This window comes from Benincasa hispida, chromosome 2 (genome assembly GCF_027475165.1).
Source record: "Benincasa hispida cultivar pf3 chromosome 2, pf3_genome.v1.1, whole genome shotgun sequence".
Lineage (NCBI taxonomy): Eukaryota > Viridiplantae > Streptophyta > Magnoliopsida > Cucurbitales > Cucurbitaceae > Benincasa > Benincasa hispida.
Genome location: NC_143479.1, coordinates 28,096,114 through 28,168,202, shown reverse-complemented (window position 1 = coordinate 28,168,202; position 72,089 = coordinate 28,096,114). Strand labels below are relative to the sequence as shown.

Genomic DNA, 72,089 nt, shown 5'->3' with positions numbered 1-72,089 from the left:
ATTCTCACTCTCTCCCCCTTTCTCGCTCAAAATCTCTCTCTCTTCACTCTCGCTTTCTCCAACTTTCTAGCTCAAAATCTCGCTCTCTCTGCTCTCGCTCTCTCCAACTTTCTAGCTCAAAATCTCGCTCTCTCCAACTTTCTTGCTGGTCTCGATCTCAATGATCTCGCTCTCAACGATCTCGCTGATCTCACTCTCAACGATCTCGTTCTTAGCTACTGCGAATTGTTTGTCTCCGTGCAACTTCTACACGATTGTGCCACTAGTCACTTGCCTTCCAGTGCTTCTTGCACAACACGCATTTCACATAAATTTTCCATACTTAAGCCAATTTTTCCCAAATTTTCCAAACTCAATGTCCATATTTTTCTTTTCAAATCCCTATTCCTTCTTCACCATTTCACACTAACTTTCTCATTAACCTACTCAACTTATTTATACAAATTTAAATAGGGACACATAATTAAGTGAAAAATTAAGATAGTTTAAATAAGAAAACACACTTAAGTGTAAAATTGGGATTCAGGGTTCACAGATATAACTTTGAGCTTGTTTAGGAAATGATTGAAGTAGGTTGATATAACATTAGGATTTTTGTCATCCAAACTTGTGATCAAGTTGGTATTATTTCATTCTCTTTCAATGATAGTGTTTTGATATGATGTTTGGGAATGCGTGTATCTTCATTTATAATTTTTTGTTTGAATGTAAAATGACTACTCATATCTTAAAATGCTTAAAAGATTATTACATTTTAGATTTTATAACAGGTTCACATATTAAATTGAGCATTATTTTTTATTCAATAAAATACTTTTAACAATGTTTTATATAATGTTAGTAAATCGTTATTTTTTATTAAAAAAATATAATTTATAATGACATAAAATATAATTTTTACTGACACTTGTCAATTTCGCAAAAGATACTTGTAATTAGATGACCAAAAATTCACATTTAGCAACAGTTTTATACGTTAAAATGCATCACTAAAACTTTTAACTATACAGCTACTGCGACATTCACAGCGACGTGCCTCTACGCATTACTAATACTTTTAGTGATGTTTTTTTTTTTTTTTTTGCTTTTAACAATGCGTTTTACTCATCACTAAAATCTATTTTTCTTGTAGTGAGGTTTTGGGTGTAGTTTCTATTTGGTCACTAGATTTTCAATTGTTATACATTTGGTCCTTAAGTTTTGAGTTTTGTTCTAATTTAGCCCTTAAGTTTCAAACTGTTATAATTTTATCCTTGAGATTTGAGTTTTGTTTCAATTTGGTCCTTAGATTTCAAGATTTTACATTTTTTACCTCAATTTTCATTAAATACTCACTTTCAATCATTGATGTCAATTTATATTAATAATTAAAAATAATTATGAAGTAAAATTTTAAAAGTGATAAAAATAGTGAAACTTAATTAATTATAATTCTTTTAATGATTTTTAATTTATTAACATAAATTAATATTAAAGACGGAAAATGAGTATTTAGTGAATAATTGAGGTTAAAAGTGTAAATATTGAAATATAGAGAGCAAATTGAAGCAAAACTCAAATGTCAAGGGTAAAATTGTAACATTTTGAAATTTCGGAAGTAAATTAAGACCAAATTCAAAACTTAAGGACTAAATGTATAGCATTTTGAAACCTAGGGATTAAATAAAAACTAGACCTAAAACCTAGGGACCAAAAATATATTTTTTCCAAAATTATTTTAGTCCAATTATTTTAGTCCGTATACTTTGAACTTTGTTCAATCTTAATCCCTCTATTTGATTCATTTTTTAGTTATTATACTTTGAAGAAATTTTAAATTTAGTTTCCAATTGCTTGTCTATTGTTAGTTTTTTTTTTAAAAAAAATTATATAGTTTATCAGAATTTTTACTCTAAATTTTGAAAACATATTCACATATTAACTTTCTTGCATGAAATTTGTTATTTAGCCAATTTTGATAAAAATTAACTTTTACGAATTAAATTTAATATTTATTAAAAACATAACAGTGATATGAGAAGTACATGAACAAAAATGATATTTTAACCTTATCTTTACTATATTGGAAAAAAAGATAGTTGACATTTTTTTTTTAGACTTATTTATCTTTTATACATTTTAAAATGCCAAAATTACACTTGATAATGATAATATATTGGGGCAATTGCAACTTTAATAAAAAATAAATTGAAAATTGGATGTGTGTCCCTAGGTTTAGCTTTTTTTTGCAAATATGACAAAAAAATTTTACCTGAAAATTTGATTGTTATATGATTGTGACGCCTACAATTTCAAAAAAGTTGAAATCATGACTTTGATTTCTTAAAATGTATTTATGATACAATGCAATTTTCTAATATATTTGTGTACAAAAGACGGTAATTGATTTATTCTATTAGCTTTATTAAAATTAAAATGATGCATATGTATTAAAATTAAAGTGAATCACATCAATTAAGAATTTCTTATTGAGCTCTTAATCAAATGTATAAAATGGAAAAAAAAGTTAAATTGTAGGTATTATTATAAATAGTTTAACTATTTTCTCTATTTTCTTCTCTTTATTTTGCTCTCTAATTTGCCTCTTTAATTTTGTTCTTGTACTATTTTAATTTTATAATACATTATCAGCACGAGTCTTAGAGATTTTGTAGAGATTGAGTCAATTGGTTGGAATACCAAGACGTTAACAACCCACCACAATAATGTACTTTTATGAGTTTTTGAATGAGGTTTGAATTTATAAGAATCGGACTAAACACTCATGATGGAGATTATGATTATATTATAATCCAAATTAAAATATCTACCCATAAACACAAATTATTATAACCCAACTATAATAATCTAGGACTATTGTCTCAAATACATTCGTAGTGTTTATTTTTCATTTGGTGTTTAATGTGCAAGAAGAAACTTTTGGTAAAGGAAAATTGATATGGTCAATCAAGATACATCTCGAGTCTAAATTCTGGTCATTTAAATTGTTTTCAATTTCTCAAGACTACCAAATGTATCAGTCAATTTTGCTATGCATATCAAATTTGCATAATATATGTCGTTTAGACTAAAGTTATAAATCTATGATCTTATTTTAGATTTAATTGGGATGTTTCCTATTTGTTTATATTTTCATATCTTTAAATGGGAAAAATTAAATTAGGATGTTTATCTTTCATATTTCTAATAGTTGGAGATTTTTTTAATAGGGATTAAAAATCTTTCCTACTTATTTTTTCTTTTATCTAGTAGAATTATCTTCCAATAATATTATTTTTATCTTTCAAATATAATTAGAATTTATATACAAGATTATCTTTACTTTTTATATTGAAAGATTTAAGATTTAAAAATATTAAAGATGATTTCTTAAGTGAAATAGTTTTTGATAAGATTAAAAACAAAACTTAATAATTCACTTCAGTCATTAATCTATTGATTAGCTATTAATTAAAAGATTAATGAATTAGAAATAAAAAAATGGATTAAAAAGAAACACTATCTAAGGATTATTTTGACTAGAGTGAAGTATTTAAGCTGACGTAAGGGAAACATTTGAATTAGTCAAATTTTTGTTTACCATGCTAATATTGAAATTTATTTGATTGTTGAATATTTAAATTATTCTCAGGATAAATTTGTAAACTTTTGGAATTTAATGGTTATATGTATTTGATTAAATTTTCTCATGACAAAGTTTATGAAAGCTATGTATAATAATTAATTACTATTTCTAAAGCTAGTTTTGAATTAATGCACATTTGAAGTTGCATAAATCAATTAGTTCTCATTGTTTTTGTCTTGCAATTGTAGTTGCACATATTTTAAATTAATAAATGCTTATAAACTGATAAGCATATATAATTTCATATATCAAACATGTTTTGCTCTTACATTAGCAATTTTTTAAAAAAAAGTTTGAAACATTGTGACGAACATTTATCTAATATTTGTTGAGGTTGAAGAAAACAAACGAGCACATGTTTCTAAAAAAATAATTAATTTGGTCAAATAATTTAATATCATTATTTGAAATGAATGTTTCAATATTTAATAATTGTGATAGGAGTTATGTTAATAAAGGAATATATAATTATTATGTTAAAACCACACACATATAATGTTTTGAAGAAGAATTTTTTATTTTTCAAATGTGATGCAAAATAGAAAATAATCTGGTGCGTGTCGTATATTAAAAACCTTTTTGAAAATTAAAATTCTCAGTAATGAAAAGGAAAACGATGAATGGAAGTAAACTTTGAGAATTTATTTGAATAGCTTGAAGAGATAATTTATCTTTTTGACCCCTAAATATGGTAGAATTTGGATGTTACAAATTTTCTAGAATCTCCTGAATAGATAATTATTCTTTTTGACCTATTTGTATATGAGATATTTAGATTTTTTTTAATCTTATGAAGAAAATAGGAATAATTAATATTTATGTTTTGCATATAGTGCATTTAGGTATATTATACTTACAAGTAGACGATACGTTTCCTTGTAAATCAAAGAGAAGTTTAGTAAATTTGGAAGGTATATGTTATAATAGATATCATCTAGAGGGTTTGATAATAAGAATAATATATGATATTTATATACTATATCTATTATCTACTACGCGAAATGCATATAAGAAATTGTTTACTTTTCCTTTATTTGTGTAATTGAAGTATATGCAACAATGAACCTGAAGTTCGTTGATCTAAATATATTTTTATTTGACATGATGAGTCATTTTGGATCAATAGTGAAAATAATTATTGGAAGTATACATTGACATCCATTGAAGATCTAGAAGATTCTTCCATATAATAAATTGTCATGTGTAGCTTATTCTCAAGAGATTAATTATCAAGCTCTCACTAACTAAAACTGAGTTTAACCTCTTTTGTTTTGGAACAGGTTTATGGTTGTATATTTGAATATATTAATCCACCAAGTGAATCATTTAAATATTTTATGATTTTTATTGATGCATCTAGTTGATGGTCACATATGCTTATTACCATTTCAAAACCTCATATCTGCAAGGTAAGTTGCTCAAATAGTTAAAATAAAAGTACAATTTCATGATTTTGAAATTTTAAAAAATGTTTTGATAATGTTAATGAGTTTGCATCTCAAACATTTGATAATTAATACTTTATATTGATTAGAATAAGTGTTGAACATCTTATAACTTATGTTCAAATAGCAAAGATTCTAAATCTGTATGAGATCATGCTACTTTGTATGCTCTAGGACAATGACTTATGAGCTTATGTCCAGAAGGAAAATATGTTTCATATGCAAGATGTAAATATTTAAATTGTTCCACAACAACAATTAAGATGGTGGAACAATTATAATGAGTGCTCAAAAGAGGTTATAAATCTACACTTTGAAACCGATTTCACATTAATTATTAAACTTTTTTGAATCCCTGATGGGTGATGTATTTACCATACAATTTGTTAATTGAATGAAATATGCAAGTAGTATCTCTTTTTTACCACCATATAGAGCACTTTGAACTAGTAGTTCAAAAGATGATTCATTTGTAAAATATTACAACTCAAGTGCTAGATGTATTTACAGTTGCAAGAAAGTGGCTAAGTTATATATACTGCAAAAACACTATATAAAATTGATATCCTTATGCAACAAGTTGTCACTACTAATGAGTTTGCACCACGGTTGGAGCGTGGTAGGCAAATCAGTGTCAAAATAAAGATGCCCGAAAAAATAGTAGTCAATAATCAAAATGACTTAGTTTAGAATATGGATATTTCAGAAAAAAATCCTAAATATGAGTACTCATAAGAATATCATAGAAAATGAGGATAATAATGAGATATTGATAAATTATATATCATGACAGGAAAATATAGAATTATAAAAGTTGACAACATTTTTACATACAATGTTGCTCACTATATATTCACTACTACAAAATTTGATATAGATTACGGTCATATAATCATGGTTTCTTGGATTAGACTACGGGTTTGCGACCATGGTGTATTTCAATATAGTCTATAGTATATACCATGGTTAACATTAGCCATGACATATTACACACCATGTCTAACGTCAACCATCACTAGAAGAATTTCGGGAACCAACATTAAAGGGTAATCGACATTAAAGATAGTGTTATTAAAGCCCTTTAATGTCGGTTTTAAACCGACATTAAAGGGTTTTAATAACACTGTCTTTAATGTCGGTTGCAATTGAAGCCCAAGAATCAAATGAAGCCCTTTAAACCGAATTAAAGCCCAGAATCTATCCGTTTTATCAATTATTGTCCGTTTTTTTTAAAATTTCGTTGCCGAATCCATTTTTCGATAAAAAAATATAACATGACACATCATCATCGAACACTATGGCTATGACATATTATTTATGTATGGATTGTAAATCTATTACATTTAATCCACAAATTCTGCTATAAAATTATAATATAAAAGGCCGTACAATAATTCAACCCTTGAAAACACAAATTACAAGTAATACAAACTAATTATCCTTTTACAAACATTATGAGTTTACTGTCCCTCTCCACTTGGTAAGTATGGATCCCTTCATAATTCTTCTTGAACAGACTCCCCTAGCTTCAGCAGTGTCTGGTTATAGGCATCTTTGTCTGACCACTGTTGTTCAAAGCATCACAAACAAAAAAGGTTTAAGACAAATGATTGAAAGTGAAAATGTGATCAGAATTCATATTCAACTAATCGTGTTTATTAGTTGAATATGAATTCTAGTAAATATTCATATGTAGAGTACAACTTCCAAAATAACTCAGGCCTCAACATCGATCCATTGTTTAGTTCTTGCATCTATCGCTTAACTCCAGCAGCCCATCGTGTAGCTCAATACGATCTCGAGCATAGCCTATCGTTTAGCTACCGCACCCATCGTTTACCTCCATCGTTTAGCGCTGACGCCTCATCGTCTAACACATCCGCCTATCGCTTAACGTCATCGCCTATCGCTTAGCATTCCGCCTATCGTGTAGCGCATCTACTCATCGTCTAGCACAGCACGACTATTGTCTAGCACTCACGCCCATCGCGTAGCGCCATCGTGTAGTCTATCGTTTAATGCCTGCGCATCGCTTTAACGCTCAACACTATCATCTAGTGCTATCGTCTAGTGCTATCGTCCAGCTTCTACGCTTATCGTCTAGCGCTTACACTGATCGTGTAGTACTTTGCCTATCGTATAAACCGATCGTCTAGCGCGTCACTCCTCATCGTTTAACGCCACGTGCATATCTACATAATCGTCTAACGCATCGCTTAGCTCCGCGCATCTGCTATACGATCGTCCACCTCATCATTTAGCTCCTTGCATTGCTACATGATCGTCCAATGTCCGCCTACCTCATCGTGTAGCACTGCTCACTTATTAGACGATTGTCTACCTCATCGTGTAGCGTTGCTCATTTGCTACACGATCGTCTACCCAGCACATTGTGCTCAACATTTCGCTTTCACTACTCTTACTCACGCATACCCAACACATGGGCAACTTTTGGCAATGCCTCTTGCCTTCTTCGGCCAATCATGCATTCAACCTTACAAGTGTATGGTTGCTTTTCTACTCATCTTATGGGTTAATGTCTCTAAACACTCAACGCATGGGTTCTTTTTGACTTTACACTTAGCCAAATTTTACCAATTAAGGCTTAACTCAAAACTACTCAAGGAAAATCTATTCAACACTTAGAAATTTCCTTATCTTCAACATAGGATTTAACTTTCACTTAGTTATTCCTTTTATCACCTGCTTAAGTAGGAAAAATGAAAATCCGGGTTTTACATTCTGCACTAAAACTTCAAGTAATTCGACAAAAGTATCATATACAACAAAACCGTTAATCAAATCGAATTTCAAAGGCCATAGACACATAAAAAGGCCCAAAACTAGGAGCAGAGAGACATATTGGAGTGAAACCGCAACTGGCTTTCATTGAGACATTTACACAAATAGTTGAGAGGCGTAAACATAAGAACAAAAATTGCTGTGAGTTTAAGAAAGAAAAGAGAAGAAGAGCATACTGATCTGAATGGTAGCGTGATGGACAAAGACGAATGGCGGCAAATCTGGAGACGTAGCGAGGAAAAATCGAATGAGGAACGACGGCGAGGGAAAATCGAACGACGAACGGCAGCACACACCACGTGGGAATATGAACTTCAGATCTGAAGACACATGATTAGCGTATCAAGTTTGGGTACTTATTTATCAAACCGAGAGTATAAGACACAGAAAAATAACTGAAGAGGAAGCAACAGATTCGGGTTGTGGCGCTTTGATAGAACGAGCTTCACCCAAGATCAGATCCGGGTTGGCTATGGCACTTCGACAGAACGAGTAGCAGATCCGGGCGACTAGGTGCGGTGGTGCGGGTTGCATGACGAACAGACCTGCACGGAAGCCAGATCTACATCACGACAGACTCTTCACCCACGATCGACGGACGAATGACAAGGGTTTGGAAGAGAGAAGTGAGAAAGAAGAGGGTCTGAAAAGGGAAGTGTGAGAATGAGAGGAAAAAGAAAATAGGGGGGGAGAGTGAAGAGGAAAAAAAGAAAAAAATGGGGGGAAAATAGAAAGTGAGAGGATAAATTAAGTGGGTCTTTAATGTCGGTTTTAAACCGACATTAAAGGTACCCCTACAATGTCGGTTTAAAATCGACATTAAAGATCTGCTTTAAAAAAAAAAAAAAAAACCGATATTATATTCCCGATTTCACTTTTTTCAACCGACATTAAAGCCCAAAATTTTTGTAGTGCATAGTCTATATGGTCATAGACCATGGTTGACGTTAATTGTTGTCTATAGTATAGACAACGGCTTACATTAACCGTGGTCATTATTGATAAAACTAACTAATAAACCACCCCAAAAAAATAGTATTGGTCTATTACTACAAACTATAGTTGACATCAGTTGTGTTATAAACCAATAGTTCATCCAAATTATATCAATTAAATAAAATCTTCAATTCAAACGAATAAGTTCAACTTTAATCAACTAAAGTCCAATCAAATTGTATACATAAATGAAAGATAAGAATATATTAATTTAAAAAAGCATTAAACCTATTGAGCAGGTTAAAATAATTATAGATCATTTTCTACATAAAAGTATTTTAATTTTGAAGAAATTGTTCCCACTCATTGTGTACTTCAACAATCTCAACTTGAGCACATGTCTTTCTTTTTTAGCCCGATAAATTGAAAAAAAAAAGAATAAAAGATAAATGTTAGAATATAGAACTTTAAATTAAGAGAAGAATGTTCACATTAAAGTTTAATTTCACTTTTTGAAGTGTCTTCCAGTTATCATTTCTAAATAAACTTTCAATTTAAAGTAAAAACCTATATGAACTATCAACATACACCATGCCATTAGAGATTTTAAGATTAAAAATTGAAGCCTTAAACCTGATACAATGAATTATTACTGTATATTGCAAATGTGATAATTAACTCTTTTAATCCTTAAAAGAACTAAAAGCTACAATATTCTAACCCTAACTAGAAGACAAATAAGCATCATAACAAGTTATTATATTATGATAATGAATTGAAAAAAATCATTGAAATAAAAAAAGTTATAATATTATAATTCTAACTAAAAGAAAAAGTAACATCATAACAAGTTATTGTATTAGGATAAAAAATAAATTTTACTGTCTTTAGAGACAAAAATGAGGTTCTCCTGTAATGAGACAGCAAAACAATCAAATTTAGAAACATAGTTAGGATATTTAATTTTTTTTCTATTTGTGCCTATTAAAAAAGACACTTAAAAAAAGAACTAAGAATGTATACAAAATATCATTGACATATTTCAACAACAACAAAAAATGTTGAACAATGAGACCCAACAACTAAAAATTAAAAATCAATTTAAACAATTATGAGAGGAAGCACAAATCTAAAGGAAGAAATAGTGAGACAAACCTGAGCAAAGTGGATTGATGTTGAATAACTTTATTATATTACTTGATAGAGAAATTGGAGAATTAAGAGATTGCTAATCCAGCTATCACAAACAATATTGCTTGTAGTGTATAGTTAGTTTTTATACCATGGTTTCTATTGATCGTAGTGTAAAATTAATTTTTACAACACGATTTTAATGTTTGTAGTATATAATAAGTTTTTACACCATGATTTTTATTAACTATAGTGTATTGTTATTTTCACACTGCTTTTATTGACCTTGGTGCAAAGTTAATTATTACACCGTAGTTTTAATTAGTCGTGGTATAAAGTTAATTTTTACACTATAGTTTTTTTACCGTAGTTCAAAGGTAATTTTTACACAATGATTTTTCTTGACTATGGTGCAAATTTAATCATTACACCATAGTTCTATTGATCGTGGTACTAAGTTAATTTTTACACCATGGTTTTTCCTTGACCATAGTGCAAAGTTACATTTTACACTATAATTTTTTTTCATGGTGTAAATTTAATATTATTTACACCATGGCTTTTACTGATCGTGGTGCAAAGTTAACTTTTACACCATGGTTTTTATTGACCATGGTGCAAAGTAAATTTTTATACCATGGTTTTTATTGACCGTGGTGCAAAGTTAATTTTTATATCATGATTTTATGATCGTGGTGCAAAGTTAATTTTTACACCATGATTTTTACTGACTGCGGTGCAAAGTTAACTTTTACACCATGGGTTTTGTTGACCATGGTGCAAAGTTAATTTTTTACACCACTATTTTCAAAACCCCTTAGTCTATAACATATCTTTAAACCATAGTTTTTAATTTGTGTGATCTCTAAATAGGTGTATTCATTTTAGATCATGGTTGGTTCAATCTCTATAACATTAGACCATTGTTTTTTTTTTTTTTTTAAACCATCGTCTTATGTCTAAATAAAAGTGTAGTGTATATTGAATTTTGTAGTAGTGATTATTTATGAAAATGAGAATTATGTACTTAAATCTACTGAAAATGTCGATATAAAAAGGATTGATTTATGTGGAAAGAAACAATCCAATATATAGAAATATACTCATTTTCAAATTGTGATAAATTAGTAGTCTAGACATCAGGGAATGTCAAACATCTGATGTACAAATAAGTATTGGTAAGAAAACAAATAGAATGAGGTCACAAAATATAAAACGATACATGTTCAGCAATAATTCTCGCATGCGAAAAATTGGTATTGGTTATGAGAAGACATATTCTTTAGTTGTATACAATACAACGAGATATCTAATTTATCTAAATGTGTATGAATGGCTCAACATATATCTTAAGGATCTAATAATCATACCACATTTATCTGAATCTCTTAATAATGATATTTATTTATGAAAATCCTTGAAGGATTAAATTTGCTAGAATCATATAATTCAAATATTAAAGAATATATATATATAGTGAGAGGGATTCTTATAAAACATTCTTGATGATGTGATATAATCATCTTAGTAAATATTTGTTGCAATGATAAAATACCACTATTTATCCATATGTTCTAATAAAGAAATCATAGATAATATTTGCTACATATTATTTATGTATATATTGATTACATGAATGTGTAATGGAAACTCTTGAATAGTTTTCAAAGGGGATATAGTTTTTTAAGAAAGAAATTAAGATAAAAGGTTCAAAAAAATAAAACTTTGTTTTAGTTTACAAATAAAACATAAAGCATATGGAATTACATCAATTTATACAAAAAGGATCTTATATGAATGAGGTGCATCATTAAACATTCATATGGTGGTTCATTCATTCAATGTAGAAAATATATATCATCCAATTTAAGGATATGATACTGAAGGACTTTAGGTCCTGAAGAACCAATGTTTTGGGAAATAAGTGCATTCATATATCTTTACTAGTTTACACTACTTGTTGTAGTATTTTTTAGTAATTTTGTTACATAGATATAATATTCCTCAAAAAGAAAGATATTGGAGTAGAGTTGAACATATATTATGTTTTATTTGAGAATTAGTTTACATTGATTTATTTATTTATTTTTTATAATAAATCTAGTTATGATCTAGTTGGTTGTAAATATGCAAGTTATTTATGTAACCCATAAGAGCTAAATATTAAACATTTTAATTAGTACATGGAGAAGAATTTTATATTATGGCAGTTTATGAAGCAAAATATAATAATTACTAAAATCTTGACGATTCATGTGGCTAGTCAAGAATGTTATTATATGAAGATAACAAAACATATGAACTTCTACATTCATGACCTTGAAGAAAGTGGTGACATCATTATCTAACAAATTTGTTTAAAAAATGACTTGATAGACTTATTATGAAGATGTTATCCACAACAACATTTGAGAAATTAGTACACAACATTGGAATGCAATGACTCAGAGAACTCAAATGATGTATTCATGAGGACGGGGTAAAAATGCTGTACTCTTTTTCTCTTGACTATTGTTTTTCCATTGGGTTTGAGAGAATCGTTAAAATATATAAAATAATATTTTTTTTCTTCATTAGGATTTTTCTTCTCATGGGTTTTTTTTAGTAAGATTTAACGCGACATTTATTTTATGTAATATAGATATCTAAAGGGAAGTATTATAAATGTAATATTTAATCGATATCCATAATGTACCTGGGTTAAAAAATTCCATAATCTAAATCTTTATGATTTTGTTAAGCAATAACAATATGTTAAATTTGAATGTTTTCTTTTTTTGTGAGACGAGTTAAATTTGAATGTTTGGTTTGAAAGTAAGTATATATATATATAGTCAAAATAGGGAGTGTGGAATGTTCAATTCAACCATGCAATTTTATTGCGCGATTAACGGGAATGTTTTGTTTTTGTCCCAAATCCCAAAGCATTTCAAACAAACCCATTGGAAAATATCAACTTGCTTTCATACTTTTATTAGGAATCTTATGATTCAACTTATAAATTTCAACTCCTAAACTAACCTTTAGGTTTGGCTTTGGCATCACATCCACTCACTCACACATGTATAACATTTCGTAATTTTTTTGTAACCTGTTTTAAAGAATATTAATGTCGATAAAAATGTCGTGATCTCAATTTTATAAAAATATTTTATGAAATATCTATAAAATTTTGATATTTTTAGAAAATTAAAAGAAATTAAATTAATAAATAAATAGTCTACATTTCTTTTAAACAACTTTAAAAATTTATTATTTATATTATATTCGCATTCGTAATATTTTACTTCTTTAATTATCATATTTTATGAATATTTTTAACAATTGTAAATATTGTTTTACCATCTATGCCAATGTTATTTTCAAACTGAAAATTTAATACCATCCATGTTAGAAGTTATTGTTATTATTTTTTTGTTGGATGTACTAATTGTGCACCACATATTTTCTTCTTGTTTTCATTTTTCTTTGGTTTGGTTTGGTTTGGTTTGACATTTCATTTGTGCTCAGAAGAAAAAACACTCATAATTATTAAAGTCTAGTTTGATAATTGTTCGTGCATATCTAGTCTAGGCCAACCATCTCCAAGTAAACCTCTTTTGGCTTAAAGAATTCATCTGAGATGACTTATAAGAGAATTCACACTAATGTATTAGTGAGCCAGACACATTGATCTGATGTTTAAGTGAGTACATGAAATATTTAGTTCGACTAAGCACAATCCATCGTTTGAAATTCGCTTGGGACGACATGTGCAATATTGGAGGTGTTAGCATAAGTGTGTGTAGCACCTGAGATTGTAGGGTTATGGGATGTGAGCTTAGCTCGATTATTACCCTTTTGGTGAAACGGAGTGAACTCGACTAGGTCGACATAAGACTTAAGTCCATGACTTCCTCTTTCGGGATGCGTGGACTCCCAAGCTATCATTTAGCTTGAGCCCGATCGTGGGCTTGGTCCTTACCTTGGACTATTTTTAATTACAATAATCATTTAGTTTTTGAAAATTAAGCTTTTAAATTGTACTTTCACTTAAAAATTTCTTTGTTATTTTGTTCACCTTTTACCAATATTTAATTTTAAAAGCCAAGTAAAATTTTGAAAACTAGAAATGAAGATGTTATCAAACAAAGCCTAAATAATTTCAAATATTATTCTTAAAAAAAAAAAACTATGAACAAAATAAGGTATAAAATATTGACCCATATTGACATGCATGTAGTGTATAAATAATCTGTTTCCATTTTTTTTGCACAAGCAAAGATATTAAATTGCCATAAAGAAAGAGAGACCTAATAGTCTGAGGTCAAGTCACAATCAAAACACAATCATAAGTGATGAAAAAACAAAAACACAGGAAACAACAAAAAAACTCACATAACTCACAAAATAATCTAACGGGGAAGGGCTATCAAGCATTTAACCCCCAAACTAGTTAGAACAACAGAGAAAAACATTAGACCGCACAATTATATTAACCTCCAGGTAAGACTGTAAGGTAGTCTGATGAATATTACGAACATCTTACTAATTGAAAAACATATATGTTGAGGGTTGCCCCAAGCTAGGCCCAAGTCCATGGGCAGGCCAAGCTAAGGCACCACTAGAGTATGCATAGGAGTCTTCATGTCCTTAAATTGGAAAGTCAAAGTCTTGAAGGTTAGGTCAGTCGGACCGAGCTTGATCCTTATCACCAAAGAAAAAATATGCGAGTCGAGCTCAATGACTGAAAACCCAAAACCTCAAGGACTACACCAATGTCAGTGTTTCCAGTATGGCACATATTCTAAAAGGCAAGCAACACTTTGAGTGCTTATCCGAACTACACACTTATTATACTAAGGTATCAATGTGTTTTAGGTTGGTACCACATCAGTATAAATTCTCTTGCAAGTCGACCTCAACATACTCGCAAACATAAGAGAAGTTCTGTTTACGAGCCAAAGATTACGACAAGAGATCTATGCATTAACTTAATCTAATAATTTCTCAACACATTTCACAATTATTTTATATAGAACCATAATTTGTAACAATACATAAAAAAAAAAAAAGAAAACAAAATGACTCCTTGAAAGTTAGGATTTGTAAGAGAGAAATTAAAAGAAAAAGAAAAACTAACTTTGAAGGAACAAGTATCCGCTCCTTTGCTCCTAAAAAGGCTAAATACACCAACCAGGGCCATAGGCAGCTTTAGAGAGACAAAAACAAACCTTTTAGATTATATATTCCCTTTATGGATTTCTTGAAATTAGGGAACCAAAAAAACCAATGAAAACACATCAGAATTCAAATGGAGCGTGCCATCCATCCATTATCAAAATACTGGAAAAAGAAAAATTCAAATTGATATGATATCCCAAATATTTTTTCACATTTAAATTAAAAAAATTCGCACTAAATTATGGAATTGTATGTACTGAATTATTTATTATATTATTTTTTTATTACATTTTCATAAATATATAAATTTATAACTTTTCGTATTAAGCACCAAAATATTCATACAGTTTAGACTATTAATTATTATTACATTTGAAAATCGTTCATGTTTCAATTCTTACACGTGTGCAGATTTTTTCAAATTTCGTTTAACAAAATATTCGATTAAAATTGTTGCATAGAAATTCAGAATTTAAGTTGAAATAATTATTAATTCAAATTTTAATTAATACCCTCCCAAATTTAAAATAGAAATTTATCTTTTTTTTTTGAATTTTATTTAGTTTGCCTCTCTAAATTTTGGGGTTGTATTAATTTAAACCATGAATTAATAATTATATGAATTTAAACCCTGACTTTTGTATAAGTGTACCAATTCATACTCTCTTTCAAACTTACTTCAAAAAAATTCTACGGAACATATTATTGTTTCAATTAGACTTCCAAATTATTATAAAAGAATCAATTTAGACAATTTATTAAAATTACATTTGAAAATCGTCAATGCATTCAATTATTACACATGTATAGACTTCTTCAAATATCAGATTAAAGAAAATGGACGGTTTTAGAATTGATGCATGAACAATTTTCAAAGAAAAATTTGAATTGATAGTCTAAATTGATTTGCTTTTGAAAGTTGAGAGGTTTAATTGATGAAATTATAAGTCTCACTCAATATTTATCTAAACAAAACGTAATGAAATGTGTAAATTGATATACTTATAAAAATGAAGGTTTAAATTGATACAACTCCTACGAGTGTAAATGGATATTTTTCCTGTTATTTTAAGAACAATGATTAGGTACAACTTCTAGGTCTTGTGCTTCCCAAATCTCCACCACACACACAAAAAAAAGAAAAAAATTATTTTTTTAATAAATAAAAATACCACGTGGCAATATTTTATTGAATTATATTTGAGATGCACCATGAAAGATAGATGCATCCAAGACGGCATCCAACTTTTGGTCTATTTTGTAATCACTCAAAAGTTGAAAAAACAGTAATCCATCGCCGTCGGGTCATCCGACTTTGTTTCTGTCTATAAAGAAATCTGGAAGGAGAGATGATTATTACCAACTCCAAACCAAAACCAAACCCCTTCATATTTATTAAAAACATATAGTCTTCTTCTCCTTCTTTCTTCTCTATCTCTCCCCAAATAAAACAAAATTCACTACTCAAATGTTTCTAAGAGCCTCCATTTCCAACACCAAAAAATTCTTCAAGAAAACCTTATGCAACTTCAAATCCTTCTTTTCCAATAGCTACCATAGGCTCCCCGAGGCGGCGCCGCCCTTCCTCGCCGTCTCGGAAATGGACAAAGATTCAACCTTTCATTTCATTCCATCCCAACAAGAGGTGCAAAATGGAAGCTTTATGAAGAATAACAATCCCAATGCTGCACTTCATTTTTCGAAGAACACGATGGACCAAACCCGGAAGGAAAGAGTTGAGAAAAATGAAGATGGCATCAAAATTGAAGCTACCCATCAAAGGAAAACGCAAGAAAATTTGGAATGTTGTAGTTGGAAGAGAAGAATGTGTTTGGTTGCCAAGAAACTGAAAGAGTTGGAAAAGGTAGATGCTAGAAATGTGGATCATGCTATGGATATTCAAGAAGTTCTTCATTACTATTCTCGTCTCACTTCTCCAACATTTCTTGAGATTGTGGATAAATTCTTCGTGGACATTTTTGCTGAATTTAATTCTGCCCATTCCTCTTCCAAACCATCTCACTTCACTCGGATTCACGAGAATTGAATTAAATCTTTGATTCCGAAGTCGATAAAAACTTGCTTGATCCTTTTTTCCAGGATTGTAATCCAAATTTGATTGCGTGTGTATTTATGTTATTATGATTCATAAATTTTAGTTTAATTTGAATGGTTATGAATCAATAATACATTATTGATTATTGAATCATTTTGAGTGTGGTTTTGTTTTAAATGAGTGTATTTAATTAATTCATATCATCTTTTTTTTAAAAAGTATTTTTTTGGGGGTTTGGAAATCAAGGTTGCTGTCGGCACCTAATCCGGAGGGTGAAATAATGGATGTGCTTTTATTTTTCTAAGGAACCCAATTGGATTAGAGGTATAAGCCTTGGATTCTAAGTAATGTCTTAGATAATAGTTTTTCTTTTTAAAATGAAATTGTTTATGCTACGAGTATTTTGAGAATAAAGTGTTTGGTAATGAGTGTTTTTAAATAAAAAAAAAATAAACCAACTTATTATTAGTAAATATAGCCAAACGTCACTATCTATTAGTAATAAATCACGATAAACAATTGTCTGATAGATGTTTATCGTTGTCGGTCTATCACTGATAGACAATGAGTGACATTTTGTTATACTTGAAAAGTATTTTATTGTTTGATTATTCGATAATATCAATAAAATAAAATGAAGTTTATCCAAATCACAATTGAATAGGAGAGAATCCTTTTCTTTTTTTCTTTTTCTTTTTTGAAATGATAATGAATACTAATTAAAAGTTGACCAAAAGGAATTTAATTTGATGTGAATCATAATAAGAAAGGAAAATCGAATCCGATGAATAATTAGAAGAAAAAAAGGGGACATGAGATGGTATTATAATGTCTCCAAAAGTGTGTTTATAGGTCAAAATGGGAGGAAGAAGGGGTGGATCAAAATTCAGGCAAATCTTTGAACAATCATTTCCACGCCTAAGAATTACTATTGGGCTGGGCCTTTTGGTGTTATTATCGATCCATTGGCAAAGTCCAATCTACTCGGCCCAGCTTTTTATGTACTGCCTTGACCATCTTTTTTCTTTTCTTTTCTTTTTTTTTTTCCTTTTATTTCTTTTCAAAATCCTAGCTAGCAAAATAGTATTTCTTTTTCTTTTTTTATATTTATTTTTGGTTAAAAATCATTTCTGAATCCTCGATTTAAGACATGTTTGAGAGTGATTTTAAAATTATTAAAATTACTTTTGTTAGGTTTAAATCACTCTTAAATAAACATATCTTTAATTATTAAATTTAATGTTTAATTTTATACTTTTAAACGTATTTATCATCTTATTGAATAATTAAAAATAATTTTTGAGTGATTTTGAAAATGATGAAAATAATTTTGACCATTTTAGAATCGTTCCTAAACATGCCTTAATGCTTAAAAATTGGTATGTAATAATTTAGTCCATATACTTTTAGATTTTTAATAATTTAGTTCTTAAACTTAGTACGAGAATTTAGTATCTATACTTTCAAATTTGTAACGATTTATTTTCTATCATGAAAAATTTCATCAAACATAATTGTCAATTTTGATTATGTAACGACTTAGTCTCCATAATGTATAAGCAAACTTGACACTCAACTATTTTATTGATCTACATGTGTAAGAAAATTTTAAATCTTAATAGTATTTTTTTACAATAGGGACTAAATCATTACAAATGGTGGAGTATAATTACCAAATATTAATATTTATTAAAGTTTAATGACTAAATTGTCATGAGTTTAGAAGTACACAGTAACTAAGTCGTTAAAAACTCACATTAAGGGACTAAATTATTGATTTCAAGTTTAGAGACCAAAAGTAATTTTCAAATTTCTTGTTCATCAAATTGAACATTAAACTTAAATGAGTGATTCGTCACATTAAAAAAATTTGAAAAGAAAAAAAAAAAAAAACTCAAAATCAAGCTACATGTAGAAATGCCTAATATCCAATAATGAAACCATTGAAACTTGGTGACAGGGTCTAAGAATGTAAAAATGGTTATATACTTAATAATAGAATTAAAATACATCTAAGACACCTAGAAGAGTTTACATACTAATTAAAATATATCTAAAGTAACATGTCTAATCATAAGAATACTCATACCTAGAATTCATTCCTGTTCAAATCTATAAGTAGATATGACGTATGTTATCATAGTAGATGGAGACATAGAGGAATGTTAAAATCATGCGATGCTGAATTCATATAGTATATACTGAGCGGAGAATAAAGTCATCCATTAATTGATTCATAATTTATATATATATTTTTAAAATAATAGATGTATATTTAGTTCGTCTCGCCAGAGCGTTTCTCGATTTCTATTGTATTAAGAAAGATAAAAAGTAGGAGAAGATGGAGTTTTGGTAGAGGAAATTAAACCATGTTTTAAAGCAAATTAAATGTGAAAAATGGTGCAAATGTGCAAAAGAGATGTCAATTTGAAAAGGTCCAACACACACTATAACACTGCACACAAACACAACCAACAAAAGAAGGGGGAAAAGAATAAAAAAGAAACATAAAAATAAGGTAGACAGTAGACAAGTTGGGAAAGTTGTGAAAGAAATAGAAACCAAAAATGTTGGACTATGTTGGGGAAGTTGATTTGAAGTTTTGGTTGTGTTTTAAAAAGAACAACGTTGTTCCCAAAAGATGCTCTAATGAGTATTCACTGAGATTCCCACAAGATGGGGACGAACAACCACTACAAAAGTTATCACACACACTAACTAGGCTTCCTACTGCTACAATTTCATTCCCTTTCACTTTACCAACAGTGTTATTGTGCATTCAATCATATATTCTTTCTTAATACAACTCTCTTTAGACTGCGACAACGTACGTAGTATCAGCTTTATATCGTTAGATATGTGAGAGAGAAACTACAATAATAGAACTCAATTTTTTTCTTCATTAGAATTCGACATGTGAGATGAGCGAATTTGAACTTTAAACTTTTTATCAAGAATACACATTTTATGTTAATTGAGCTATGTTCTTCTGTTATTTATATATTTTGTTATACTTTTTGTTATTCTGTTAGAAATGCAACAATAAGTTGTTAGTAGTGAGCCCATTATATATAGGAGATGTAATCTTCTATTAATTAGATGAGTGAATAAAATCCTTTCCCCTATTTACACTTGTTATGGTACCAGAACGATTTTTTTCTCACTCATTTGCAATTTTTCTTCCAACTTTCTTCAATTTTTCTCGACTTCATTCCAGTTGATTCTTCTATTTTTTTTCTTGAATATATATTTTTTTTATTTTCTTTGGTTCTCCATGACCGATGGTTCTTCGAAGATCTCTGCTCCAGTTCTTCAACCGCTCCTGCTACAATATTGTCAACTACATGTGCCCTAGAATTAATTGATTTTGGAGTTCAATTGAATCAATATGTTGTTCATCACTCAATTACACCAATTAATGCTCTTGTAAATCAACCTCTCATTGGCGCCAACAATTACATTTCATGGAGTAAAGCTATGCTCTTTGCTCCGTCAGGGAAAAATAAGGTTGATTTCATCAATGGCTCAATCTCTAAACCACCAGAAGGTCATCTTTCTTCAGCTTGGCAGTGCAACAATAATATGATCACTTCATAAAATTTTGTTTCAAAGGAGATTGCTGCAAGTTTAGTTTATACTGGATGTGCATGGATATTTGGGATGAACTTAAGGTTTGTTATCGCTAAGTCAATGGTCCTCATATATATCACTTGTGAAAGGAGCTCTTTTACTATTGTTTAAGGAACTCTCTCTATTGAGTCTTATTATGTAAAACTCACAATTTTTTGGTAGAATCTCGCTAAATATTACCTTCCTGATGACTGTAAATGCGGAGGATCAAAGACTTTGATTGATTATCTCATTTTTGAATTTGTGATGATTTTTTAATGGATCTCAACGAGTCGTATGCAACCATTAGCATTCAGATTCTCCTTATGGATCCCATTCCATCGATCGAAAAAGTTTTCTTCCTTATTATTCAGGGAGAACGTCAACGTTCAGTAGACCAAGTTCATTTAATTGAAACAATTGTTCTCTTAGCACTTACTGATACTCGAAAAGGTAATCACGATCGATCGACGAAGAAAGATGGACGTCCAATTTGTAGTAATTGCAATATTCACGGCCATGTTATTGACCGTTGCTACAAATTACATGGATATCTCCCTAGGTATCACATTGGTAATTTTTCATCTTCTTCAAATAACGCCCATTCAAAAGGTCAAACTTCCACTCCTATTAATTCTACTGATCAAGAAAAACATGCTAAAGTAAATTATGCCAGCACAAATCAATTAGATTTCTTTGCTAGTCTTAATATTGATCAGTACAATGCACTTATGAGTATGCTTCAGAATCATTTGAACCATTCTATACTTGAAAGGACTATTGTTGGTTGGAAAAGGAGAAAGAAAAGTGAATATGCATCTTATGTATGCATTGATCTCCATGCGTCGATAGTCATGCGTTGGACTAAAAAATATACAATATGCGTTTAAGCATGCATGCGATGACCATGTGTTCCTGTCACAAGTTTTCTCACTTTCTTGCCAAGTATAACGAGAATGCAAGTTTCTCAGGGTGATCTGAGGTCGAACACAGGGACTTGTAACTCAATATTGTTTGTGAAGTAATGCGTTGGAGGCGATGAATAAAAGTAAAAAGACAAAAGTTAAAGGATTATGCATTACTCCTACTCCTAACTAAACAGCTTGAGCAATGGAAGTTTAACTATGAGAATTGGTAAATATGCAGCAGTTGTCAACGCATAATAATATTCATTATGTTAGGTCGCCCAAGTAATCCCAGCTCGTCAAACTAACGCATTGCATAACTCTCGGTAGCCAGTCGCATGCCTATATCTCTATAATGCATGGTTGCGTCGAGCATAAGATTGTGCCTATCTCTAGGAACAAAGCTTACTTTGCTTTAGTGTGTTCTACTACTCACCCTCTTAGGCAGTTAGTTGCGGCTTGTAACATCCCGCATTTTATTTTATTTTATTTAATAATAATGTAATTTTTAGTAACTTTATTAGTTGGAAATTCAGTAATTGTCCTTGGTTGGAGGGCATGTTTGGAATTTTGGATTTGAAGTATAAGTGTGAGAATTTAAGTGTTAGCGTGAAAATTATTTAGTTTTGAAATTCAAGTTGAAAATTAATGGCAGGAATTAATTTTCTTTGGAAAAGGGAAAAAATTAAATAGTATAAAGTGGAATAAGGAAATGATTTAATTATGATTATACTATTTTCCTTTATTATTATTATTATTATTTTAAAATAAAAAGAAAACCCCATCTTCCTCATTACGCACGGCTTCCCCTTCTCTAGAATTTTTCCTCCCGCCTTCACGAACCGAGCCCTCCCTCACTGCCCAGATCCGTCGCGCCTTCCTCATTACATCCCTTCACCACACGAGCCAGACTCGCCGCGCCGCCGCCGCTCCAGCTTTTGACCAGCGCCCATCGTGTCGATCTCGCCCAGCTGGTCTGAATCGCTGCCGCCACTTCAGCCCCTAATGGCCGCACACCGTCGCTGCCTCCCAGCAGCTTGAGCCGCTGTTGCCTCCAGCCGGTTTCTCCACCGTCCATCGCCGCGCTGCCTATCTTCTGTTACGTGGGTCTTCGTCGGACTCTTAGATTTTGGTACGATCTATTTTTTGGTTGGGTTTCTTGAAAGATTTTGAATGCCCACTAAGTTGGATTAAAGATTAAATTAGTCGCATTATCTTGATTTTAGATTTGAGCTTGGAAAATTACAACAGCGACTGTCCAGCAGATTCAAGATCGTTCGACAAGAGTTTTGATAAGAGTTATGGTCCTTATTGTTGGTTTGTGGGCACGCTTTGATTACTGAATTAAGTTTGACTTAACCCTTGTATCATTAAGGTTTCAAGTTTTCGTCCATTGGAATTTAAAATCTGTTAGAAGGAGATTTTGGAGTGGTTGTTGATCAAGTTCTTTGGGTAAGCTTTTGGGTATTGTGGTTTTGAATCTGAGGTGTCGCACTTATTATTGGACTGAAATTTAATGGTTGTATTCGTATGTTAGGGTCGTTACTTCAAACCGCGATCATCGTTTGGTTGGGAGTTTATCTGTGGAATTTCGATTAAGGTAAGTAATCTTACCACTGGAACTGCCCACAGGTTAGACATTAGTTGTATGCTAGCGTGATGAGTGTATGTTATGGTAAATGTTAGCATGTTGGTTGATAGTATGACTTGAATCAAAGTATGTTCTGGCACGAGTTCTGATGTGTTTACATACACACCTAAGTACTTGATCGTTAGTATGTGATAGTATGTGCTTTCATATGTCAATGTCTGATCTGCTGGTGTTGAGGCATACTTGCATGTTATGGAATTATGATGTAAGGTAGACATGAATGTGGTATAATATGTTGTTAATAATCATGTCTATGTGATGGAGCCATAGTACCAAGGATTTTCATGTATGTTTTAGAATTGTACAATGTTGATTCTTAGAACGTTGAGACTGTGTGAATATCCTCATTGATTAGTTAGATGCTCACTAGTTTGTGTTTCCTTCGGGATTCACCAGTTTTGTGTTTCATTCGGAATTCACCAGTTTTGTGTTTTCTTCGGGATTCACCAGTTTTTGTTTCCTTCGGGATTCACCAGTTTGTGTTTCCTTCGGGATTCACCAGTTTTGTGGGCATACTTAACTATAATAGAATAGGACACAGTCTCTTGTTTGTTCCATATGTGCCATATGCGGGTATCTAGAGGACATAGATGCCTAGCCTGACTCTAGTGGTGGGGTTACTTACTGAATATTTCATACTCATTCTTTCTTATGTTGATGTTTTAGAAAAAGGTAAAAATGTACCCGCCAGCGGAATTCGTGATTGTGTCACTGGGACTAGACTTTTTCGCTTCCGCATCTTAAAATTTGAGTCCTTATTTTTCCCTTAATATTTAGTTTTACTGTTTGAAATTTATTTCTAAGGATTATCTCTTTTATATACTTTTGTTAGTATTTAATAATTTGGGTACCCTATTATTGTTTTAATAATTGCAATAAATGTCTGTTGAACTTCTCTTGTTTAAGTAGCAATTATTTCAAACAAACTGAGCGTCGTTTTAAATTATGTGCATGCATTTATTTTAGTAACAGCCTTACCTAAGTCCTAGGGGGTCGGGTCGTTACAGTGTGTATCAGAGCCCATGTTTTGGGTTCTATAAACTGACTTACTACGTAAGTCTAGATAGTCCCTGTGGCCAGTAACGGATTCCTCGTCATCGCCAGGTACATTCTACTAATGAAAGTTTCAATGCATATGTGAGAACAATGATGTAGTGTTTTAAATGCACGATGTCTGAGAAAGGCCCAGAAATAGTTAGTTAACGTACGAATTTATGATAGAACATGGCACCTAAATGTAGAACAAGGAAAACAGTTAGAAAAGAAATACAAGCAGAGAGAGAGGGGAGTAGTCAAACTGCTCCGTCGACGCCAATTTTGCCTATGACCCAAGTGGATGAAAAGGCAATGGAAGCCCGAATTAGTGAAGCTGTTGCAACCGCTCTAATAGGGAAACTGCAGAAGCTGATCCGTAGCACGATGGCAGGACAGCCTGTCCAAACTTAGGCTCAGGAGGAACCGGTGCCACCTGAGCCGTTACGAGAAACCCGTCCACAGGACAAGGACACGCAGGGCCTGTCTCTCGAGGCCAAACATTTAAGGGATTTCCAAAAGTATGACCCTCACCCCTTTGATGGATCGTTAGGGGACCTCACAAAGGCAAAAATGTAGTTGTCATCCATCGAGACAATTTTTTGTTTTATGAGGTGCCCGGAAGAGCACAAATGCAATGCGCAGTCTTCATGCTGACTGGTAATGCGGCAATCTAGTGGCGTTCGGCAGAAAAGATGATCGATATTGGAGGTGACCTTGCAACCTGGGAACAGTTCAAGGAACTTTTTATGAGAAGTACTTTTCGGCCAACACCCGATATAATAAGCAGGTAGAATTCTTGAACTTGAAGCAGGGCGTTATGTCAGTGGAGGAATATGAGCAAGAGTTCGATAAACTGTCTCAGTTTTCTCCTGAGTTAGTGGCCACCGAGGCAGCGAGGACCGAGAGATTTATCCAGGGCCTGAGAAGCGGGTTGCAAGGGATGGTGCATGCCTTGGATCTCAAGACGTATGGTGCGGCACTGCGAACCATTGTGAAGATTGATGGCACTGCGAACCATTGTCAACTTCCAGGGAGGGATGGTTATTCTCATGGTCGTATTCAATATTGTTCGAGGAGACGTTCGTGTTCGAGATCGTGGGATCGTTCTAAGAGCTCGAGAATTATCAAAGGTAAGAATGGTTCTTCCTTCTTATTTTCCTTCATCTAAAGCATGCCTATAATGTGTTTATCCTTCTATATTTTGTTTTAGAATACTATTTTTGTTTCTTCAAAAATCGATTAACGAGATGCAAGACTTCACACACTTTTGCTCGGGATTCGATTCCAATGCTATTCATCAGTTTTCTTGTTTAGCTACTCCACAACACAGTTGTCGAACAAAAACATCAACACCTCCTAAATGTGGCTCGTGCACTTATGTTTTAGTTTTGTGTTTCTATAATTTTTTGGGGTGAATGAATTCTTTCTGTAGTATTTGATCAATAGAACTCTTATGTCATTATTATCAGATAAGTTCCCTTACAATATTTTATTTGAAAAGGAAGTTGATTACTCAGTTTTACATACTTTTGGGTATCTTGCATATGCTTCTATACTGTCTATATATCATACAAAGTTTGATCCTTGTGTTAATCTGTGTGTTTTCATAGAATATCCTACTAGTATTAAGGGTTATAAATTGTATGATATTACAAAACAATAGTTCATTATATCATTTGATGTCCATTTCATTGAAGATCTCTTCCCATTTCATTCTTCACAGCAGGACATATTGTCATCTTCTTCGGATTTCTTAAATCAGTATGTTATTCCTTGTCCTATTTTAGAAGACTTATCCATGCAAGACAATTCACAAAATGGTGTGCCTTTCTCTGCTGATCAGAATATGAACCATCCATCTGCTATTTCTTTACCTATTGTTTCAGATCAAAATGCTGTTTTTGGATAATTCTAAGTATCCAGTTGATGAATCGACAGTTGATGTTCAACCCACATATCAAGTTTCTGATGGCTTGGTTCATGATAATACCTCTACAGTTGTTGTTCCCGGAAAATCAAATAGGCAGCGTCAATCCACTTCTTATCGTAAGGATTTTCACTGCAATTTGATTGCTAACATCCCACTGTCTTCATCAGCTCATTTTTTTCTTTAGCAAAAATATTTCCTATGATCATTATTCTGACTCTCAAAAATATTTTATACTTAATATGTCTACAATTTATGAACCTTCATATTATCATCAAGCTGCAAAATTTAATCATTGGAATCATGCTATGGCCGAGGAACTTGCGGCCATGGAACGTACAATGACATTTGCAGTTGTATCAATTCTTGAAAAACATCATGTTATTGGCCGAAGTGGGTTTATCGATTTAAATATAAACCGGATGGAACTATTGATCCCTATAAGGCTCGTCTTGTGGTAAAAGGATACAACCAACAAGAAGGGGTTGACTTTTTTTACACCTTTTCTTCTGCGGTCAAAATTTTTATTGTGAAGGTATTCTTTACTCTTGTACTTCTTTTAACTGACAATTAGCTCATATGGACGTAAATAATGCATTCTTGAATGATGAATTATTTGAAGAAGTATGTGTATCTTTACCATTGGGTTATCACACTTCTGTTGTTGCTAGTAAGAAGGAGGAATTGGTTTGTAGGTTGAATAAGTCCATATATGGTTTAAAACAGGTTTCACGTCAATGGTTTACTAAATTTTCAAGTGCATTGCTGTCACATGGGTTTATCTAGTCGAAATCAGACTACTTCTCTTTTACTTGAGGTACTGGAAACTCTTTTATTGCCTATTAGTCTATGTTGACGATATATTATTGATTGGACCATCTACATATGAAATGAATTCTGTTAAATGCATGTTGCATTCTCATTTCATGATGAAAGACTTGGGAACTGCTAAATATTTCCTTGGCCTCGAATTATCAAGGTCTCAATAAGGTTTATTTTTGTCTCAAAGGATGTATTGTCTCCAGATATTAGAAGACATTAATTTTCTTGACTCGAAGCCAGTTATTTCTCCCATGGATCCTAATATAAAGTTGTCCAAAACTGAAGGTACTCCATTTTTGCCCGATGATGCTACTTGTTATAGAAGTTAATTGGTAGGGTTTTATATCTTCAAATATCCAGGACAGATATCTTCTTTTCGATCCAACGCCTTAGCCAATTTTTGCAGCAACCAACATCTTCACATTTGAATGCAGTCTATCATTTGCTTAGATATCTGAAACAGGCACCTGGCCAATGAATATTGTTGAAATCTTGTACTCTCTTTCAGCTGAAAGCCTTTTTTGATGCTTATTAGGGTGCTTCCCCAGATACAAGGTGATATGTTACTAGTTTTTGTGTCTTCATTGGTGACTTTTTAATATCTTTGAAGTCCAAGAAACAAACTACTCTCTTGTTCGTATGCAAAAGTGGAATATTGTGCTTTGGCCTCTATTACTAGTGAACTAATTTGGACTAGGCAGCTTCTTCATGATTTGAGAATTGATTGCTCTTCGCTTGCTCTTGTGTATTATGATAATCAAGCTGCAATTACTATAGCTTTTAATCCAATATTCTATAAGAGGACCAAACACATGGAGATCGATTGTCATTTCGTTCGTGACAAGATTGTTGATGGTTTTCTTCGTCTTCTTCCTATTCGCTCACATTCTCAGTTTGCTGACATGTTTACAAAAGCTTTATCTTCCTCTGTTTTGATATCTTTTATGTCCAAGTTAGGAGTTTTCGATATTCACACTCTAACTTTGAGGGGAGATATTAAGTTATTTATATATTTTGTTATACTTTTTGTTATTCTATTAGAAATGCAACAATAATTTGCTAGTAATGAGCCCATTATATATAGGGGATGTAATCTTCTATTAATTAGATAGAGTGAATAAAATCTTTTTTTCTATTTACACTTGTTAGCTCACTTTGAAACGACATACCTTGAATTTATGAATCCACTAGTTAAAAATAATAATAATAAAATACTTAAGTGCATTCCAGACTGCACTTTTTCTTGTGCATACCACCAAATCATAGTTTGTCATATGATAAAATTTTCTTATTTTCTTTTTTGAAATATTTAATTCTTTGAAGATTTGATGAGAATGTGATACATAAAGAGAGGTCCATCCAAGTATTGCTCAAGTAATTATGAGGATGCCACACAAAGATTTTTGAATCTATATGCACCTATTATTTATTTACAACTACCAACCATCTCATTAAAAAAACTTCTCTTTTATATACCATAATTTGTTATAAAAAATTTGGGAGAAACTATCTTTTGTGTAGCTCAAACAACATCCAATCAAAGTGTGTCATGTAGTAATTTTTTTTTTTATAAAAAAATTGTCTTTTTTAAAATTTTATTTTTACTATATAAAATTAAGAAAGCATGTAATTAAGTACAATTTAAGCTACAACTAATCATGGTCGGTTTCTTTGTTATCTTCCCTCTCCAATTCAGACAAAGAACCTATAGAAATGATTTCAAAGGGAAAAAAAATGGTAGAAGGGAAGGTGTGTGTAGTGTGTGGTTATTTAATTATATTGCACTGAAAGATTCTTCTCTCCTTCTATGAGTTGGGTGGCCATTAAAATGACAACGTTTTTGACCAAATTTCACAACTATCCAAACAAGGGCCGCCTCCTCTCTGAGGAATAAGACATATCCATCCCTTTTTTTTCCATCTCCCCATTTCCAATAATATATCTATATTATTAATGGAGTACTTTTCTTAACATGTTATTAATAGAATGATGAGTGTGAACCACCCCCCTCCATTTTCAAAATGAGATAGAGAGAGATGAAGATTTTTATTTCTTGTTGGCCAAAAGAGAAAGTGAAGGATCAAAGGACATATATAAATTAAATAATTTGAAGGAATGGATGGGAGAAATGATTGAAGAGAGAAGACAAGTTGCAAAAATTAAATAAATGTACATAGTTTTTGAACATTTAGTGGTTTATGTCTTGTTTGGCTCAGGAGAAATTGTGAAAGGGAAAAGTTTTGTAGTGCCACTTTCATTAGTCATTACCCTCTCCTAGTGTGTTGTATATATCTCATATGCCCTCTAATGTGTGTGTAATGCTTCTCAAAGATTTGTCGTCTTCTTTCTCACACGCCTACATGTCTTGCCCTTTTCACCTTCTCTTCATATGAAAAGGCTTCATTATCATCCATTCCTCTCTATACACCCAACCCCCCTTGTAGCTTTCTCGTAATAATCGATTGGATTTGAATTTGAATACACACAAAAAAAAAAAAAAAAAAAGCGTAAATGGTAGAGAATTGGCAAAAAGATTTACATATTTCATTAATAGTGTGTTAGTTACGTCCATTACAAGAGGGAGAGAGCAGCTTATAATTAGAGAGAATAATTTAGATTACATATCAAAGGTGCCTTTAGGGTTACAAAGAGTTTATATAACGCACTTCTCTAAACCTTAGGGTCAAAATTGTAAATAATATACAAAATGACAAATATGAATGCAACTTAGGTCGTTCGAAGCGTCATATAATAAATTCAATAAAACTGCTACAATGTTCACTAGAAGAAATTCGGGCTTTAATGTCAATTGCATCTGAAGTCCAAGAATCAAATGAAGCCCTTTAGACTGACATTGAAGTCTAGAATCTATCCGTTTTATCAATTATTGTCCGTTTTTTAAAATTCCATTGTCGAATCCATTTTTTCGATCAAAAAGTATAACATGATACATCATCATCGAACACTGTGGCTATGACATATTATTTATGTATGGATTGCAAATCTATTACATTTAATCCATAAATTCTGCTATAAAATTATAATTTAAAAGGCCGTACAATAATTCAGCCCTTGAAAACACAAATTACAAGTAATACAAACATCATAATTTTACAAACATTATGAGTTTACTGTCCCTTTCCACTTGGTAAGTATGGATCCCTTCAAAATTCTTCTTGAACAGACCCCCCAAGCTTCAGAGTGTCTGGTTATAGGCATCTTTGTCTGACCACTGTTGTTTAAATGATCACAAACAAAAAAGGTTTAAGACAAAAGATTGAAAGTGAAAATGTGATCAGAATTCATATTCAACTAATCGTGTTTATTGGGAATGTGTATAAATGGTACATTCAAGGCAAAATTCTTTACTAGAGTTCCTCAAGAAAAAACATAAAAAGGTTGCGATACCAAATCTTTACTCCTTTGTTGCACTTGCAAAACAAGAAAACTCAATAGTTGAATAAATGAGAGAATCTTCTTTTTTGGTTACCTAGATATGAGATACGAAGATGATGGAAAATTTTCGGCAGCATAACGATGAAGTTCGACTTATCAACTAAAACTTATTAAAACTGTGAGTCAAATATTCTTTTAGAGTATTTAATTAGCATAATGCACATGTTCTCAAGCCAATCAATCGTTTAGTTCCTGCATCTATCGCTTAGCTCCAGCGGCCCATCGTGTAACTCAATCGTTTAGTAAACGATCTTGCTCTCAACGATCTTGTGCATAGGCTATCGTTTAGCTACTGCGCCCATCGTTTACCTCCATCGTTTAGCGCTGACGCCTTATCGTCTAACTCATCCGCCTATCGCTTAACGTCATCACCTATCACTTAGCATTCCGCTTATCGTGTAGTGAATCTGTTCATCGTCTAGCGCAGCACGACTATCGTCTAGTGCTCATACCCATCGTGTAGTGCCATCGTGTAGTCTATCACTTAGCACCTACGCATCGCTTTAACACTCAATGCTATCGTTTAGTGCTATCATCTAGCGCTATCGTCCAGCTTTTACGCTTATCGTCTAGAGCTTATACTGATCGTGTAGTATTTTGCCTATCGTATAACCCGATCGTCTAGCCTGTCACTCCTCATCGTTTAACACCACGTGCATATCTACATGATCGTCTAACGCATCGCTTAGCTCCGCGCATCTGCTATACGATCATCCACCTCATCGTTTAGCTCCTTGCATTGCTACATGATCGTCCAACGTCCGCCTACACGATCGCCTACCTCATCGTGTAACGCTGCTCACTTATTAGACGATCGTCTACCTCATCGTGTAGCATTGCTCATTTGCTACACGATCGTCTACCCAGCACCTTGCGCTCAACATTTCGCTTTCACTGCTCTTGCTCACACATACCTAACGCATGAGCAACTTTTGGCAATGCCTCTTGCCAATACTTCAACAAATGTATCATATACAACAAAATCATTAATCAAATCGAATTTCAAAGACCATAGATACATAAAAAGGCCTAAATCTAGAAGCAGAGAAACATATTGGAGTGAAACAGCAGCTAGCTTTCATTGAGACATTTACATAAACAGTTGAGAGGCGTAAACATAAGAACAAAAATTGTTGTGAGTTTAAGAGAGGAAAGAGAAGAAGAGCATACTTATCTGGATGCGAGCGCGGTGGACAAAGACGAACGACGACAGATCTGGAGACACGTAGCGAGGGAAAATTGAACGACGAAGGGCGGCACACACCACGTGGGAATATGAACTTCAGATCTGGAGACACATGATTAGCGTATCAAGTTTGGGTGCTTATTTATCAAATCGAGGGTATAAGACACAGAAAAATAACTGAAGAGGGAGTTGCAGACCGGGCTGTGGCGCTTCGATAGAATGAGCTTCACCCACGATCAGATTCGGGTTGGCTATGGCGCTTCGACAGAACGAGCACGGGCGACTGGGTGCGGTGGTGCGGGTTGCACGACGAACAGACCTGTACGGAAGCCAGATCTACACCACGACAGACTCTTCACCCACGATCGACGGACAAATGGCAAGGGTTTGGAAGAGAGAAGTAAGAAAGAAAAGGGTCTGAAGAGGGAAGTTTGAGAATGAGAGGAAAGATAAAATAGGGGGAGAGTGAAGAAAACCGACATTAAAGATCTGATTTAAAAAAAAAAATGAAACCAACATTGTACATCCGATTTTATTCTTTTCAATCGACATTAAAACCCAAAATTCTCGTAGTGGTTAGATTTATGGGAGAGAAAAAATGCAAATAGAAAAGTATTTGGAATATGTATCCAATAGACTATTAAGTGACATCTCACATTGTAATGGTATTCTAAACAACTACTACTAGGGTAGGAGTAATTGAAAGTAGTTTTATGATTATTCATACCTCTAATGATAGCAAAAATTTATACATGGTGAGGTGTGTGTGGGGAATAAAAATTAATGGTGAAATTCCGTACAAAGGTTAGATTATTATGGGGGGTGTGGGATGTGGGTGTGAAGTTACACCATAGTGGTTAAACATAGCGTCCTTTAACTTATGGCAAATGGTCCACTGTGAAAAATATAGAATACCAATAAGATGGTTCACTACATTTAATAATTAAGAAAATAATAAGAAAATAATAAGAAAAAGGACCACTTGAAAATTAAATCCTTAAGAGGGATATAGGAATGGTCCAAAATTGAAGAGAGCAGCATGAGCTCCATGTGTAAGTAGGCAAAGCCGCATGCAGGGTGGTGTGCTCTCCATAGGCTTTGTCATGTAATGTATTTCTAACAACAATATATCGCGTTAATCTTTGTGTAGTCTATTCAAATATAAACATTATTTTAAAAAAAATCATAAACACTACAATAATTAGGTTTTTCATGACACAAGAAAATAAAATTTACCAAGGATCAAGTAGAAAAAACAGTCATTGTTTTTGAATTTATGACTATAAATAAGTCATTTAAATGTAAAAAAACGAAAAAAGTGCGATTTTGATAAAAAAATGGATTTTTAATTTGTTTTTTTTACTATTATGATATGTTTTTTTGTGTCTCTAATTTATGACTAGAATTAACCGTCATTAGAGCCGCTAAATTGAAAACAAAAGAAATGCTTTTGGAGGAAAAAAAAAAGGAGAAATTTTGGATTTTGACTTTTGACTTATATGAATGTTTTCAGTGCATCAATCAATGATATTTCTTTAGAGTCTCTATATAGATGTGTCACTAGTGCACTTTCTTTGACGGTTGATTTAAGGATTGAAAAATTGGTTTAGAAATATGGTTATGATAGTTTCTTAGGGCTTGTTTAGATTGGTTAAAGAAAAAAAATTATTTTTTTAAAGAAATTTTTTATTTAAATTCTTTTGACAAAAATTGATGGTTCATAAGTTATTTTTAAATGGTTGTCAAATATATAAATTTTTTTAAAAATGACTTATTTTCAAAATTAAAAACTTAAAATGTTAAACCACGCACCCTAGAGTTATGGAAGCCTACTTTTATTGAAGTGATATTACATTTGAACTGCTGATTATGGAGTTTCATCTCAAACTAGTAAACATCGAGAGGAGTAGCTCATTTGTTTTATTAAGATTAGAGATCTCTTAATTTTTCTAATGTGAAAACTTCGACGGTATATAAAGATATGATATAGCTTAAAATGCAGCAAAATAGTTTTCCTAACGTAACAAGTCAGAACTGAAACTTCCCACGTGCCATATGGTCCATACATTCGATGGTCTCCTACACACCAAGTGAGAGAGTTAATCATATTCAACCCCTCTTTTCTCCAACCAGCCTTCCAACTCTTTTTTATTCCTTTTTTTTTTTCCTTTCACTATGCTTCTTTTGTGAAAGATCCAGTTTGGTGAGTGCATGTCATAGTAATTCCATATTATAATTGATTAAGTAATGCTCTTGTTGAATTATGTTCGTCATCTAATGTTTCCAAGGAGAATTTGGTAATTTGGTTAGAATATACTCTCTCCATGAATATATTCTCAGTCCTCCATCGGTGTAGACGCCTTAGATTGAGAGTAATAAAGTAAGAACGGATAGTAATGGATGAATACGTTTGAAGAAAGTTTAAAACACAAACTTCATGGTACTATAAAGTTTGACATATCTATTTTTTTATTTTTTTTAATTACCAGTGAAGCTGCAAATAGTGAATGATTAACATATACTATTCATTGTACTATAACACGTTTTCAAAAAAGAAAAATTATAATGTAGAAGTTAAGACAATGCTGCCACCATATAACTTGTACTATACTAAGAAATTATGAAACCACAAACTTAAAGTCATAATACTAAATGTAGAGGGGAACAACATCTTATTTTAAAAATAAGACGAGAAAAGAATAACAATGATATTAAAAAAAAAACACAAGAATTTATAAAAAAAAAACTCCAAAATAAGAGAAAAATGACGGCATACCATAAAGAGACCCCACTATATATGATTACAATCACATAAGTTTCTTTATCCGATCCTAATTAAAAAAGAAAAAAAACAACTCTTAAAGTTTTGTACCACTCACACGCTTCTCCAATGTTTTTAATTAGGACAATTTAAAATGAAAGACACATTTCTCCTTCCATAATATTCGGAGCTCATTTATAACTTCATTGAGAAATTTCCTTTTTCTAATATGTTGCCAAAAGTTCTACACATTGATCATCTGGTGGGAAGATTTTCAATAAATTATTTGGCAAAAATAGCACAAATGTAAAAACGTAACTTGAGAATAACAGTAATAGATGTGAAATATTTAGTGATATGCTTTACCAATGATATAAACATGGTATATCAATAATATACTACTTTATATCATAGGACAAAATATTTTTTCAATGATACACAAGTGGTAAACTATGATAAATTAGAATTATATGATTTTTTTGACATATTTGCAGTTTAATATAATTTCATGTGACAAATTTGATGACACATAGTTAGTTACACTTATACCATCCATCACTATAATTTCTTATTAATTTGTTCACCCTTTATGAACAAATTAATCCTACACAAAATATCAGAAATGTCATGTACTAATGAGGCATATAAAGAAATTACTTCCGAGTAACACATGAAAATAATGTCATAACAATTTAGATATATTGAATTTTTGGCAAAATATTAGAATTGCTTTATCATGACACAAGTTCAAGAAAACGATAGACTCTAAACAGTATAAAAGAAATTCATATCTTATATTTGAAATTGTCCCCGTTAGAAACACTTTAAATGTAGGTGTGTTAATTTTAATTAAATTCCGGTTTGTATCCTTTGCGATTAAAGGGTGTGAATAGTATATATAAAAGCTTTGAGAGTAGGAATCGAGGAAAGAATTATTAAGTGTGATTATAACAATTTTTTATATAGTGATTTTTTTTTTTTTTTTGTAGATAATGGATTTTTTCTGAGTTTAGAATTTTCCACGTAAATTATTTTGTTTCTTAGTTTTATTTCTTTCTGTTAATGTTTTTATTATTTTTCTATTTATTTCTACCATAGTAGTGTGAGGTTTTTCCATATAACACCCTGGTTGTCTTAACATACTGTTTGTTTATTTTAAATGTGTTTTTTTTATGTCATTTAATTTGGTTCTTCAGTTGACAATTGGTAGACAAATTAATAGTTTGCCCCTCAAAATGGGTTGGCTGAAATTGATTGAAGGAAATATTACATGTGGTTCTAATATAGTGGATGAATTTCAAAGTATAGTTTTGTCAAATCAAAACAAATTTTAATTAAGGCCTTTTCTCCTACAAGTTTAAAACATGTGATTCTAAATTTTATTGGATCTTTCATAAACAGATCTTTAGTTAACTCTCACATGATATGTTTTTATAAGAGAGTGCAATAATAACCAAAAATCATGTTTTTGGAATTTTTGTGATCTTTATAATAAGACTAAAATCACATGGTATTTATCTATGTATATAATTAAGATGACTTCCATCTCAAATTAAGTCCTAAAATAATTTCATGCAACTCAATCCATTTGACAAGTCAGCTCATTGATTTGATGCCCTAGAAAATAATAGTTTAGAACAAATTCATTGTTCCTTATTTAGAAGTAGAAAATTTTCAACAAGAAAGGTTGTTGGCATAATTATTACCCAATCATGCTTTCATTTTTCTAGAACATTGAATTGTAAATGAAAGGATTTGAAAACTTTATTTGCCATTTATTAGAAAAAAAGAAAAAACAACCTAAAAGTAAAGGAATTTGGAAGGAAAAAAAGGTTCAAACCTCTATCCTATGATATCCAACCCATTTTAGAATTTCATCTCTTTATGATAGTTTCTCTTTTGTTCTTTCTTTAGCTCCTCTTGAGCTTTCCACTAGTTCTCTTCTTGTATTTTTCTTTTGGGAACAAAATCAACTATTGGATCTATGGTATGATGAGGATCCTAAAGTCTAAGAATGAATCAACTTAGTTGAGATGTCCGGGTATACTCCTAATCTGTTTTTGATCATCTAATAACTTTTGGAAAAAGAATTTCACATTTCTTTTCTTTTTTTTTAAAAAAAAACTTGAAACTTAGTCAAATTTAAAAAACATAAGCAAACTTTTAAAATCTACTTTCATATACTTTTGAAATTCCATATCAGTGCTCTCATTAAAAAACTTTAGTCAGTCATTGGCTAAAATTCGTTTGCGTGCGCTAAGTGAAGCTATTTTAGTACAACTGTGAGATGGTGAATCGGATCTTTATTTTGTTTAGAGAAGAAAATCATGTCAATTACTGTTGTTCTACGTAAAACTTAATCTTAAAAGAAGGAAAAATTAAAGAGTTGTTAAGAAAATCTCGAGTAAATATGTGAAAACTTAGGAAGATAAAGAGAAGAAAAAAGAGGATGGGAGTCGGCAGAGAGTGGAAGGTAGAATTGATGAAAGGGTTGTCCAAGATAGGTAAAAATGGGATCTTTGAGGGACCAAAAGACAATAATTAGTAGGGCAGGGACTTTTCTGGTCCCTAATTAGATTTTCCAACTCCAAACCCTTTGATTCTTTGATGTTGATATTCTCTCTTTATTTCTCTCTCTCTTGCAATAGAGAATTACCCAAGAGAAAGACTATAAATTATTATGAACCCAATAATAAAAAGATTCTATTTGTGTTCTCATCACCTTCCATTCGGTCGGAATAAAGCCCACCAACACCAAATCTTCTCTAACCCTAAACATACAAACACATATTCCTCTCTCTCTATTACATTATTCCTGTCTCTGTCATCCCCATTCCCCACATCTAATAACCCTCTTTTACTCCAAATACTCCTTAATCTAAATTTCTACTAATTACTTGAACACAGGTTAGTCGAACCTAACAGATAGTACAAATGTTCGAAAAAAATGAGTTGTCTTTTCTGTTTAACAGTACATCTGCTTTTTTTAATGACAATTCTAACTGAAAAAATATTAGTCATATTAATTAGATGATGAAAATTGATGATGAATATATGAGACGTGCCACATGACATCAAATTAAAGCCTCTTCTCATGTGTGGGAAGACTCATTAAACCTGACTGCTTTTTAGTGTAAAACATCTATACTCTTTTGCAATTACGACTCCCAAACTATTGCCCTTGTTTGGAAGGCTTTCCTCTAGCCTTCCTGAGTTACATCTCTTCTCTTATCTTTGGACTCTGTTGTATCATCTTTTCTATAATGACATAACACATTTGGGTTTGGACCAAGTGATTAGGGTGTTATGTTTGTGTCAACCTAGTTAAGATATTCAGGTGCATTTCCTGATCTCTTTTTGGCCAATCTGTTCATTGTTCAAAATTCTTTTTTGGAGATAGATAAAAATTGACGACAAATATATGAGACGTGCCACAAAGCATCAAAGGTATTTAAAGTGAATGGATTTTTTTTCTTTTTTTCTTTTTTTTTTTTGGAGATGGTGGTGGGAGAGACTGTGTAAATGCTATAGAAAATGAAAAGTGGTCCGAGTTACTGATGAGGATGGGAAGAAAAGGGAAAGTGATAAGGCTCTCAAAGAAAAGAGTACAACATTTAATGTAAGTCATGTTATAGCTATCAAATAAAACTATAGATATATAATATTTTTTTTAAAGGTATAATCTCTTTGAGAGAATGGAGAGCTAGAAATTCAAAGGGACCCCCTTGCTGACTGGCATGCAACTTTTCTATGTTCATTTGTCCCAATACATTTTCTTTTTTTCCTTCTTCCCCTCTTTCTTTTTGGTACCCTTTTTATTATCTTGTTGCTTTCAACAAAACAAGGTCACTAGTGGTGTGTATATGGGTGTATATGTATATATATTTCAAATGGTCCCTTTAAATATATCTTAATTAGTTCATATTCACAAATCTCTCCCTGTCATTCCATTTAATGATTAATAATGTATTTGACAATTATACATATTTATTGGAGTTGTTCTACCATCACTTCTAATTTGTTCAAAATTCTAAACTGACTCTTTAAACGTTCGTCAACGTCACCTATGGTCTCATTGAATAAGAAATGATTATGATGATCATTCAATAAAGAGAACTTATGAAATAGACTTTTAAGATATTTTTGTTAAGTATTAACACAAGGGATTAGAATTTGATATGATTTAGAGTGCAAGAAAAAGTAAATTAGTATGAAATTGTACATGATACAAAATGGAAGAGTCACAAACTCAAATCCCTCCCACCCATTTATATCTATATATTTACATATGGTAGTAAATAGAATCAAATTAAATTACAACATATTATATATCCACATGATTATAAACAATATAAATAGAAGTATAGAAACATACCAACTAGCAAGCTCTAGTGCTTTCTCTATCTTTTCTACTATTCAAAGCTTCAATCTCTAACAAAGAAACACTTAGGAAAGCTGACATCTAAACCAATTTTTTTTCCCTTGAAAGATATTTTCCAATGAATTTGAGTTTTTTTGTAACCCCACAAGTGACAAAAGCAAGAATGAAAGTGCATTACTTTTGTAATTGTAAGCTAAAAAGGGGTTGCTTTAATCGTGGGTTTGGAGTGATGATTGAGGCAATACAATAGAGTGAGTGAAGGAGCATTAAAATTAAAGGCAATTTCATCAGCTTTCCAAGCAAAGTTCAATATCTTGAGCTATTCTTGTAGCATCCATTGAAGCTCCAAGTAACCCTCTCTTTGTGAACCCAACTGCATATAGTCCATTTTCTCCTTTCCATCCATTTGGAAATTCCTTCCTTGGCATCCCATCTTTCTCATTAAACATATGCCTTCCCTGTCCAAATATATCAATATAATGCACCTATTTTAACTTTAATTATCATAATAATTACTTAATCATGCATCTCCACAATCATCATTACTTAGCATGCAACTCTCTGTCTCTCTACCATGTATGGAAAAAAAATCATATTTAGTGTCAAACTTAACATAGTTCGTTCAACTGTCTTATGTAGAGGATGTTGAATAAAAAAAAAAAAAAAAAAAAATCTCATCATTTAATACACAACTAATGTCCAACAATTATTAGAGAAGAAGCATAATCGTTAACATGCAAAATGTGCAATACTAATCTAAGTATAACTCAATTGATTAAGACATTTTCGATTAATTTTTTTTTCCTAACAAAGCAACTAAAGAGAGAGAGGGATCAATAGGTGCTCTGAATATATATCTTAACTAGGTCAACACATTCTTGGCACTATCATCATGTCCCTCACCCAGTGGAATGATTAATTGTCACAAAAGAGTAGTTATATGAGAGTTTAGATACAAAATGAATTTGTTGTTAGGTAAGGAGTGTTGAGGGTCACATATTGGAAAATTTAGAGACCTTCGCAGTTTAAGATACATAAGTTACTTCTCTTATTACTCGTAAAGTCCAAATAATTATTTGGTATAAAATTGAGGTCCAACCCAAGATTTTTGAACTAAAAAAAAAGGCCATGTTATACCGCATGAATTACTCTCTTCGATGGTTTTGAGATGAAATTAAGGAAATTAATTGAAAAGTACTAAACTAAAAAAAAAGGAAATGGGATATGCACCTTTAGCCAAGAGGGCACATTACTTTTATAACCAGTGGCCAAAATGACAGCATCAAAATTTTCGACGCTGCCGTCGACGAACTCGGCGGCACGATGGGTTAGTCTTGTAACTCCTTGACGAATCTAAAAACCAAATAAAAATCTGATTAATACATTTAAAATATCGTATATGAATTATTGTAGAGAAAAAAACAAGAGGAGAATCTGATTGAGAATTAATGAAAGCAACGAATTACCTTAATTTTGCCGGATTTGATTTTTGCAAAAGTGCCAACATCTAAAACAGGCGTCTTGCCAGAGAGATTCTTGAGCTCTAAAGGGCCAAGTTTTGGACGATGAAGCCCCAATTTAGCTGTATCTCCTAATATCAAACGTGAAACAAGAAGAAGAAATTGATCCACTATAGGCATAGGAAGCCATCTGAGTAAGCACATGGACAATCCAAATGTTGATCTTCCCAATATCTCATGAGGTAAAATGTGCACCTGCATAAAAAAAAAAGGTCAAAAAGTTTTTTCAATGATTAATAACCATCGTAGCACTAGATAAGAGAGACTTAAAGTTAGGATAACTATTTCCAATAATATGGAACCTTTTTTGTGAAACAAAAAAAAAATTATGAGGATACTTATGTCCAAAATGGATAATATTATACCATTGTAAAGATAATCAAAGTGTTCGTTGTCCCTAAACAACTATAATAGAAAATAATACACGAACTCCATTTTGTATTTTTGCATAGGGTGTTCTTAAAAGAGTTTATTCTATCGTACTGATCAACTTAAATATAGTTCAATTGGGAAATACAATTCTTTCATTAACTTACCGAATTACGAATGACGAGATGAGGTGACGCATTGAAGTTACATAAATCGAGACAAACTTCCATACCAGAATTACCACAACCAATAACCAAAACTTTCTTCCCATGAAACACTTCACCCGTTTTATAAGAGCTAGTATGAACGACAGGTCCTTCAAATATCTCCAACCCTTCAATTTGAGGAACAATCTGTTCAGCATTTTCACCAGTTGCAACGATCAACCACTTACAAAAATACTCAACAATAACCTTATTTTCGTCTTTAACTGATTTCACTTTCCAAAACCCACATCGCTCATCCCGCTCTGCCCTTATAACCGTGCTATTAAACACGGGTTCCAACTTAAAATAATCAGCATAAGCTTTCAAATAGCTTAAAAATTGTTGCTTTGTTGGGTAAGTGGGGAAATTTGAAGGGAAAGGCATGAATGGGAGTTGGCAAAATTGCTTTGGGAGATGCAAGCGGAGACGATCATAAGTCTTGAATTGCCATAATGAAGCTATGCATTCCGCTCTTTCAAGGATCAAACTTTGAATACCCTTTTGCTTTAAACATGCGGCGGTGGCTAGCCCCGACGGTCCGGCACCGACTATGAGAGGCCCTTGAACAAAAATTTGACTACGTGGGTCGGCTTGGTTTTGGATGAGCGGATCATGAAGTCTTTTGCCTTGCAATTCTTTCCAATAATCGTCCATTAAAGGATAGAGGAACTGATGTACAACTTATAAGAGGGGTTATTTGTTTAGTATATTGGCGGGTTTTTTTGGCATACTTTTGTAGTTTATGAAAGAAAGGTTGGATTTTGATCTATGAACATTGGAGTTATTGGGGGGAGGTTGTTTTTATTTAAGAAAGAGGAGAATATGGTAGGGATTTCTTTTTTTCTTTTCTTTTCTTTTCTTTTCTTTTTTTTTTTTTTTTTGAGATATATGGGGAATTTTGGATAGTGGCAAAGTTGTAATTTTGTAGGATGTTAGTTGTTTTTATGAGCACAATAAATGTGAGGAGGAATTTGAAAGACGATTTCATGGAAAAGAATAAATGTTGTAGAGGTGGTGGAGTGTTCGATGTAATAATATGTAAGAGTAAAAATATATTTGTAATTACCATCACCGAACAATTATGGGGATCAAATCTAGTGACAAATTATAATTGGTAGATTTATAATACTGGTGCTATATTAGAGGTAAAAGAATAAAAAAAAAATAACAGCAAAAAAATTCAAAAACTTCAACTATAAAAGTCTTTTATTAAAAAAAAAAAAAAAAAGAAAGAAGAAAAGAAGATACTTTATCGCAAGTATGTACATTTGTGAGAAACATAATGAAAACATGTCAGTTAGGGCTATAAAATCAAGATCAAAACCTTCAAGGTGCTTAACTGGAAGGCTTTTCTCTAACTTTTTATTGCTTTCACTTTTGTCTTGAGTTGTTCTCTAGCTCTTCTTGTACATATTAAGCTTTCTATCTCTTTGAATGAATGCAATACTTCAAGCGTCGGGGTGTTAGACGACCCATAGGAGCTGTTTGGGGGCCAACATGAGATGATATACCATGGGTTGGTATATCGTCTCAGTGTTTAGAGGCTCATTATCCTATCTCACCGATTTTAATTATTTGTGGGCTCATTTTCGGAACGTGTTTTATTTTTCACCATCATTTTCCTTCTGTGTATTGTATGTCATCGTTTCTCTCAACCATACTCGATCATGCTTGAACATATTCGATCATACTCGATCATACTCGTGTATTTTGCACGTTTTCAATATTATGCATTATTAGTTACCTCATTTATTAAATTGTCCACTAACTTTAGTAATGACTGTTCTGATTGTTTGTTGATTTTATTAATAACTTTTTTGATTGTTTGCTGATTTTGTTCTACTTGCATATTTCCACTACCCATTCAACCACTTCATTAATGACTCAATCAATTTATTTTGTCAATCCGGTGAATTGTTTAAATTCGGTTTCTCCTTCTCTAATTTCTAATGTTTGGTTTTGTTATTTTCATATTATTAAGTTTCTAACTTTTGGTTGTTTGGTGAATGATAGGATGCCTCATTGTATTTTGATCTAGTAACCCGTGTACTCCATCAATATTGTACTTCATGAAGTAACGTAGGTACTTCTATATTCGAACTAGTTCTCTTCCTACATTATAAGTATTTCTAGATTTTTTCTAACTTCTTTTTATTGTTTTGTTATGCAACCCAAACTATATGGAATATTCAATTAGTTTGAGATTGGTGTGTTACTTTTTTTTTGTATTCCCCTATATTCCATTTCAGTTGTATTTTTTGGTGTTATTAATTTTGGTGTGTTACTTATACAATGGATATATTACACGGAATGTTTGACATTTTTTGGTGTTATTAATTTTTTAATTTTTTTATGAGTATTTGCATTGTCTTCATTTATTTTTAATGTTTACATGCTTCTTAATATTGATGTTACCTAAGTTACCTCGCAAAAGTGTGAGATTTTTATTTTTAGAAGATTGAACAATAGAAAAATAGCTTAATTAATTAATAAATATAAATATAGTACTTAGACTTAATAAATTTCAATAATTAATATAATCATTTTTAATTATTTTAATATAAATTATCAATGTAATCATTTTTAATTATTTTAATATAAATTATCAATGTAATCATTTTTAATTATTTTAATATAAAATTGAACTGTATACCATATCTTGAGATTGAAAAGAATAAAAAAATGCAATCAATGTCTTATTCCAAATAGGATGGATACAATAATTGAATTATAAGATTTAAAAAGAAATAGTGTTCATACAGACAAATTATTATAGAGTACAAAAATTGAACCAAATAGCACCGACATAACAACTCTGTACACCCAAACATAGACATATAAACTCAGACATAAAAACTCTGTGTAAGAGATTATCAGCATGCAGCGAAAGCAACATGGATCAATAAACACTCTAATTCATTAATTTTGGCAGAAACTAAAGCATGCTCATCTAACATAAGAGAGTTTGAAGTCATATCTTTGTAGAACTCCTCAAGATCTTGATTCTCAGATGCTATCTTCTCCGAAACTTGCTATGAACCACCTCAAGATCTTCCTTGCTATCCTCTTGGAGCTTTAGAATGAGTTGAAGGACTCAAGAATAGCTTGAACAATAAGAAACTTGGAGTGAAGCTCACTGCAACAACCCACTTTGAAGAACAATTCTTTAGCCCGAATTTTTCTGTAAAAATCCTTTGAATGCATACCTCAATTCTACTTCAATCTTCTTTATTTATTGCAGACTATCATGTAAAGAAAAAGGCTGCATGAGATGCAGCTCATGTTTGGATTTATTGAAGCAAATGTGAAATGGGTTTTGCGTGAGCTAGTTGAAGATGATAATGGAAAAACTCATTTTTCCATTTTGTGTGATTTTTTTCAATTTCACAAAAAAAACCCAAATGATTTCAAAAAATCAATATGATTTTAAAATTGAAAATATTATTAGTTTTGTAAAATTAATTTCATAAATTAATTTTATAAATAATTATTTAAATAATTCAATTAATTCTAATTAATTTAATATCAAATATTAAATTAATTTTACACAAATCCACCTTCATATATTTAAATTATATTTAAATATAAATTCTCCTATTCCGTTTAATTCTAATTTGAACGTTTCAAATTATCTTAACATGTTACTTTAAAGCTAATCCATTTACGAGCTAGTAGGGGGACCTTGCGGACCTACAGATCATGGGCTCCAACGATCAGAGATTAATTGGCTAAACTCATTATACCGAATTAACCCCCATTCGTTAACTAATGGGTCACTCCACTAAAGCCCATAGTTGAACTTCCCTCACTGGAGATATATTATGTCCACTTGATATAACCATGATCAGTAAGTCGATCATTCACAGGTTGTTCGTAATCATAGCTAGTCAAAATCACCATTTTACCCCTATGAATACATCTCTTAAGTTCCTATTGACCTTCTAATGAACAATTTTGATTCATAATACCTATGAATCAAGTCATTTCTCTATCAAGAGAAGGCGGCCCCTGATTGTTCAAGACCTGGAATTAGTACTTAAGAGAACAACCTATCTGCTAATCCTAAATCGGGTAGGAGTGAATTCCATCTTGCAGGGCTATGTCTCCAACTATTCATCTGGTCTTATCCTCAAAATGGAAGGCTTATTGAGCAGTGCTGTTGAACTACTTTCATCTATACAGATCAAAGGATAATCTCGAACAAACAGGAGTTCATAGCTAGCTCAAGATTAAAATTGAGTTAACCTAGGTTACTAAATAATGAAATAGTCAATTTTAACAGTAAATGATCATTATAAAGAAAAGTGACTATTTTCGTGGTCCAGTCTATATGCAAACTCATTGCATAGGATGCCTCCACTCACATGTCTCTACATGAATGATTTGTGGATCACATTATTTGTACTACTTACAAAATGGACCGCATCCAATCGTGTTACCAGGATGAGATATCCAATTTCATCCATATACTTATTAGACCATTTAGGCTATATACTTTTAACTTGATCCTATTTATGTCACCACATAAAGTTAAAGTATTCACACTATAGCTATGGATATGTTTATTGGATTTTCATAATAGAATGCGAAATCAACAACTTTATTGAATAAGTTACTCAATAATATTTTATTGATAAATAGAATGTTTAACACGAATGCGAGTTCTAGGACATTCCCAACACTCTGCACACCCAAACACAGACATATGAACTCAGACATAACAACTTTGCACACCCAAACACAGACATATCAACTCAGACATAAGAACTTTGCACACCCAAACACAGATATTAGAACTCCCGAGACATCAGAACTCCCCACATCCTATATCATCTCAGCGCCTTAAACAACCCTATAAGGTTGAGACATGCAGCTAGGCTCAATGGGCCTTGCATGAGCCAAGTAGTGTGGTGTTTGAGGTGGCACCCCAAGGAAACAAAAGGCAAGGACGCGATATACCTGAGGTAGAGGCAGTCGGTGGGTGGCTGACACCTTCACAAGCCATAGGGTGGCATGACCGACAATATGCCTTGACACACAGCTAAGCCGAGCGGGCCATCGACAAGGGACACGAACACCAACAGGTCTGGGTGGACGCATGACATGTCGGGATAGGCGTTGGTGGGTGCAATAGGCATTGACACAACTGGTCGGACGTAAAAAATGAGTGGGTGCTAGGAAGGCACTCGCATGCAGCTAGCACACATGGATCCAGAAATTTTGTTGATGGGGGACTTTATATAATTTAGTAAAAATATATGTAATAAGTGGGGCTTAAACTTGGGTCTAGAGGGGGCTGAGAGGCAGATTTACTACTAGACTAACTAGTGATTTTGATACTTTGTCAGTTTTTTGTATATATATTATTTAAAGAGCATAAAGTTAAGGAGGGCTCAAGCCCCCCCGAGCCCATATTAAATCCGCCCTTACACACGGGTGCTAGGTAGCACACACACCAGGCAGCGTACGCATGGGTGCACAGGTGTGCACAACAGATAGTGTGGCTGGCGAGCAGACGCATGCAGAGGCTGTGTTAGCAGAACGTTATGTGGATGACGTGAATTGTTGAGACCTCATCTCTTCTCCAAACTTCGTAGGTCATTTCAAAGAAGGAAAATAATCAAATGTATGGTATGCTGAGAAATTTGGAGTGAGGAAGCTTGGAGTGGGGAACAAATTAAGAGTTCCTAAGGTTAAGGAAACATGACTTGGTCATTTAGTACTATCAGTGAGGGGAGTTACTTAAGGCTAAAGAATAGGTAAAGTGGTTTTACTATTCTTCGGTAGTCCACTTCCCTAGGTATCTCAACTACTCTTTAAGAGTAGAAGAAGTTATTAACGGTAATTTATATAAATAGGGGGTGACATCCATACTTGTAACCATCCCATTCATTCTCACACTTTGGTGATTGTAATTATTCTTAGAGTGGATAAAGAGAAAATCAAAGACATTTTATCCCTTAGCAAACGTGGTGTGTTGTTGTGTGGTGAGCTTTACAAGTATTCTTCAAGAAAATGTGTCCAAAGCGATCCTAGAATGTGAATAGGTTGACTAAGAGCAAGAACTACTTAGGTCGCACAGTGGCAAGAACAAATTTTCATTCTAAATTTTAACCCGTGACAATTGGTATCAGAGCGCGGTTTTCATTCTTGTGCAGAACAAAACCCTATCGAAGGCTCGAAAATGATCGAACGAATGAGAGATTGTGTTAGTTGTCTAGAAGATTATATTGGTGTATTAGTAGAGGGCATTCCATCATTCACGGACTTGGTGACTCAACCCAAAGGATGGTTTGAAAAAATTCAAGCTTCTTTTATTAATTTTATGGCGGAACTCGAAGGACGCCTTAACACAATGTTGGAAGATGTATCTTCTTACTCAACTAGCATTAGATTAGAAGTTGATAAATTGAAAGCAGGTGTGACCGAAGTTGAGGAGCTTGGCATTGTGAAACGAGGTTTGACAAAGAATGTGACTGCTACGAAAGTAAAGATTCCTGAGCCTAAAGCATTTAGTGGTTTAAGGAATGTTAAGGAGCTTAAAAATTTTCTATGGAATGTAGAAGAATACTTTAAAGCCACACATATCTTGGAGGAAGGTAAATTGGGAATGGCAAGCATATACCTTTTTAGGGACGCAAAGCTGTGGTGGCATACACGTCTTCAAGATGACAAGGATGCAAGTAAACCTAGAATTGCTTCATGGAGTAGCATGAAGAAAGAACTGAAGGATCAATTCTTGCCTTACAATAAGGCGTTTACTTCAAGGAACGTATTTAAAATGCTACAACATTCAGGAATAATAAGGGAGTATGTTAAGGAGTTTAGCTTATTAATACTAGATATTACTACAAGAATTTTTGTTTTTCGTAAAGAAACTTTTCCCGACGCCAAAAAAAATGTTGGGAGAGCCGATTTTTCCCGATGCTTTTTGTGGCGTTGGGAAAAAGATAATCTCTCGATGAAAATTTTAATAGTGTCGCCTAAAATCGATTCTCTCGACACTGTTCTCTTGGACGGTCGACAAAAACCACGTTAGAAAAAGATTTGTTGGCCTCTCTGATGCTAAGATTGTGGCATCGGAGATAATGTGTATCCGAACAATATAGACAAGGTGTCGACTTAAAAAAAAAGGTTGGAAAATTTAATTAAAGCTATCTTGACGATAGTTCAAACTACCAGCGGGAGAACATACTTAGCCCAACGATTTTACAAGCATTGGGAGAGGGTCAATTAAAACCTTTATCTTTTCCTTCTTCCTTTTTTCGCAGCCGTCACCCGAGACACCTGAGAGCTTTCTTTCTTCTCCCTTGTTTCTTTCTTTCTTTTTTAGTAGCTGCCCCAAGCTGTCCGGAGAGGCCATCCCATGACATCCTTGTCGGAGAGCCCACTTCATCCGATTGGTGTTGTTGGTCATGGTGCTTCTTCACTTAATTTCTTGGATTCGATAGTTTTACGCAGTAAGTTTGTTGAGATCCTTCGTTTCTACTAATGGATTGGATTTTGATTTCGTCTCATTCACGATTGAGTTTGTCGAAATTGAAAATTTTCATTTGACGCAATTTTTTAATTATAAATTTTCATTGAAAATTTTTGTTCGTTGAATCTTTCGTTTCTGCTCGACGTTTGAATCATTCATGTATTTGCATTTCTCTTTTATCATTTTGTGGTCGCCTGTGAGTATAAAAAAGAAGCCTTGGCTAGAAAAGAAAAATGAAGTTCCTAGAAAATGAAATTGTTTTGAAGAAAATAAATGTGAATTATAAACGAGGTAGATGAAAATTTTGTTGGAAGGTAGCGAGAGTTATTATCCACTTAAGAGAGTAGTGATTGAAATCATTTAATCACAATGTTTATTCATGTTGGATTTTTTTTAGTGCATTATTTCCTTGTATTCTTCTTGATTTATTCTGTTTGTATTGTAGTTCATATTTTTATTCACACTAGACAATATTTACTTAGTTTAAGTATTCAATCAAGTTTCATTTTCTTCTATAGCTTATGTTCTTCAGAACACTACACTGTTCCTTCCATCTTTACCATATTAGTTTAATTTGTTCTTTAAAGAGGTTTGTGGTTTTATTTTTTAATCTTTAAAATTGTGTTAGTTTGATTCGTTCTCCAATTTCTTGTAACTTCTAAAATCTCAGCTTTTAATTCTTTACTATTCGTTAAATTCTACTTTTGGTCTCCCATAAAACTTAGTATAAATTTTTAACATAACTTGGTATAAAGGTAAATGCATAGTTATGTTTAAGTTTAATTCTAAATTGAGATTTAAGTTCAATAACTTCATATTTGTTTATGTAACTTTGGCTACTTCTTCTTGTATCATGCTTTTCTATTTCATTTTGACATTTTTCTTGTTTTATTGGATTACTTTAGACGTTTCTTTTTTGTTCAATTTCTAAGCAATTTTTTGAATTCAGGAATTAGAGGGAATATGTAGGTGTTGAATAATCTGCTTTGTTTATTTTAGCTACACTTAGCTTCGGTTTTGATTCTTATAAGTTCAATTATTGTGTGTGATTTTCTCCTTCATTTTTTGAAGGATGATTAGAGAAATTCACCCAAAAAAGAAAGAGAATGATAACTTCTTGTAATAAAAGAAAGAGAACCTTAAAAGAAAATTTTATTTTGAAGGATGATTGGAGAAATTCACCAAAAAAGAAATACAAACAAGAAAAAAATGAAATGAAATTAAAAGTATTAATATATATTTTAACTTGGATATATTATTTGTGGTCGAATATTGTTCTTAAAGAAAATAACTCTTCTAACAAAAAATTAGCACTTAGAAATTGAAAATATGTGTTCTAATATAACTAATTGTCTAAATCATACAAGTTCAACTTATTACATATATTATTAAGAATGGATAAACAGTAGGTTAAGATAGGAACAAATTATCAACTTAGTATGCAGAAGGAGTAACCCGATTCCTTAAAGTTACAAAACTTCATGTCAATAACTTTGGGAAAACAAAATGTCCATACAAAAAATTTATGAATGCAATGTGGAAGCCAATAGATGGAGTTGAACGACATTTATTCACTAGGGGATACGAGAGTCACACATCTCAATCGACACATAATGATGGATTAAGTACGATAGAGATGAATGTTATAGATGAAGAAAATAAAATTTTGAATATTATAATTTATCTATAATGTCCAATTGCCAATATAAATGAAGAAGATAACGAGAATGAAATGCACACCAATGCCCAAGAAATGTAACAAATGAAACACGTAACTTGTAATTCTCAACCCCTAAGGAAGAGAAATTCTCTCAAAATCTTTCCTCTCCATCTCTCTTAAATCTAAGATCACAGGCTCACACACTCTTGTAATTCTCAACCCCTAGGAGAATACGAAGTTCTTACTTTTGGTGGTGTTCAAAATTGCAATTTGGTTTTGATCGTGATTCATAAGGAGGAAGATTTGTCCATGACTGATCAAGAGGAAATTCATGAAGAATTATTGGGCTTCAAGGGTAAATATGACTAAATGCTTAGCCTAACCCCAGTAGTGGGGTTCGTTACTGAGTATTTTATACTCATTCTTTCTCATGTTTATTTTTCAGGTAAGGATAGGAGCTCACTTGCGAATGACAAGTGGAATCCATGATCGAACCACTAGGACTAGTCATATGCTTCCGCTCATGTTTTCAGGATTTGATGTTTAAAAAAATTTCTAGTCTTGATGTTTGAACTTGAAATTCTGGTATTTACGCTTTTGAACTTTTTGGGAGAATTTTCAAGTTTTGTTTTATGGTATTAAGGGGTACGCTATGAAATAAATTTTAGTTATTTACTTTTATTAAAGTTATTTATGTCATAGTATTTAGTTGGTTTTTACCAAAATATGGAAAATTGTCGATTTGAAATGTATGCATGCATGTAGTAACGACCTAGTATAAGTCCTAGGGAGCCGACTCGTTCAGGTGGCATCAGAGCAGAACCTCTTCCAGTAAGATGTGGTCTGGGGATGAACCAAGTGGAAGCTGGTGGGAATGTAATGACCTGAATTTAGGAGGGGTACATGAATGAATCGATATCACATATGAATGAGAAGGATCCTAAGGATATGAAAGTGTGGTTAAGAAAGACTTAAAAGAATTTAAAGTTACTAACAAGGTGCACCTTCCTCTTTGGTGGTTCAATCATAAGAACTCCAAAGTTAAGCTTGGAGCAATCCTATGTTGGGTGACCTCCTGGGAATTTCCCTAGGATGCATGTGAGTGAGGACAAAGTATGTTGAAAGGACGCAATATGGTGCACCTAGCTATCCATTTGCCCTATGAACAAAAGTTGCGGATCCAATTAATTATAGATGGATGTACCCTATCGAAAGATTGAAGAAATGATTTAGATTTCCAGAGAATGAGATATGTGGTGAATTTCCAATATTTAGACAAAATGCACAGGAGCATCAAGGGTAAGGACATTATCGAGAGAAGAGAAATGCAGTGCACATCGGTACATCTTGAACAATTGCATAGAAATAAAATCTTATCGAAAGTATGTTTTGAACATTCTATTGTAATTGATGATTTTGATACAAAGCGTGGAATAGAAATTTGAGACATGTCTCTTTCTTATAGGTAATATTTAAGACTCGACATGAAGCTCAAAGTCAGGATGATTTATATGGAAGGCACCAACAAGGATTTCCTTATTGGTTCAAATTTCATGTAATTATGATAATAAAAGACAAGTAACAATTTCATTGAATTAATGTGACTGACATTAGTTTTTAAGATCTAGTGTGTTATATTGAATTAACATGTTCTTTTATTGTGTGAAAATGGAGATGTGTCTGATGATATATATTCACTAGCGATGGGGCCGGCTTCAGAGGTGCACTTATACAATGGATGTATTGTTAATGGAGTACGCAATCATAGTATTGAGTTTGATAATTGTCGGATTATACAAAATAGTAGGATCATGGTGCCTTCAGAAAGTGAAGGTGTAGGTGATCTGCATGAAAGAGTTAGATAACATGCAATGGAAGAATTCAAATTCAATAAGCACTCTAACTACTCTTAATTTGAGATTTAAACATGCTACTTATAACAAGTTTACAAGAGGGTTTGAGTTACACATTACCTTTGAAGAAACCTCCATGAATTCAACAAGATAGCCACTAATTTGAGCTTGAAACTTCAAGTAGACCACCACCACTAAGATCTTCTCTACTAATCTCAAGTGAGGATTGTGTGGTGGAAACACTCAAATAGAACTAGATTTGGATGAATTTGAGAGAGGGAAGAGGGTTTTCATTTCAACAAAGTTCTGGTTCAAAAACACAACATGACCTTCCCATTTCTCTTTAATTTATAAGCTCATAACATGCATGGAGATGGTCTGCATGTAGGCCCTCCTACTTCAACATTTAAGAGAGAATCAAAATGGAATTTGATTGAGCTGTGCTTGGCAAACCCACTTTGCTCAATTTAAAATTATTTTATAAAATCAATCAAAATTGATTTTTAAATAAAACAATTTTATATTTAAATAAACTCATTTATTTAAATATTAGTTTCTTATAAAATTAATTCAATAATTAATTTTAAATAAAACTAATTTTAACCTTTTAATTAATTTATATTAAATTAACAAAACATCAATTCTACTATTATGAATTTAATTTCATGTAATTAACATTTAAATCACAATTTAAATATTATTTTATTCTCCAAATTCGTTTAATTTCGATAAAATTAAACGTTTTAATTGTATCGTATACAATTATTTAAAACCCTAAATTGAATTTGAACGTTTCAAATTCATAACCCTAATTTGAAATTTCATCCAATAATACTCAATTTATTAATCCAATTTACGAGCTAATAGAGGGACCTAATGGACCTACAGATCATGAGCTCCAACGATTTGTAATTAATTAGTTAAACTCTTTAAACCAAATTACTATGAACTACTTCCCCCATTCACCTTGTTATTGACCCATGCAAACACTTTCCGAATGGAGTAGTCGCGATAAAAGTGACGTGAAGCCGAGCATAGATCTCACAATGTAAACTTTTAGGGACGTTGGTGAAATGCCTTGAATCTGTTTGTTGGCACTTCGAACAACCTAGTACGGGACGTAGCTAACACACTGTTAGTGAACCACGTATATCTATGTGTCGATCTATCCTACTCTACGTTCCTTTTTGTGTTATTTAATTGTCGATTTCGCAACAAACTGGTATTAGAGCCTTGTTAGGGATTTTTTTCGAATTTCCACATTTGTTCGAAATTGAAGATGTCTAGCGTGAACGTAAAGATCGACATATTTACCGGGAGGAACAATTTTGGTTTATGGCAGATCAAGATGCGATCCCTGCTAAAGCAGTAGGGTCTGTGGGCGTCGCTGACGAGTAAGTCAAAGAAGGCTGCCGTGGATGACGAAGAGTGGCAGGCTCTTCAGGAGAAGGCTCATTCGACGATCATGCTATGTTTGGCTAATGACGTCATCATCGAGGCCACAGATGAAGAAACCGTCGCTGGTCTTTGGTTGAAGTTGGAGAGTCTTTACATGACGAAATCTTTAACCAAGAAGTTGTTTCTGAAGAAACGTTTGTATCATCTACGTATGCAGGAAGGTACGTCTCTACGAGACCATCTTGATCAATTAAATAAAATTTTATTAGATCTACATAATGTAGAGGTTAAGGTTGATGATGAGGATACTATCCTAATTCTGTTGACATCTTTGCCGCCGTCTTATGAGACTTTCGTTGACTCGTATATTGGAGGGAAAGAAACTCTGACCTTAGAAGATACAAAGTCCACGTTGCTTATGAGAGAGGACCGTCAGAATGCAGGAAGTTCAGTTACAAAAAGTCAGGCATCTGGGTTAGCTGCTACAGGAAGCAAGGGACATAGGAATTCTGGTAAGCAGAAGTCGAATCAGAATAAAAGGTCTTCGAAGTCAAAGAGTTCTAGATCAGATGATATTTGTAACTACTGTAAAGAAAAGGGGCATTGGAAAACCGAATGTCCTAAGATAAAAAGAAATCAGGAAAAGAAGGAAAAAAGTGATAAAAAGGAAGCATTCGCCTCTGTTGCACAAGTTGAGATTGATTTTGAAGAAGTCGAGATCGATTCTAAAGGAGATCTAGCTTTAGTTGTGAATGAATAGTCACATTCTGATGATGTGTGGGTTCTTGATTCTGGGGCATCTTATCATATATGCCCAAATAGAGAGTGGTTCTCAACCTATCAGCAAATAGATGGAGGGAATGCTAGCATGGCTAACGGTGCTGTGTGCAAGATAGTTGGAATCGATGGTGCCTTCTACACTTTAAAGAAGGTTAGGCATGTTCCACTAATGAAGAAGAGTTTGATATCCTTTAGTGTACTCGATAGCAAGGGTTACAGTTTTGAAGGTAAAGGTGGAGCAATATATGTCTATAAGGGTTCTGAGGTAGTTCTGAAAGGCATAAAGCATGGAACACTGTATTTTCTATTAGGTTCCACAATAACAGGTTATGTTGCTGTTGCATCATCGGTCGTTCCCAAGGATGATATGACTAAGTTATGGCATATGAGACTTGGTCATATGAGTGAAAAAGGGATGCAAATTCTGTCAAAAAGAGATCTTCTCTGTGGGCATAAAGTGCAGAATTTTGAATTTTGTGAACATTGTGTATTTGGGAAGCTTCATCGCAGCAAGTTTCCAAGAGGTGTTCATCGTACAAAAGGGACACTTGATTATATTCATTCAGACTGTTGGGGAAGTTCCAAAGTTGAATCTATTGGAGACAGTAGGTATTCTTTTGTCTATAATTGATGATTACTCAAGAATGACTTGGGTGTTTATGATGAAACATAAAAGTGAAGCCTTCAAGATCTTCAAGAAGTGGAAGATATTGATTGAAAATCAAACTGGGAAGAAGATCAAAAGGTTACAAACTGATAATGGTCTGGAATTCTGTGGATCTGAATTTAATGAGTTCTGTAAAGCTGAGGGGATTGTTCGCCATCATACTGTTAGGAATACTCCACAGCAAAATGTGGTCGCAAAACGTATGAATCAGACGTTGTTGGAGAGAGCAAGATGCATGCTCTCTAATGTAGGGTTGGCTAGAAAGTTTTGGGCAGAAGTAGTGAATACATCATGTTATCTGATCAATTGTGGACCTCACACAGCTATTGATTGTAAAACACCTTACGGGTGTGGTCTGGTAAGCCTACAGATTATTCTTTATTAAAAGTTTTTAGTTGTACTGTCTACTATCATGTTAATGAGGGTAAATTAGAATTGAGAGCTACAAAGGGTATATTTGTGGGTTTTGGGATGGAGTTAAGGGATATAGAGTCTGGTCACCTTGTGAGCATAGAGTCATACTTAGTAAGACTATGATATTTGATGAAAATTCCATGCTTAACTCAACTGTAAAGCCTTTTGTGACGTCTACTGATGTGGGAGAAAGTAGTAGTGTTGATAAATAGGTGGAGATGCAATTCACTTCAGTTGTGAATGAATTACAACATCAAGGTGGAGAGGATCAACACGTTACTACAGAAACGGATGTGCAACCAGAAATTAATGTGCCTAGAACGTCAGAAGTTGATTTTCCTGAGAATTCTAGATCATGAGTAGATCAACCGAGTATAGCTCATGATAGAACTAGAAGAGTTGGTGTTGGACCTCCTGTGAGGTATGGTTTTGAAGATATGGTTACTTTTGCATTGCAGGTTGCTGAAGAGGTGGATCCTCATGAGCCATCCATCTATAGAGAAGCTGTGTCATGTGGTGAGTCTGCTAAATGGCTTGCTGCTATGAGAGATGAGATGGAATCTCTTGACAAAAATCAGACTTGGGAATTAGTTAAAGGAACAAAGGAGAGAAAAATTGTCACTTGTAAATGGGTCTTCAAGAAAAAGGAGGGAATGTCACCTTCAGAGGGCATTAAATATAAAGCTCGAGTTGTTGCTAGAGGATTCACACAAAGGGAAGGAGTTGATTATAATGAGATCTTCTCACCAGTAGTCAGATATACTTCTATTAGGGTGTTACTAGCTATAGTAGCACATCAGAATTTGAAACTTGAACAACTAGATGTGAAGACAACTTTCTTAAAGAAGATTATGGAGAGTTAGAGGAAGAGATTTATATGACCCAACTAGATGGGTTCCAGTGTCCAGGTAAAGAAGATTATGTTTGCAAGTTGAAGAAATCTTTGTATGGGTTAAAGCAGTCTCCAAGGTAGTGGTACAAACGATTTGACAGCTATATGATTGGACTTGGCTATAACAGGAGTCCATATGATTGTTGTGTATATCACAATAAAGTTGATGATGGTTCAATGATTTATCTACTTTTATATGTAGATGATATGCTCATAGCTGCAAAGTCCAAGTCTGATATTCTGAAATTGAAGAATCTTCTCAGTGCTGAGTTTGATATGAAGGATTTGGGTGTTGCTCAGAAAATTCTGGGTACAGAGATTTATAGGGACAGAGATAAGAATAAACTTATCTTGTCACATAAAGGATATATTCAAAAAATATTGTTCAGGTTTGGTATGTCATCAGCTAAGCCTATAGATACTTCTAGTGCTGTAAATGTTCGTTTGTCATCTGAGTTTTCACCACAGTCTGAAGCTGAGAAGGAGTAAAGGTCTCGAGTTTCTTATGCTAGTGCAGTGGGAAGTTTGATGTATGCTATGGTCTGTACTAGGCCTGATCTTGCCCATGTTATTAGTGTTGTCAGCAGGTTCCTGGGTCAACCTGGGAAGAAGCATTGGCAAGTCGTTAAGAGGATTTTTTGTTACCTTAGAGGTACATCTGATGTTGGTTTTGTTTATAGAAGTTGCACAGAGTGTTTAGTGACTGGTTATTTTGATTCTGACTATGCTGGAGATGTTGACAGTAGAAGGTCTATAACTGGCTATGTGTTCACTCTGGGTGGTTCTGTTGTTAGTTGGAAGGCAACCTTACAGCCTACAGTTACTTTGTCTACTACTGAAGCAGGGTACATGGCCTTGACAGAAGCTGCTAAAGAGGGATATGGCTGAGGGGGTTAGTTGGTGATCTTGGTTTACATCATGACCAAGCTATTGTATATTGTGATAGTTTGAGTGCAATTTACCTAGCCAAGGATCAAGTTCATCATGAGAGAACTAAGAACATAGATGTAAGATATCACTTCTTAAGAGGTGAGCAAAGAGTTAAAGTGATGAAAATTGGTACTACTGATAACCCTGCTGATATGTTCACCAAACCGATTCCACAAGGCAAGTTCCAACATTGTTTGAACTTGCTGAATGTTTTGAATTGTTAGTGGTCCCTTTTATGGGACACTTTGAGGCATGAGAGAGAAGTCTGGGTACGTCTAGCGATATTGATTTATGTTGCATTTGGTACACCTGTTATCTGGGAGAGAATTCAAGTCAAGGTGGAGATTTATTGAAATGCCTTGAATCTGTTTGTTGGTGCTTCGAACAACCTATTCAAATTTTATATTCAACATATTTATTTATTTGCAGTTATTTACGATTTTGACCCTAATGTTTAGAGCAGTGCGATATATAAACTCTTTAACCTAGAGGCACCGTTCTTGATGTAATTCTGAAAACATTCTCTCAAAATAATATCGTTCTCCCTCTGCCCGTGGACGTAGCTAACACACTGTTAGTGAACCACATATATCTGTGTGTCGATCTCCCCTACTCTACATTCCTTTTTGTGTTCTTTAATTGTCGATTTCACAACAGACGTGATAGCTAATAACTATATATCGAATATATAGTTAATCTCCCACTGAAGTGTTCTAAATGCTTGGGTGTTCATTTATTTAGGTTTATTATGGCTAAACAAACCTAAGCCTATGTGATTTTTTTTATCAAAGTACAACGTTTATATTTGGATATTAAATCTCGAAGTCTAGGTGTTTAAACAGTTTTAAATCTCACATCGCTCACACAAGCTCTTAAAATTAGTTAACTATGCTCAACACTTCAGTCATAATCCCAAGGTAGGAGGTGTTACATAAAACGTCAACTTAAGTACCCACAAGTTTAGATAGGTTTATGAACCGATTTGAGTTTGTAACCAAATTTTATAAGGTAACAATCTATTTTAACCATCAAAACAAGTTGTTAACTTAAGTGTGCATGTTGATTATCTTTGTTATCGATTTTAAAGTCTAATTTCATTTTATAACAAACTTATAAAAAAAACTTTAACAAACCATAACATGCTTCAAAGACATTCAAAATTAATATAACACTTACATCAATTTTAACAAACCCTAAAAATACATGCATACTATATATTATAACTTGATCCTATTTATGTCACCACATAAAGTTAAAGTATTCATACTATAGCCATGGATTTGTCCTTTGGATTTTTATAATAAAATGCAATCTCAATGATTTTATTGAATAAAATACTCAATAATCTTTTATTGATAAATAGAATGTTTAACATGAAATTTACGAACTACGAGTTTTAGGACATTCCCAAAACTCCATAATTTCTATGGTATTATAATTGAAGTCTTGGACTTTCAGTATGCCAAGAGAAGACGTGTAATTATGTTTAAGTGTACATGGTTTGACACAGACCCTAAAAAGACCAATAAAGTATACATGAATTTGGGGTATATATCAATTAATACAGCTCGTCATTGGTTTGTTAATGAGCCTTTTGTATCTGCAAGTCAAGTTAAACAAGTGTTTTACCTCAACGATCCCAAATATAGTAATATTTGGAAAGTGGTGCAAGTAGTCTATAAAAAGCGTGTGTGAGACATGCCAGAAGTAGAAGAACATAAGAATGACCAACTTAGAAGTTGTGAATAGTATTCCTTGTAGAAACGATGAATCAATGAACAGTATCAGTTTATGTAGAGTTGATGTTGATTCTATAGTTGTAGAAGAAAAAAAATTCAACGAGTTGATGATGACTTCACAAATGACGAGGAAGAGGATGTACGATCATCTTCCAATAGGAGTTTGAGTCTCGATGAACATCTTAATGATACAGAATAATCATGTAAATATTTATCTTCTTTTTCATTTCACAACTTACGTATTGTTGTGTATATATTTTTATTTGCACAGGAATAATGGTAGGTCACACCAATGAGGAGGCATTAATGGAATATTTAGAGTCTGAGCATATTGGTGCATCATCCTCCTTGGGAGAGAATTTAGGTTATTTTAGATACACATTTTCTTTTTATAAAAATATGTATAATTTATATTTAAACAAATGTTTAAAATAACGTATGATTTGTATAATTTTTATTCAATTTGTATTTAAAGCAATGCATATTTTCTTCAGATGTCAATTGTATGACTAGTAGGATGGCACGCGGATACTCTTAGAATATTGATTTGGATTAACATGTCTAAGAATTTGGGAGAATTTCTATCGAGATTGATCCCATATTGGAGAAACCAATTTGTAATAATGCAAAAAAGTTTAGCAATTCCATTGGTACCAACATTTGGGAATCATTTTTTGTTCGTAATGGAACATGTAGAAAGTTACCAATAGAATCTCGAGAACTTGTTAAAAGTCGATTAATGATAAGATGGTTATTTGATATTTTATAAATTATATATGTGCATGTGTATAGATACTAATTAGTTTTTTTTTTTTTTTTTTTAATAATTCAGAACCATTTCCAGTTTGAATTGTCTAACCAACTGGTCAATGATTTCATCAATGATCAAATGAAAAATTCGTTTGAAGAGTATAGGTCGAAACTATACAAACACTATAAAAAATATGCAAGGCCTGAATAGGCATGAGCACACCCACCTGATCAACTTAAAAATGCCATTGAATATTGTCACTTTTTATGCACAAAGTTTGAATCCATTGAATGGAAAGTAAAAGTTCTTGTGTTCATTTCAGTTTGCTTACATTTCAATGACTCATTTCCTCTTAATTTCTCATTTTATTAGAAAGTGGCAGAGACTAATAAAAAAATCAATCAGCTCTAAAGTTTATGCATACAACTGGTTCTATGACTTTCATACGTGTACGAGAATCCACGGTAGAAATAAAAGTATTTCTATATTTGATTTGTAAGAAAGTATTATTAATATCTTCTATGTGAATTGTTTTACAGAAAGAACCCGACGATCAAGCAATGGACCTAGTAGACTAGCGTATGCACTCTTAGAGTGACAACTCGTTTGTTAATCAGGCTACTAATGATGCATACGCAAGTTTTTATTCCTCAATGTAATTTTATTTATATACAATTGTCATACAATATTTATTTAAATTATTGATGTAGAGTTAAATGGTCGAGCTAAGAGAAGCCTCCACCCAAGAAGGGTCTAAACCAATATCGAAAGAAGAAACATGCGAGCAGGTGTTGGGCACAGAAGTGGGCCTTAGTAGGGCACCAAAGTCTAAAAATCAATAAAAAAAATAAATGACTATCAAGTGCATCCTTCTCGTAAGTTATAGAGGAGTAACAATGAGAGATACAATTCTTAAAGGTTAGATTGGCTAGATTGGACGAACTGGAAGAAAGAAGACAAACTGAGATGGATGATATGAAAGCTATGATCTTACAACTCATGAAATCACAAGGAGATAAGTCGAGCTAGGTATGAGCTCTTCAACTTGCATAGTAAACTAATTAGAAGATTGTGTATGTTGTTATCCTGCAGTTATGATAACAACATAAACATATAGTTTGTGTATGGTATATTGAGTTAGAGATTAATTTTAAGATGAGAATATGCTATATTAAGTTTGAGGCTAAAGTGGGCACGGGGGGGGGGGGGTGGGGGGGGGGGATTTTTAATGTTCTTCTGTTGGGTTTAAAAATTGTTATAAGGGTAAATGTATAGTTATATTTAAGTTCAATTTGAATTTTGAGATTAATTTTGAGATTTGAGATGGGTATATGCTATGTTGGGTCTAAGGTTAAAGTACGTGGGTGGGTGTGGGTGGTGGGAGGGGGGAATGAGGGATTGCATAAACTTCATTTATATTTGCTAATGTTCTTATGTTGGGGTTTAGAGAATTGTTATAGGAATAAATGTATAATTATGTTTAAATTTAAGTTGAGTTTTAAGTTCTATATTGAGTTTGAGATTGAAATATGTAAATATGAGTTGGTTTGTTTCAATTTGTTAATGTTCTTAGTTGAGTTTTAAGTTTTATATTTGTGAATAAAGAATTTTTAATGTTATAGGGTTAAATGTATAATTATGTTTAAATTTAAGTTGGGTTTTAAGTTCTATTTAAGTTGGGTTTTAAGTTCTATATTGAGTTTGAGATTGAAATATGTAAATATGAGTTGGTTTGCTTCAATTTGGTAATGTTCTTAAGTTGAGTTTTAAGTTTTATACATTGTGAATAAAGTTCATTTTAATTTGTTAATGTTATAGGGTTAAATGTATAATTATGTTTAAATTTAAGTTGGGTTTTAAGTTCTATATTGAGTTTGAGATTGAAATATGTAAATATGAGTTGGTTTGCTTCAATTTGGTAATGTTCTTAAGTTGAGTTTTAAGTTTTATACATTGTGAATAAAGTTCATTTTAATTTGTTAATGTTCTTATGTTGGGTCTAAGTGGGTATAGGGATGAATGTCTAATTATGTTTATGTTTAGGTTGAATTTTAAGTTATATACTAATGTTGAGATTGTTATGTGGTATATTAAGTTTGAGTTTAATATGTGTAAATATGGGTTGGTTTGAGGCTAAAGTGGGTGGATGGGAGATTGCATAAAGTTCGTTTACATTTTTTAGGGTAATTGTAATTGGTGGAATTTTTAGGAATAATAACCAAGTGTATAACATCATTTAAAAAAAATTGCAAATATAGACAAGTCTATCCGCAATAGACTTCTATCGTTGATAGACTCCCAAGTCTATCAGCAATAGACTTCTATCATTGATAGACTTTTACTAATGATATGGTTTATCAGTGATAGACTTCTACCAATAATATGGTCTATCACTGATAGATTATTCAAATTTGGCATATTTGCAATTTTTTTACATTATGTTATATCTGCTAATGTTTTCTATCTAATGTATATATTTGCAATTGTCCCTATTTTTTAATGTTCTTATGTTGGGTATAAAGTTGGTATAGGGGTAAATATATAATTATGTTTAAGTTTAAGTTGGGTTTTAAGTTCTATATTCATTTTGAGATTGGTATATGGTATATTGAGCATTAAACTTATTTAAATTTGTATTTTGTAGGTATCTGGAGATTTATGTTAAAGATGCATCTCCCGACAAGCTAAGTTAAGTTGTAGAATTGTGTTTTATAGGTACTTTGTAGATATTATGTAATGTTATTTTGGAGTTAAGAATTTGTGGATGTCATTTTATGTTTAAGACGAATTTTATTAATAGTTATTTATTTGACAAATTTGTAGGATTCAAACATGTTTTGTGGATATGATTTAATGTTGTAGACATATACTTCATTTTATCCATTTTTATTTTAACTTATTCGATATTTGTAAGATTCAAACATGTATGATATTTGTACAGAAAAAAGAAAGCAAATATAATATTTAGTACATAAAGAAAAAATATATTTTCGATGCCTAAATAGGTAATCCTAACGATATAGTTGTCGGAAAAAAGTGTAATTTCATGCTTTTTCCTAAAGCTAAAATAGGTCATCGTCAGCAAAAGTAACTCTAAAAATAGGTCAAGATAATTTTTTCCAACGGTCGAATCATAGATTGATGTTGGGATAAGCAACCATCTCTCGACCCCAAAAGGAACCATTGACAGAAGCTTACTTCTTCCAATGGTGAAAAATTATTTTTACCATCAAGAGAAATAAATTTTGTTGACGGTGTCATTTAAGGTCGGCAAAAGTCTCCATCCTTATTTTGTTGAGATATCTTGTTTTCCGATGACGGGGCTTTTTTGGGTTAGGAAAGGTTTTTCTGACAAGGCTTTCTGGATGATACAGCCGAATTCCCATCCGTGTCGCAACTGATTCGGTAAGTTACGTGTCCAGTGGGTTGGAATTCTGTCAGGATAAGTCGTCCCGACGGTTTTTTGACTTTTCCAACGGATTTTGTCATCAGAAAAAGTGAAAATTCTTGTAGTGTACCCATAACATATCTAAGGAAGACAAATTGTTTTTCTTCCAAGTTTGCAGTCGTAGGCTCATGTTGAGTTGAGACGTGCCAATGTCAAAGACTTGTTGCAGCATTAGCTGTGGCATGCTTTGGTGGACTATAATACCCACAAATTTTTGTCTTCATTTGAGAAGAAGAACTCCAAAGGTAATGACGAAGCAGACAGATGTTCCATAAAAAGAACCATAATAAGGACAAGGAAAAAGATAAGGGTAAAATGTCTGACTCTTCTAAAACATTTGATGGTGGTGTTTTATTTGCAAGGGACCACACAAGGCAAGGGAATGTCCGAAGAAAGAAAGGTTGAATGCGCTGATTCTCATAGATGAGCATAAGAGAGTTATGAAGGTGACCTAAATTCAATTGTTGAATGCCATGGTGCTGACTAGGGAGGCTATATAGCATGCATTGATGCATGTTCCTATTTTAGTGAATGACCAGGCGATTTTAGCTATGTTGGACATGAGTGCAACAAATTACTTTCTTTCCTCGAGGGTGGTGAATCAACTTGGGTTGGAGATTCACAAGAGTGATACTAGAATGAAGGCTGCCAACTCTACTGCTCAATCAACACATGGAGTGGCCGTAGCAAGCGTAAGTTAGGTCTTTGGAAGGACGAGTTCAACCTAATGGTGGTAAATCTTGATGGTTTCGATTTAGTTCTTGGTATTGAGTTCTTTGCAAGAGCAAAGGTGATGCCCTTTGTTAACGAGATTTTCATATCAGATGAGAGATCCCCTTGTTTCTTGCATGTAGAGAGAATGGTGAGATCAGATAGAGTCATCTCGACCCAACAACTTAAAGCAAGACTGAAGTGAGGCGAAGTTACTTATGTGGTTGCGTTGATTGAGATTGATCCCAGTAAGCCAGAAAAAGTGCCAGATGAAGTGGCCAGAGTTCTTAAAGATTACGTTGATGTAATGCCTCTAGAGTCGCCATGCAAAGCCATCGACAACATGATCGAGCTTGACCTAGAAGCCAAGCCCCCATCTAAAGAACCATATCAGATGTCGTCATTGGATCTAGCTGAGTTAAGGAAGCAATTGGATGATCTGCTTGAAGTTGGATTGGTCAAGCCATCCAAAGTCTCATACGGTGCCCAGTCTTCATTTAGAGGAAGCAGGACTATACGGATGTGCATGGATTATAAAGCCCTTAATAAGGGATGATCAAGAATAAGTACCCAATCCCAAATATCGCTGACCTTTTTGATCGACTATCATAAGTTGCATTCTTTACAAAGTTGGACCCATGTTCAGAATATTGGCAAGTGAGAATTGCAGAAGGACATGAAGGAAAGACAACTTGTGTAGCTGGATATGGTGTGTACAAATTTCTTGTAATGTCGTTCGAACCGACGAATGCTCAAGCAACTTTCTGCAACTTAATGAATGATGTTCTTCATGAGTATATCAATGGCTTCATGGCTATCTACCTAGACGACATTGTTATTTACAGCATGACACTCAACGACCATTTAATTCATTTGAAGAAGGTTTCTGATAAATTACGAGAATTTAAACTATACGTCAAGAAAGAGAACTACGAGTTTTGCCAACGTTAAACCAAGTTGCTTGGTCACTCGGTAAGCCTAGTCTAAAGAATGCCAAAAAGTATTCGATGAAATGAAGCAAGTGATACACACAAGCGCACGTATCAAGACAAGAGATCTAGTATCATTCTCTGAAAAATTGTTTTGATTCTTCTAGTTATTTAGAGATCCTTTTATTTATTTAGGGGACCCAAATATGATGAATACTTAATTAATCTAATCTTAAAAAGCAAATAAATGATAACACCGGGGCGAAACTAGACAAAGACATGTCCTAGGGTTATAATTTCACTGATGGATTAACTAAAATAATTGTTTTAACCTTAGATTGATTTTATGCTAACTATAGGCCTAGAAGTCTTTTGTCCAGTTATCCTCTTCCGAACTCAACCCTTTCTAACACTTATCAATTCACTTTCATCCAATTAATTAGTTAAGTGTAGCACTAAGTTCCTTCAACATTAATCTCTATTAATCTTCTATCATTTTTTATGCACAATTGATTAACTGTTTAGCATATTTGATCTAACCTAACGCCCTCTCTTTCAAGCATGACATTCAGTAAGAATCATTCAAATAGTAGTTAGTTGTTCAAAAGCATTAAAATTAAACATGCTAAAATAGTTCATGCATCAATCCGAACTAAGAAACTATCAAATTAGTTTTCACAAGCCAAAAATTAAATAAAAAAAAAAAACCTAAAATCACAACTCAGCTACTCGCTATAGTACAAACATAGACAATTCAGAATGTTCCAAATACAGAGAAAAAATAAGAGGGAAAGAGGGAAAGAGTTGCAAGTCGGGCTTTTATCTGTCTCTCTCAAGCTCAGGGTTGTCCTCCAACGATCTTCTCGATCATCAACTTCTCTAAAGCATCCAAGTGGTCGTCTCTGCTCAAGAACTGGCTCCTAATGAAGGCTCTAAACAATCCTTAAATAAAACTATCCAAACCAAACTCGAAGCTTAAAATTAATGCTTGATTTGGGTGGAGGACGAAACAACGAAGAAAATGAGTGGTCGCTCACCCAAAATGACCACTCGATCTAAAAATTACAATTTATTTACTAACATCGTTAGTTATAGTCATATGATAAAATTGTAGCACCACAACGCTACCCTGTTCTTTGTGCTACTATTCACAGTGTCGCAGCACGCTGCTCATGCCTATTTTGGCCATTATTTCATCAATTTGACCCATTTGCTTGCCCTAGGTCTATCTTTGACATTCATAAAGGGAAATTTCATCATTTTACATTCTTGTTAGCCCATTTTGGTTCAAATGCTCAATTTCCTACAATTAAACATAAAAAGCATCAATGAACATAAACTAAGCAATAAAACTACCAAATTCTACGACCACGAAAGTACTTTTTGAGTGTTGCTCACCACCCCAAACTTAGAACTTTTATAGTCCCGAACAAAGAAAGAACAAGATTACACGGAAATTCAAATAAGTATGCAAGAAACAATAAATCTCATCATTCAAAATAAACATATTAGATCCATAGACAAAAAACTTTCAAGCACATCCCAACATTAAAAGATTTCAAGACCAAATCTTATCAGCCTTCATGTGTGTATCATGTGTGCAAGCCTTTTCGATTAAGCCTTAGCCATCTTGTCATGATTTTGGACGAGCCTATTAATGCACTAGGTTTGGAACTGAAGTTCTCTACAGTGACTCATCCACAAAAAAATGGGCAGACTGAGAGAACCAATGCATTCGTGGAGGAATATGAGGCACTGTGTAACAGCGAGTTAGAGAAATTGGGTGAGTTTATTTGATGTAGCCAAATTCTGTTATAACATCCAGAAGTCCTTTGTTACTGGTGTAAGTCTAGCAGAATTAGCGATCGAGCAACAACCTTTTTGTCCTTATGAGATAATGAAACAACGCATCAGGGGTAGATGCCCTGCTGAAGAATATCATTTCATGCGAGACAAGAGATGATGGACTTAGCCCAAGACAGCTTCGAGAAAGTTGCACGTAGGATGAAGAAATATGAGGACAAGGGAAGAAGGCCTTCGGAGTTCGAAGTGGAAGATTCTATTTTGCTGAAGTTGACTTATTAGATGTGGAAGAAGCTGAGAGGTAAGAATGTGGACAAAGGGTTGGTGTTAAGATATGGTGGCCCCTTCGAAGTCATTAAATGTATGGGCGTGGTTGCTTACTGTTTAAAGTTTCAAGAATGTTTGAAGATCCACCTGACGTTCCAATTGAGTTTCCTAAAGCCTTTTCCAGAAGACTTGCTTGATAGTACGAGAAAACACACCAAATGAGCTCTCGCTATGATATAGAAGAAGTTTGAGTGAGAATTAGCAGAAAACCTAGATCATCATGCCATGAGCATGAGTAAGAAAAACGAACTGATTTTCTTGTGAGATGGAAGGCCGAGGGCGACCAAGAGGTTTCGTGAGATAGAGATGTGACATCATGGCAATTTTTTGACCAGATAACGGAGATTTTTGGCGACAATCGTTGCTACTATGCGATGAAGCATGAGGTACGCGATCGTCTAATACGCCGCACACAACGCAGGCCTTATTCGATCATCTAAACGACTACAATGCGGTGAAGCACGATCGCCTAAACGATCACTGAGCGAGCGCCTTCGTATCGTATACCGCGTGATCATGTAGGTAGTAACTACGCAATGAGGCATGCTAACTACACGATCGTTTAACGCGTGCCTTCTTCAAAATGATGAGCATCATATGCTCCCACTACGATCGTCTACTTCCAGCATCTCCACAATCGGGCAACCAATGCTACACGATAGAGTAAACGATTTACCCAATCGTTTAGTATTAGCTAAATGATCGTTTAATAAATACTACACAATCGTATAGAAAAATCTACATGATCGTTTAGTGAAATCCCAACGATCGTTTACCTGAGGCTACATGACACGACCAACTCTTGGTCTTCTTCTTCGCTGAGATCTGCATCTCCATGCTTCGAAGCTCCATCACGAATGACTCGACTAACTCAAACACTTTGAATTACAGACTCGATAGCATATTAATTACGCCAAAAAATATAGAGGCCCTTATAAATTATCACTTTGTAATTTAAAGAAAGCTTTAAAAAGAGGCAATTAAACTCGAAAACAATCATCAACGCCATCCACAAACAGATTTAACAATAAAACGCAATTCAAAAATCCCACCACGATTTTTTTAAAAAAAAAAAAAAATCAAACAAACAAACAAAAGTGAAATTTAGAATATCATAACAACCTGGCTCTGATACCAATTGAAGGAAATTGGACATGAGGATTTCCATGAGCAGCAGAAGGATCGTTCCAAATTTCAATCGTATATGAACATACACAATTATAGTCACAAATGGAATAAACAGGCTATGAGCAAAACAGAAATTACAGAATGCTTTTCTAAACGATCAAGGGAAGAATTAAGCATACCTTTGAAGACTCATCTTTAAGATCCCTCGATCACGAACGCTCGTCCACAGCAACACGGAAACACACGAACGCTCGAACACTAAAAACGCTACACAGCATGATCACAGCAAACTCGAACACCGCAATCTCCAAGTCACAAACACCCCGAACACCACAAACAGCCTCCACAGAACCTTGACAGTGTCGAGTTGAGTATGACACCACCAAAAAGGTTACCTTGGTATTCTCGGTGTGAAAATGCAGAGTGTGGGCTCTGTGTGAACTTGGTTTAAGGTAGGACCAGAGGAGAACAATCGTGTAAACGATTGAACAAGTGGGAGATGTCATAGTATATCATATAGACGATGCCCAATCGTTTAACAAAAGTTATGTGATTGTCTAGCTAAAGCTATGTGATCGTTTAGCTAATCGGCCAGCTGAGTGTCTATCATATAGGAACATTCCATGATCGTCTAGTCTCTCAAAGTTGTCATTTAATAAATCATATTTACTTGACAACCTTTCCGTGAGAAACTTTCGAGAGTGGAAATCTCAATTCAATCTTACTAAAATTAGGAAAATATTTGTCCTTTTTATCTCACGGTTACCATGAAACCACCAATAAACTCCCACTCAATTGGTTATTAGAGAAGAAGAGACAATTATCCAATAATTAATATTATTATAAATATATATGATAACAAACTTACCATACTATATTTATAACCTATAGTTTTAATATTTCATCTCATGAAACATATAAACCATATAAACCATAGCTCTTTTTCTATTTCATGGTCCTTAATGTAAATCTCATTTACATTAATCCTCCACTAGATGTATCTCATACATCACACAATCATATCATATATAATCCAATTACCTTTTGTCAATTTGAATATTTCAAATTAACACCAAGAACTGGTCCTCAACTTGAATCCATTGAGCTACCAAGGGGACCTTATGAACCTGTAGCTCGAAACTCCAACGGTACATGAATAACTGACTAAACTCTTTAGTCACAGGATCCACCATCCGTTAACTGTCAGGCACTCCACTAAAGATCGACAGTTGAACTCTCTTTACTATAGATATACTATGTGTCCATCTTAACCAATCAACAGCATGATAACTCTTCACAGATCACACGTAAGTATAGCTCGACTAATGACCATTATGCCCCTATAGTTACATCTAACTTCTTAAGTACCACTGATCCCTCTAATGAACATAAGTCATAGTCCTACTATGATTGAGTCCTCTCTTCCAAAGAAGATGTGGTCACTATATTCAAGCCCCGAAATCAGCCTTGAAGGGAGTAATCTATCTATTTACCCATTCTTCGAGGATGAAGTGAATTCCATCTTGTGTAACTGAGTTTCCAGCTCCCAAGTTAGACAAGTCCCCAAAAAGGTAGGCATGTTGAGTTGGCAATCGGGCCACTCTCACCCATACTAATCAAAGGACCGCCCTTAAAGGCAAGAGTTCCCAAAACATTTAGGATTGAGGTTATGTCACCTATGGTTGTTTAGGTGAGATGTAAATCTTTAGTATCACGGTGTTATATACAGAGACGAATCATCTCGTGGTCTTGTCTTATACAAACTCTTTGTATAGAACACCTTCACTCGCATGTCTCTACATGAATGGTCAGGATCTACCATCTGTAGTAGTTCACAACACTTGCAAACCTCTACAAAGCAGGCCGTATCCATAGTGGCACCAGGATCAGGTATTCCACCTTAATCCTTATACTACAGATCTATTTATGTTATCACTTAAGGCATGATCCACTTGTATATCTCATATACATGCTTAAGTTTACATACGATAACCATGGAGCTTTGTTTATTGGATATAAATAAATGCCAGAATAAAATAACGCTTATTTTATTCATAAACAATGTGTATATTACAAAATACAAGACTCCGAGAGAATTAGGACATCAATCCCAACACAAACATAGTTAGCAGCCCCAGAGTCAATATTCCAGGCAGAATCATCATTCTCTAATAAACAAGTTTCCAAAACAAGCAAATCACATTTACCTTGTTTGGCCTTCTTCTTTTCTGCAAAATACTTGGGGCAGTTCCTCTTCCAGTGCCCGTCCTAGTTGCAATGGAAACACTTTCCCTTGTCAACCCTCACTGGTTATCTACCCGTTGGAGCAGCAAATCCTAAGTTAGTAGCAGCCTTCCCCTTTCCACCCTTCTTCTTCTTGAACTGTTTGGTGTCAGAGGAAGAAGGTGTAGACTTAGTTCCAAAAGTCGAACCTTTGTGGAACTTTTTAGAAGATGAAGCAGGAATTTCTTCACCCTTCTTCTCCTTGCTTTTCAACAAGGATTGGAAAGTTTGCAGCTCGTTGAGCAGAGTAGTTAAGTTATAGTCAATCCTGTTCAGAACAGCATTGCTACGGAAGTGAAGGAAGCTATCTTCCAGAATGATGCTAACCTGGTTGGTCTCATCGATGCTTGACCCGTTCATCTCTGCCACGTTGAAGTGGAAAATCATGTTGAGAACGTGTTCCCTAACAGATGACCCCTCTTGCATACATGAATTGAAGATGTACTTGAGAGAGTCGTGCTTGAGATGCGTGGACGAATGTCCGAACATTCTCCCCAGGGACTCCATGATCTTATGTGCAGTGACCATGGACTCATACTTCTTGGCGAAGACTTCGTTAAGGCTTACTAAGATATACGCTCAGGCCTTCTCGTTTGCCCTTGTCCATCGATCATATGCTTCCCGAACATTTCGAGCAACAGTAGGAGGTGGAATGGGAGGACACTCCTCCATCAGGACGAAACGTAAGTCGATGATTAAAATCGTGTTTATGCTGTTTTTCCAACAAGCGTAATTTTTGCCAGTTAATTTTTCGGTGACAAGTAAACTTAGAGTCGTGGTAGCCATATTAAAATTGCTGAAACAGAACAAACTTAATCAAGTCTATTTGCATTAAACCACTTTTAGAAAACCAATCAAGTTTTAGCAAAATAGTCTAGTGTACCCTAAATGACATCTATTTTGCAATGATGCTTCAGTGAGGCAGGACAAAAGTCACCATAGGGTGATCAAAGGCCCCTTCACTGAAATGAGACATTCTCAACTATTATACAGAAAAAACTCTTTGTCCCTGTAACTAATGGTCACCATTGTTCGGTCTAGAATTTGTTAACATCCTTAACAATTTTGTGTAAGTGTAACCCCTCACCTTAGGTTCTAGAGTCCCGCCTTAATGAGCCAACCTTAGGGAAAAGCTTATTAGAACAAGAGACTAAAGCAACACTATTCATTTTTGGAGATCAAATAAAGCGTCATGCAAAACTGCCATCCTTTAGGGGGACACACACGATGCCTTGGGGTGATGCATGAAACTTTATCCAACCTCATGAGAGAGACCGATGAATATGTTGTCACATGTCCCACTCCCACTTACTATAAACACTCTCTCAATTCACCTTGGTATTGACCTACCCAAATGCCACCCATGGTACTTCGAGGCTGAGAGTAGATCTCACGGTGTGAACTTTTAGGGAGAAACGTGTAGAGGTAAAAGTGAAGTATCATATACCCCATTCCTATTTTCCTCCAACTGAGTGTTTGCCTAGGGTTCATTAACATAGAAAATCTAGCTACTGATTTTATCTAAGTGATTGTTTAATTTGCTAAAAAGTAACTCTTACTTTTGATGATTAAACAACTTTGATTCAAGTCTTATTAAACTCTTTAACAGACTTTCATCAAATTTGCATGTATGTAACAAATTTATCTAATTCATCTTTCCAGGTAGGTTCCCAGGTAAGGGTGCGACGTTTCCATCGAATTAAGTACCCCAACCTAGCCAAAACCAGCCTTAGCCAAAAGGTCTCTTATAGATACATTTGTTACATATTTAATCTTTTATTATGTATCAATTTAATCCTATTATACCGATTTAAAAGATTAAACTTAGATTTCTAATCTCATTAGAAACATGATCTTAGGTCTATCTCAATCAAATTTTAAAACACTTTAAAAATGATTATAGCCTAAGG

At 33.2% G+C, this 72,089-nt stretch overlaps 2 protein-coding genes across 2 annotated transcripts; one reads left to right on the top strand and one right to left on the bottom strand.

Moving 5' to 3' along the window:
- Positions 1-16,440: 16,440 nt before the first annotated feature.
- On the top strand, positions 16,441-17,311 carry LOC120071772 (uncharacterized). Its single transcript, XM_039024156.2, has one exon. It carries the CDS (start codon positions 16,571-16,573, stop codon positions 17,147-17,149), a length of 579 nt encoding a protein of 192 aa, XP_038880084.1. The 5' UTR covers positions 16,441-16,570; the 3' UTR covers positions 17,150-17,311.
- A 21,381-nt stretch (positions 17,312-38,692) lies between these two features.
- On the bottom strand, positions 38,693-41,850 carry LOC120071690 (indole-3-pyruvate monooxygenase YUCCA2). The gene is made up of 4 exons (XM_039024070.2): positions 40,948-41,850; positions 40,358-40,606; positions 40,122-40,244; positions 38,693-39,349 (listed from the first exon to the last, which is right to left on the bottom strand). Exons 1-4 carry the CDS (start codon positions 41,638-41,640, stop codon positions 39,179-39,181), a joined length of 1,236 nt encoding a protein of 411 aa, XP_038879998.1. The 5' UTR covers positions 41,641-41,850; the 3' UTR covers positions 38,693-39,178.
- Between the last annotated feature and the right edge of the window lie 30,239 nt (positions 41,851-72,089).

Excerpts from the sequence above, each read along its gene's own strand:
- LOC120071772 (XM_039024156.2), top strand. The coding sequence starts at position 16,571 with ATGTTTCTAAGAGCCTCCATTTCCAACACCAAAAAATTCTTCAAGAAA.
- LOC120071690 (XM_039024070.2), bottom strand. The coding sequence starts at position 41,640 with ATGGACGATTATTGGAAAGAATTGCAAGGCAAAAGACTTCATGATCCG. Across the intron at positions 40,607-40,947 it reads ATCTCGTCATTCGTAATTCG|GTGCACATTTTACCTCATGA; the intron begins GTAAGTTAATGA and ends TTTTTTATGCAG. Across the intron at positions 40,245-40,357 it reads TCAAATCCGGCAAAATTAAG|ATTCGTCAAGGAGTTACAAG; the intron begins GTAATTCGTTGC and ends TTTGGTTTTTAG.